Source organism: Halichoeres trimaculatus, unplaced genomic scaffold (assembly GCF_033239565.1).
Source record: "Halichoeres trimaculatus isolate MK-OKI-2021-1 unplaced genomic scaffold, fHalTri1.1 fHalTri1_scaffold_22, whole genome shotgun sequence".
In the NCBI taxonomy this organism is placed as follows: Eukaryota; Metazoa; Chordata; class Actinopteri; order Labriformes; family Labridae; genus Halichoeres; species Halichoeres trimaculatus.
In genome coordinates, this window is record NW_027437200.1 from 24,472,045 (window position 1) to 24,540,058 (window position 68,014).

Below are 68,014 nucleotides of genomic sequence, written 5' to 3' on the forward strand. Positions count from 1 at the left end.
CAAAAGTACTGGCACAGGTTTTGGCTTGCCCTCTGGTTATGTAACCATGTGTTTAAAGGACGTGAGTTCACATCAGTGCAGACATACAAATATCCATCCTGTATTTTTATTGGGTTAGGGTTAGGGTCATGCAAAAGAGAGCACGGAGTCGACAGTCACACCAACATAAACCTGGCTTAAAGTTAGACGTGAGCAGTACAAGTTTGGAGAGGGAGGTGGACGGAAGACGTTCAGAGAGAAACTTTGCTTCTAGGGTGAGTTTTCTTGGTTGGTAGTTTATCTTTCACCTTACCCTTCTTTAGGAGGAGTTGGCAATTTTAGTGATGTATTTTATTACTTAACATCTTTTCTTTCTTTTATCAATGTACTCGACACTTAATTGGCTCTTCATTTTCTGGTGTACAATATTAAAAAAAAAATTAAAACACAACAAAGGATTTTCTCATTTGAATTGATACTGATACATTTTTTCTGTAATTTTTCTGTAATATTAATTTAAAAATAAAACATTATGTGACCCAGTAACCCTACCACAGAAACCTTGGCTGTAGCTCCGTGCTGAAGTGTTTGTGTTTATCATTCACAGAATTCATAGAAATTTTGTCAAACTTCTCTGGACACAAAAACTCTTAAAGCAGATAAAACTCAGCTTCTCTTTCGATGTCTTTTTTCTTTCTCTGTGCCTCTTCTCTTATGTCTTTTTGTTCCCCAGGTCAACTTTGTCAAAGAAGCAAAAATGTTCTTAAACTCTTCGGCTCCCAACTCCAGCAACATCAACTATTGCTATGCTGTTAGATTACAAGCTGCAATTGCGGTCAGTGCCATAAAAATCATCCTGGTCGCGCCTATCTGTGCCTCTGTCCTCTGCTTGGGTCACCAAAGATGGCGACAGCAGCACTCCCGTAGAGCCGTGAGCCACTCTGACATGTTCGCCTACCACCTGGCTGCCATGGAGCTCCTCTGGGTCCCCTGCTCCTTCGGCTTTGCCTCTGGTTACTATGCTAATCTAGTTTGGACAGAGACTATTGCGTACAGCGCTTCTTGCATTACCATTTTTGGAGAGGCCTTTTTCCACATCCTGACCTGCTTGGAGCGTTACCTGGCGGTTGTCCATCCTGTTACATACCTTGGGCTGAAAAACGGGCGTGTGAGAAACATTAGCATTGGGTGTGCTTGGCTGCTGAGCTTCGGCCTGTCAGGTCTGACACATCCACACCAGCCTGACTTTCCAATTATCACGATTATCTTCTTCTCGGCCTGTTCTTTGGTTGTTATAGCTTTCTGTAACCTATCTATCCTCCACATTCTGATTCAGCCCAGGCCGGGTGACGGAGGTGGGGAAACTGCGCGGGTAGAACAGTCAAAGCTGAGAGCTTTCCACACCATCACAGCAATAATGGTGGTGTTGTGTTTGTGGTTTGCTGGGTTCATTGCTGCCATGTCTTTCGCCAGATCAGGGCTGCTGAGCAGACATGTCAGTTGTGTTTTGGGATCAACTATAAACTCCTATAACTTGCCCAGCTGCTTGGTTTTACCTTTGCTGTACCTTCAGAGAGCAGGGAAACTGCCTTTTTGTAACTACAAGAAAACAAGGAAGTGATTGGGTGGCTCTACCAAAAGGCACAAAAAAGTAGAAAATAGCTGCTGTTTGGTAATCAATGCTTTATTTCCATGTTGTGGTGTGAATATTTAAGAGACAATCCATAGTGAACAGACATAACAGATAGCATTTACAGAGAATAAAACAGCAGGCAAGTGGAGGAAATGATCATCACATATCCAATTTAGGGTGAAATACTAATTTAATTCACCAGTTTATTCACCTCAGAGGGCAAACCAACAAATATCTACATCGTGTTTTGTTGTCTTATATTCTTAAAGGGATGCTAAAGTAACTAAAAGGGTCCCTCAGACAGATCTGTACTGTACAAATGACCTTATTGGTTTAACGCTAACTTCAGCTTATGATAAATTTAGAATGAGGTGATGGCAGTTCTTTCGTACCACCTTTAAAACGACATTCATTTGTCCGACTGACGTTAAGGCTCCAGCTAACAAGGCCAAACTCACTTCAGAAACATCTCAATGCACAAGTTAAGCAGACAATGTCGGGGAACCGCTTGTATTTCGGGACTTCCATTTGAATCCATCATAATTTTACTGAACGTGGGCTGATCACATGGATTAGGAAACTTTTTCTTTATGATCTAAAAAAAGAGATGTCTAGTAATGTTAGCATCAAGAACTGACATGAAAGCTAAAACTGAGCCTAAAAGGAGTAGCCTTGCCATCTTTTACAGTTTGGTGCAATCTCTCTGCAAAATAAGGGCCAATCCCAATGGTACACCTTAGCCCTTGGTTTTTAGTGTTCATGTCTCGTGAAAGAGTGTCCCAATTCTCTGTAAGGTTAATGGAAAAGGCTACACAGCCCTAGGGAGCGGGATTTGCTGCATGCGCTATGAAAAGCTAACATCACAATTTCCAAAAGCTACATAATATAGCTGCCGAATACTGTAACGTTAGCTCAACATTAGCTTTCATAGCAGTACATGGTAGTGGAGTCTGTCGCTTTGGAAGTGAATAAGCGACACAGCCAAGTAGCGACAAGGGACAATGACATCGTGGGAATCGAGTGGCGTCTCGTCTCTTAGGGGCGTGTTGTTACCCCGTCCCCTTGGTTCTCAAAACAGAGCGCCACGGGGAAGAGGTAGACGAGGGCAAGACAAAGGGGAAAGAGTGACAATTTGGGAATAGCCCCAAACCTCAAAGGCCGAACACCTCACGGTTCCTTCTTAATACAGGTAACATGATGAACTTTTGGGTAGCATTGGTGTCAAACAAAAACTGAACAGTTAAAAATCTGCTTCTACAAACTGACAATCTTTGTCACCTAGTTCTCCAAATAAAGACAGCAAGAAACTGATCCGTCCTATCACAACAGTCAATATCAAACGCATCAAACACCGACAATCATTGTATGACTTAAAGTAACAGACACGTTGTACAAAAAGAAGAAATATAATGGGCACTTAAGAGTTTTAATGCACACAATGGAACACAATCAAATGGTAAAATAGAGAAATAAATAAACAGTAGAAATAATCTACAGACTGTTCACTAAAGGAGATCTGATACCTTTTACACCTGTGTCTATCAACTCTTTCTTTTGAGCTGGCAGCACCTCCTTCCTGTGTCGTGTGACTCATTTGGCAAACCCCTAACGAGGGACGAGGACTGCGAATAAGACATGTCAAGAAGTTTTTTATAAACTGCATCAGTTGCACTAAAAGTAGATGTTACAATGCCCCCACTTTGAGTCCCTGTCATTTAACTTTAGCTCAGCTGATCTGGTTAATAGTCTGTCACGGATGCTGCCTGTGCAATAAAATCTGTTAATGGACACAGGCCCTTATGGAATTGATTGTTTTTTCTCTTGCAGCTTCAACAAATTGATGCACATTTTGAACTGAATGATCACCAGGTAACATTCATGTGTTCGTCAAAAAGATGTCCTCTGCTCCGGGTAAAACTGCCAACTGAACTCTGTTTTCAGTCACTTAAAGGCTTCAGATTGAAGAATTGATGTAAATGCTTTTCAGAACTGTTATCACATTGCGCTTTACCACGTGTTATTTGTAAATGCTTTGCTGTTTTACAAATCTCCCTTGTTCTTTAATGCACTTAACATCACTGTAAACCATCATAGGTGTGTGGAAACTGTAAGATGAGAGCTTACAGTTGAAAAAAAAAAACTGATATGTTGTATGTCACATGTTCACATAACACAGAGGCATGCTTCTACAACACCAAGGCATTGTCTTACGGCGGAGCTTATGTTGATGCGTTTGAGTGGGAATTCTGAAAATGGTGTTGAGTTATTGGCAATGTTGGAGGAATATGTGAAACATCCTAAAGCCTCCAGCTTCTGACTTTTTTCATCTATCTTTTCATGGTCTTTCACTTGTCTGAAGTTGGGATATGATGACAGCAGGCCTGTTCCTTACCTAGTCATGTTTTCCAGCTCCTTTTTGGGGAATTCTGAGTTGTCCCTAGACCTGGTAAGATATGTAACCCCTCCTAAGTCAAATCTGGAATCTCCAGCCAAATGGATGACCCTGGAAGGATCCTTCAGACTGGCTCCCTTGAATGCTAACAACTGATGGCTCTACTGCAAGCCCCCTTGCTCATTTTGGCCACCTGGACTCACAATCTCAATCATTTGGACACATTGCCAACAGGTCAATGTGGATGCAATCCTGTTTCCCTCACAAGACCTCAAGATACCTTAACTATTTTGCATGAGGCAGTCTCCCACTCTCTACCTGAAGGGGGCAATCCACCATGTTTGAGCAGAGGGTAGTGGACTAGGACTTACGGGTGTTGATCTTTTTGTTGGACCACCACCTGCGAGGATGGGCATGGAGCTGGAAAGCAAGCTTAAGTAGGAACCCAGGCATGTTGATTCCATATGTTTTGCACATTTAACATACTGTTATTAAAGGTATTCTTACAAATATAGGATGGATTGCTTGACTTCTTTGCTCACCTTGAAACAGATTTTCCAGATAAAGTAAAAGCACACTCAAACCAAGCATAGATTGACGATGCTGCTCATCAAAGCCTCTGAGTGACCAACCAGATTGATCAATCATTCAAATAATCAGACAAGCAGGTATTTCTATTTAAAGATCTATTGCCTAAGACTTGTAAAGAATACTAGCAATGACAAGAAGTAAAATAACATTCCATTTTCAGACAGTCATAATATACAAATAATGTACAGCAGGCTAAAAGTGGCAAATATCATGATCAAGGGGACTTTTTAAGGCCATCGTACAGTTCATGGAAATTTGGTTGCAAAGAGTTTCCTTTCTTTGTCAAAGTTTTAAAACTTTCCAGATGAAACTTTAATACTTTTCTAGTCTAGAGTCAAGCTTTGCAAGGTCAAATGATTCAAACTAAGAAGAGAAACCACTTTTAGCTTGATGGCCATTATTTTGTCATGTACATACAGTATAAGAAGGCAGAACATCAGCGAACTAAAATCATCCAATCCACACTCTCCATAAATACACACCTATGCATCCATGCTTTTGGTACCTCTCGATCCCTTTATCCGAAACTCAATTCAGGAAAGCGTTTTTTCCCCAAGACGTTTTGGTCCTCCCTTTCTGTACGTCCTTTTTTTAAAGCTGTTCTGTTTTCCCGTCCTTCATTTCTCTAAAGATGCCAAACTCCAGGAAAGAGGGACTTTTAGAAACCACATCTTGGATCAGTTGTTGTATAACCGGTCTTACCCCAGCATTGCATCAGTCTCACATCTCTCAAATCTGCATGAGGGCAGCAGTTTCTGGACTGCCACTGCTCTCCTCAGTCTGATGGTCTGAAGGGAATGACAGACCAAACATCAATCCTTGATTACACTTTCATTTTGGTGTGGTGATGTGAATATGGCTGGTCCTTCTTCTTCTGCCTCTTTTTATCATCCCTGCTTCCTCCCACAGCGAAAGAGTTTCATGCAATAAATCCTAGAACTGGACACCATGCACCTTATCACTCCATGTCAACAGCCGCTGCCCCCTGTCCATCTCTTCCGCGCTGGCTTCCAAACCTCCAAACCTCCAGTCCCAGCCTCTCATCATTGAAGATACCGGTAGACTTTGAAGCAGTGGTTTCCGGAGTCAGCCACGACCACATGTCCATCTGAGGTCAGAGCCAAACCTTGGGGTCCGTATAGAGGGTCTGCTGATGTGTTGATGTAGGACAGGAAGGAGCCACTGCCGTCGAACACCTGCAAATGTTCAGACAGACAAAAATACACCTTCAGCTGCAAAAACTCTGACTCCAAAGGGAAGTAGCACCACTCAGCAGAGTCAAACCTGTATTCTGCTGTTGCCCCAGTCAGCTACAATGATGTTCCCATTGTTGTCCACCGCTACACCAGTGGGAGCGTTGAACTGGCCGTTTCCTTCACCGTTGGATCCAAATTTCAACACCAGCTCTCCCTCTGGGGTGAAGACCTCGAGGGCAAAAAGATGTATTGTTTATTAACTGTGGGAATCTGGGACACAATACTCCAGATACTTTCCACTTAAAGCACAGTGTGTGAGATATTTAAAGCCTTACCTTGACGGAGTGGTTGTGGAAGTCTGTGATGATGATCTCATTGTTTTTATTCACTGCTGCAAAGTGTGGACCTTCAGGAAAGGAGCACATTAACAACATAAACAACCTGTCAGTGCTGACTGGCTTATTTTCTTGACTTTGTAACTGGGAGGATAATCTACCTGCAAACTGTTTGTCACCATTCCCTCGACTTCCAAACTTGGTAATAAGCTTTCCGGTCAGCTGGAAGATAAATACGGTGCACGCCTTGTTGTCGACAACGATCACGTGTCCATTCTGATCCACCGACACGCCCTTTGGCCCCATAAGTCTGCCAGACCCAAGCTTCGCCTGGTGAAACAACCAATCAGAAGACAGCACCATTCAGATGGTTATTCCTCCTTGTTGCTTTGACAAACCCTTGATTCTGACCTAAATAGGACATCTGTACACTTACCTTGAACTTCCCCTCACAGGTGAAGATGCTGACCCATTTGTTGTCATAGTCAGCGATGATGATGTCACCACTGGGGTGCACGGCCACACCTGTAGGACGCTGCAGTTGCCCTGGGGATCGACCTCGCACTCCGAAGCGGCTCTTAAATTCCCCCTCGTTTGAGAAAATCTGGAGATTGGAGACACTTGTTAGGACCTTGATGTTGAGTGCAGCATGGGGCCTAAACCAAGTGTTGAACTCAGACATTTAAAGATGTAAATTAGTTCATACCTGGACGCACTGATTGTTGCTGTCGGCTATCAGTATCCTGCCAGTCGTAGACGCAGCCACACCTTGGAGATTAGTGAACTCACCTTTGTTCCTCCCTTTTGTTCCTAAATTGAGCAGGAGAAGACAAAACAAAGAATATTCAACAGTCTGATCCAGCTGATGAAGGATATCCATACCTTAACCTTTGGCTTGTTATTCATAATTTCAGGAAATGTTTGTGTTTTGAAGAATATCGTACCAATCCTAAAGATAAGGTCGTCCTCGATCGGGTTCTGGGTTTTGCGTCGTGGGGTTCCCAGGGCACTGCTGGCCCTCTTGGAGCCCTTCTTCTTCTGGCCGGGGGACTTCCCTCGTCTTTTTGCTCCCTCAGAGGAGCCGGTGGATGGGGTTGCGTAGGCAGCTGAGTTTGTTGCAGTGGTGGTGGAGGGTGACACCTGGTGGTACATTGAAATGTTACAACATAATGTTTACGGTTAAAAAGTGTTTGACGTGGCCACGTACGCCACTCACCTCGACTTCAGCCTCTGAAGCTTTGCTGACTGTGAGCTTGAAGGGGCTTCCTTTGATGTGTTGGTCATACAGACGGAGAGCCAACGAGAAGTTTCCCTCCTTTGGCACGATGTACACAAACTCATACGTTCCGTTCTTGTGGTCCACTATTTCCCCGTCCACGATGCTCCCGTCTGGAGTGAACACCTGGATGAACACACAGGTTACGCTCAGCTCTTTAATGAGGCTTGTGGTTTCGTTTCATGGTCGTGTGCTCTGAAAACAAACCTCAGCTGACAGGATTGCGTTGCCGCTCTTGCACGCTCCCCCTGACTTGTCTCTTGTCACAATGGTCACAGAGGCTGGGTGTCCGATGATGCACTGCTCCAGGCCTGCGCCCATCGCTTCACTCTGGCTTGCCACAGCGCTGAGGAAGAGGAGGAGGAAGGTAGGGCAGTAAAAATGGAAGCAAACAGAAAAAACTTTCACCTGAGGCTCGTAAAGTCTCACCTGGTCGTAACGATGGTCCCCAGATTGTGTATAGACTTCCTCAGCCCGTCTGTCTCCATGATCAGATCCAGCTGGTCGTTCTCCTCAGGCTGACACGGCAGCCGGAGACAAACCAGCTCCTGAAGCCTGTCCTGTAGTTCCCGCTCCACCTGGTGGCTCGCCACACAAGCCTCCCCAGCCAGAGCCTCCTCTGCCTGGGTACAGGAGGCTGTGATGTCCCCCTCTCCCCTCATGAGGTTGTCCACCTGGGCCTGGAGGACCTTTATTTGGGTTTACACACAAAATACCTTTAAACAACGGCCTAATATTACAAAATTAGTGATGGTGCTGCTTCTCTAACTTCTCCAGATGTGAAAGCACGTTCTCACCTTCTGTTTGAGTCCATAGGTGACCTCCAACTCCATCAGCAGAACGCTCTTCCGGACGTCAAGCTGCTTGTGCAGATCCTCGAAGCTGGACTGGATGTCCTCCTCGATGGAAGCTCTCTGGTTGGTCAGCTGTTGGAGGATCTCTTTCACGAAGGACAAAGTGTCTGAAATCTGAGGGAGTCTGAAGAGAAAGGCATAAAATTAAGATTTCCTCATTCTAGATCAAAAAGCTGAACAGAAAACTCTCCAGACACTCCACCTGTTCTGGACTGTCCCCAGGCTCTCCTGCAGTCTGCTCCGGTGCGCCTCCAGACCCTGGCTGATGGACACATTAGGGTGCTCTCCATGGTCTGGCATGCAATCCTCACACAGAGGACACTCACAGGACGAACAGTACAGGTCTGCCACCTGTGGATGAAAAGTGGGGTTGCTTAGCTCAGCCTTTGAGTCGGTGGAAAACTCAGTCACAAGCCCCGTTTCCGACAAGTGGTTCAGTTTCCTTTGAAAACTGGGACAGGTCCCCAAATTACCGACCCGTACCGTCCCACTTTTTGGTCCCCTTCTGTTGGGGTGCCAGACTGAACTGACCTGACCCCTGAAGGTGGAACTGGAAATTTTGCAGTCTGTTGATTGGTGGAAAGAATGGTCACTTCCTGTGTGACAGCGGCTTGCTCTTTGATTACTGTGTCACGTTCTTCTTTCTTGGATTTATTATGATACACTGCATAACTATTACGTAACTGAAGTAGCTGATCAGGCTTTACTGACTCAACCTGTACCAGACCACACTGATCCAAACCAGACCACTTGGTGGAAACTGGATTTTTTGGCCACCAAAAATCAAAGAATGAGAAGTGCAAGTAGGAAGTTAACCTTCAGCAGAAACAGCATCTGGCAAAGTGGCACTGCGCCTAGCTAACAAATGATCAGAAACACAAGCTATGAACAGCTGCAGGCACTTGTATTTTACGTTGCATGTTGTTTACAGGAATATTGCAAACCTCATAGGAATGAAACACAGAATGATACGCCTCCACTCGATGCCGTCCTACCTTTCCTGCGTGCTGTGGGCAGGCATTTTTGCCGGGCGGAGCCTCCAGGACGGTGCACTCCTCACTGCTGCTATCTGGGGAGTGTTGGTGGGCCTCCATCTGCGAGTGGCAGCCTGATGGGAGTGAACCTCCAAACACACCCCTTATGCCACAGCGCAGCCAGCAGGGAGGGGGCTGGGTGCTCAGATACAAGGTGTCCTACTTTCTGTCAGGTTAGTTTCACAGCTTATTCCATGATGCACTGGGAGGAAGAGGAAAACATCCACAGGAACTTCTTAGGAGTCTTTGAAACTGTCGGATCTGAGACGAGGCATGGCTTTTCTTCTGGGAACTGAATGTACTCCTCTGCAGCCCGAACATTCAGACTCTTACTGCAGCCAAATCTGATCCTTTACTGTGTGAGCATCATTCCATCGGGATGAGGTTAGAAAGATAAAGGCGTCCAGAGCTGCGCAAAGTCTCCATTTAAAGTCTTTCCTCTTTCCAGAGACGTTCCCCCAAAGTCAGTCCTCTTTAGGTCTGATCCAGACACAGACTCTGGTGTTGATGCAGCTCAGTGTGGGTTAAAACTGGGAGTAGGGTCCATCCTCTGTGTGCTGTGGAGAGAAGATACAATTATAAGTATTGAGACAAAGGAAGTTAAAATTTGACTCTGTGTCTCCTTTAAATTCAAATTTACAAAGTTAAATTTCAGTTCAGCATGACAAAACCATTATTTATCACGTCCGTGGGGAAAGGAATTGGACATAAATTCACAGAAATCCTCTTCCAGACAACAAGGAAACGGTAAAGTCATAGCCAGCTTACAGCCACAACCAACTTCATCCATCACCAAAAAACCCACAAAGAAAAATAAGTTAAGTTAAATCTTTTAGCTAGCTGTTACAGCTTTTAGAAAGCTAACGTTTGCTAACACTAATGTAGCTTAAAATGTACCTAATGTGAATGTCTTCTCAATAAAGTGCAAAGTAATTGTGTCTTTTGCTAACTAACCGACTTGTCAAATGGGTCAAACGTTAGCTAGAAGGGTAACATTTGCTAACATGAGTGCTAACATAGCTTAATAAACTAATGTTAAGTTTATGATTTGTGTTAAACTTAGCACATTTAAAGATACACTAAGAGAGATGGGTTGGTGGACACTCTATCGTGTCTTTCTTCTTCGTTGGTTTTATTAGCGGGGCACACTGTGTCGCGCTGCTGTTCCATCATGCTACGATGTAGCTGACGAATCTACCATGTGCATGTGTGCAGAAGGGAATCTGTGAATCTGAATCGTGTAAAATAAAATTAAACTTTGCATTTTTTATTTTCAGCAACAAAGAGAGTTGAATTTTCAAACCCAACATAATTCAACTCCAGTTTCTAGCAGCGCCACTCCCAGCCCATAGATGTGCAGGATGAGTAAGTGCCACAAGCTCTTCTACAAGCTAAATCAGCTAAACATGAAAGGAAAAGTTCCCCCTCAGGATCCCAGTTTTTTTAGCTGTGTTTGGCATTTTATTGGTCAGGAACGTAAAACTTGTTGGATGCTCAAAATTGGCACATCTGCAGAGTTTTAACTGTCCATTCTTATTTTGTTTGAATGTGAAATGGAAAAAAAAAAGGCAGCTTAGTCAGTTTACTGATAAGCTCAGGTTGCATTGCAGTGTCTGTGAACCACCACCAGATGGCAGTCAAAGAAAACACCAACTTGATGGTGGGAACAGGAGCCCCTATAACTGCATTGATGGTGTCCCCCTCACCCAACCACGGCCTCAGTTTGAGGTCAGACCTCATGACGAGTGGGATTATCGACTCAGACTGGTCTAAATGTTTCCTCTGACCTTCCTCACAGCCTCAGAAAACATTGGCCCCAAACATGCAAACAGTCAGTCTCCTCCACTATAGGAATGCCCATATGTCCCCTCCAGGTGGCGAGCCAGATCCCAGCACACCCCTACCAAACTACCAGATGGTACACGCCGTAGTACTGAGGATGTCAGCAGGACCAGGAGCAGATGGTTTGATCCACAGATGGGGGGAGGAGGATGAGGGGATGTGCAGCAGGTAGGACTGACAGAGCAGATCGTACTGAAGAGCTTCAAGACGTAATGTAGGTCAGAGGAACGTCTTCAAAGTGATGGAGGGAGAGGCAGCGGTTACCATCGTAACAGACAGCCTGGGGAGTGGGCGAGGAGCACATACAACACGACGTGAAGCTGTCACGCTCCCTTTAATCCTACAGTCCTAAATTTAACCGCCTGCGTGCTCCTCAGAGCAGAAAGGATCCCCGCCTGGCTCGCTGTGAGGATATAAATATGTCCCGGTTCATGAGTGGGACTGATGTGATGAGGAAGGGGAGCGGTGGGGGCAGTGTTGCTGTTACTACCTGATAAGTAGCTTTGGTGAGACACAAAGAAGAAATAAAAAATGGAGGAACTTTTCTAGTTGCCTGGTCGCCATGTTTGTTTCTGAGTTTGTTGTTGTCATAAACTTTGACTCTGGGCTGCCCCCTCTGGTGGAAACTGCAACATCTGGTCAGACTGTCCTCATTAAAAGTAAAGCTGTTTACTAAATCAGCCCTGAAACAATACCTGCATACCTCTTATGGCTTTTAGTCAAGATACAGTTCAAAACAAGTGTTTAAAGTTCTCAAACAGCTCTGAAAAATTTGGATAAACTTTGGTAACTGACTGACTTTGGGTGGAGGGTGGTAGAGGGCAGCACTCTAAGCAAGATGACCCAGACAGCTCGGTCTCTAACAATGTTTCCTGACGTCTTCTGAAGGATCCCAAAGCATCCCAGGGCCAGGTTAGGTCTTGGTTCACCATGGGACCTGTTCTTGGGTGGACATCCCTTGAGAGAAAGGCATCCAGGAAGCATTTCTATCCAGAGCCTGAACCATTTGGTTAAAAATAATTTTTTAAAAAAAGGATGTGCACTTATCATCAATTGGAACTTCATGAACATGATTTCTGTGGTTTTTGAAATTTATTTATCTTATTTATTATATTTTATCTATGTATTTATTTATTTTTGATGACAGTAATTACAATATCATATGTATTTATTCTTTAATGTTCTGCACTATAAACTATATTTTACTTTATTATTATTATTATTCTTATTATTATTGTTATTATTGTTTTTTTTATTTTTATTTTTTTGCTTCTGTGACCCTGAATTGTCCTTTGGAAACCAATAAAGTACATTTTATTCTATTCTCAATTGGAACTTCATGAACATGATTTCTGTAGTTTTTTTTATTTATTTATTTATTTATGTATTTATTTTTGATGATACTTATTATAATATCAGATGTATTTATTCTTGAATGTTCTGCACTATATACTATATATTACTATATTACTATATACTACTAATTTTTTTTTTTTTTTTTTTTTTTTTTTTTTTTTTTTTTTTTTTTTTTTTTTGCTTCTGTGACCCTGAATTTACCTATGGGAACCAATAAAGTTCATTTTATTCTATGTTAAATAACCCAAGAAAAAAAATTAACATGACAGTAAAAAAAAAAAAAAAAAAAAAAAAAATCAAGAAAAACATACAAAAATGGAACAAAAATAAATCTTTTTTTGTTTTGTTTTCAAACACTGCTGTACAAAATTCAGTCAGATAAATTTCTTTGTACTTATTTCAGCTTTTGAAAAAGTTATTGTAATAATTTTAATAGATTCTATAAAAACAGAACTGAAAGCATTTTCACATTTGTCACGTCTCTGTGACTGATGTGAATATTGTTGAGATTTATTACTGTTTTGTTTGTCCTATCTTCAACATTTTGAACCTGATTTTTAGAATTTTAATCATTATTATCATTCGAATGAAAAAAAAAGAAGAAGTGATATTTCTGTCTTTTAGGGTTTGGCTGTAATCCAGCCCATCGTTCTCCTCCTCGCTGTCTTCCTTTGTGTTTGGTTTTATTGTCTGCTCTGACGTTTCATGTGCCTCAGTCTGTATTTTCCACATCTGTTAAAGTATAGACTGTATATTTAATGAATAATTTATAAAGGGGAGGGATTATGGATATGAGTAGCCTGTGATCTTGTTCATAATCCTGTTTAACACCTCCCCCCCAAAAAATTCCTCTCTGAAGCTTCGACCTTCCTGATACAAAGTCGTCTTACACAGAGACATACATATTTAATGTCTGTCTAGACTCTCAGAGATTGTTTTTGTCTTTTTTCTGTTTTTCCAGTGCAAACAAAGTAATCAGATGTTTCACGTTTGTAAGAATGAATTTTATATTTAAAAACAAAGAAACATAAAGAGATAACTGCTGCATCCCACGCGCTCTCACTCAGGGATCCCCTGCAGGACAATGCTGCAGAGGATTACGGGGCGACAGTGAGGCTCTGTTAGTGGGACGTGTGTGTCTGGGTGTGTGTGTGTGTGTGTGTGTGTGTGTGTGTGTGTGTGTGTCTGTGTGTGTGTGTGTGGCCTTGTGACACTGGTGACGATCTGTAACTGTCACTTATGGAGCAACCAATGAACCCTTTCTTTTTCTTTCTCCCTGTTTTTATCTCTTCTTGTCTCTATTTGATTCTTCTTTCTTTTAATTCTTTCGTCAAATTTTTAATGTAAAATAATATAAAATTAAAATTAATTAATAAAAAATAAAAATAAAATAATTAAAACTTCATTTTAGTCATTCTTTTTTCTTTCCTTTTTTCTTTCTTTTTTCAGTTTTTAAATCCTTCATTAAGTTGTGTATGTTTTTATAGTTTGTTATAAAGTTTTTATTTTGGAAGAAACCTTAGGTGCTAAATACACACACACAAAAAAAAACCCCTGCAGTTCCTGGAAAATCCAGCAGGAGGTCATCATGGAAGATTTCCATAAGAGCTCATTTTAAAATGCTAATTTTGGACAGAAGAATTTAGCGTACATTTCTTTTGCTTCTTTGTATCAAAAGCTTTTGAAAGAGGATGATTATCCATCAGGATATAAAATGAGAAATAAGTTGAAACAAATCTCATGTTTACCTTTTTTAAATGTTTGATTTCCTGAGAAGAGTCGCCTGGCTCAACAGAATAAACATTTCTACTCTCTGAGACTTTCAGTTTGCGACAAAGACGTGTGTGAAACCTGTTCCTGCACACCGACAGGAGATAAACCAGCTGACGCTCTCTTTCTGAACACACATGCAGGCACACAGGTAATCTGACCTGTGTAAATAAAACAGGTTCTCACGGGAAAGTCTCTGGTCTGTTTCTCCCCTCATCTGTGGCTTCATTTCGTTAAACAAATTCTTTATCATTTAAGAGTTTATTAAAGGTATAATTTCCTGTTTCCGAAGCTACGACTTCATTTCCTTTCATTTTTAGTGTTATCATCTCAAAGTTTCCTTTAATAAAGACATTTTTTTTTAAGTACTCTCAACTTTTTGAGCTCTCCACTTGAACAGAATATCCTCCATGCTGTTTACTGCTAACGCTAACTGAAGCTAATGTTTCTGCCACAGTGTCAACAGGAAGAGGTGAAACGATGACACCACTCTTGATTTGCTTTGACGAGTAGTGATGCTTTGGCTAATTAAGAGTTTACATCCTGTCACTAGGTTTCGACCAATCAGAATCAAGAATTATCGATCACACAGCGAGCTGGTTTCTAAGACAGTGGGTATCGAGTTGATTCTGTTTGTTGTTTGAGTCTTTGTGGAAACACTGTGGCCTGTTTGACAGTTTCCTGTGGAGAGTCTTTCTGTGCTCAGTGTTGTTTCCCTTTGCGGTCATGTGGTGGACTATTTGTCTCTTTGTGGCCATTTATTGTCAGCTGTGATCACGTACTGTCACTCTGAGGTCATCCAGTGTGTCTTTGTGGGTGTGCTATTGTTGCTGTTAATGTCTTTGTGATCATTTTTTGTGTCATTTTCCTTTCTTAGGCATCACTTTTTGTCTTTTTGAGGTCATTTTTTTTGCCTAATGGGGTCATCTTAGCCCTGTTTCATTAAAGCCTGATTTGAGTTCCCACAGCCAACCGTGTATTTCTTGGTTGGCGGCGTGTATGTTGCCGCATCAGCTAAATAATAGCGTGGAGCCAATCAGGATCAGGTTGTCTGACACCCCAACAGAAGGGAACCAAAAAGTGGGATGGTCCGGGTCGGTAATTTGGGAAAAACGCCTGAACCGCTTGGTGGAAACTGGACTTTGTGACCATTTCTTGTCCATTGTGTTTACATTTTATATCTTTAAAGACATTTTTGTCTCTTTCCGATCATTTATGTCTTCTTGCAGCTGGTGTGGACTTTTCATGCAGGTGTGAATAGACACAAACGAACCCTGGTGCGGACCAAACAACCGGACCCAGACCCACTTTTTGAGGTGGTCTCGGTCCGCTTCCAAACGAACTCTGGTGCGGTTCGTGGTTCTCCGGTGCAGGTCTGAACACAAACCAAGGTCCATCTGAACTAACTACAGGATACATGCTCCTTTTGGGCCTATAGAGCCACCGTAACCTAACCGTCTTTAGATCATACCTGATCCTCCGTCTTCTGTTTAGCCACGCTGTAGCTAGCATGTTGTGGGTCAGGACACGCAGAGCATAGCGCCTCCTTGCTGCGATCATTGGTCTTCCTGTTCCTAAATTGTAAACGGTGTTGTTAAGCTGCTTTGAAGGAGCTGCTCTTGAAACTGAAAATGATTTAGCAGCTCTAATAAGAGCACAAACACATGTTTACCTCCATTTCCAGGTCTGTACTCTGTGTGCCGCCCTTTGTCAGTGCTGTCCAATGAGAGCACTGATCCTCACACACCTGGATGTGTTTACAGAATATAGTCCACTTGATAAAAGTACAATCTGAATATGAACCGCACCAAACAAAACCAGACCAAACAAGTGGATCAAAGGACTTTTCTGGTCTGGATACAGCCTAAGATCATTTCTCCCTTTGCTTCCCTCACGTCTGTCGTTGGTTTCTGCCTTTGCTCATTATTTGGCTCCTCCTTCTCATATTTAGTTTAGTATCTCCAGCGTTGTGTTTTATATTCTTGTCTCTTGGTTCCTCTCTTTACGGTTATTCACCACCTTTTCCTGTCTCTTTCTATTTCCAGTTTCTGGTGAATCTGGTGATATTCTTGATCAGGAAGAAAGAAAGAGTAAATACGACACACATCACTCGGCTGTGGGCGTCAGAAGAACCTGAGGCCAAACCCCAAACACAGAGCTGCCCATGCCTCTGTCACACCTCCTCCTTGTGAATATATGTTTGACTTATTGAATTATCTTTAACTCCGTGATAAGAGCGGACGCCGTAGGTCCCACGGTTTGATCCCCACGCCTAATCCATCTGTGGCGTTTACAGCAGAGTGGATCAGCCCGGTTTCTGTGCACAGAAGTGACGTACCTGCTGTTACTGTTAGCTCTCAGGATGCTAACGTGCCGTACTTACAGGCCTGATGACACACACTCATGCACCACACACACATGCCTACATGCACACACACACACACACACACACTTGTATCTCCTGCACAGCTGATATGGCTCAGTTTTTTTTTTCTGCGTTCAGTCACACATCCTCCACCCTCCTTTCCTCCATCCCTCCTCTCCTCCTTCCCTCCTCTCCTCCTCTCTAAGGACAGAACACCATGCTACAGATGCTGCTGTCATCTCCAGCATTCCTCCACCCATCCCTCCATCCCTCCCTCCATCTGTCCATCCCTCCGTCCTCACACACGTCTAGGAAGATGAACCCAGCACTCACCCTCTCCTCCATCTCTCCTCCATCACTCTGACTCTGTCTGTTTTCCAGCCTGAAGCCACCGCGTCATGATACCGTCTTGTTTGCTCCCTCTCCTCTTGGCTGTGTGAGAGTGTGTATGTGTGTGTCTGAGTGTGTGTGTGTGTGAGAGAGAGAGAGTGGGAGGGGGAGGATATCATCGTCACGGCAACACCAGCAGCTTGCAGCAGCAGCAGCACCAGGCTGAGGAGGAGGAGGAGGGGGAGGAGGGAGCATCAACTGTAGCGTCCACCAATGAGGAGAGAGGGGCGGGATGAGGGAGGGAGGTGATTGGTTGATTGTCTGTCAGTTATCTCTCTCTCTCTCCCTGTTCTTCACAATGTCTCTCTCTCTCAAATCTCTCTTTTTCCAACTCCTGATTTGATTTTCAGTCCTTTGCAAAGTTTTTGTCGTTGTATTGACTTATTCAGATAAAAAGTCAAAAATTTTATTATATCCCATAAGGTCTTTAATATCAGTATATTTCATTTATCAGGTTTAAATATATATATTTATATTTTTAGTAAAAAGACAGCTTTATTTAACATTTTTATTTCTCCATTAACCCTAAGTCTCTGAGTGTGATTGTCACAAAATCTCCACTTTGCTCGATGTGAAAATATTTTTCTTTTCTTTTCCATTTATTACCTTCTGTGCAGCTGTTTTTTGTACAATACACTAAAAAAAAGTCCTCAACAAGGAAAAGAAATCAAAAAATTACTTAATCAAATGTAAATATGTGAGTTTTATTTATTATTTTTATTTATCCACATCTTTATCTATACTTTGTTTTTAGACTAATCCATAATTTAAATTTTAATTTGCACCACTTTTTTCTATGTTAATTTTAATGAGTCTTTGTGATCATTTTTCTCTCTTGTGGTTTACTATTTTTGTGTATTTATCCTCTGTTAGTTGAAGTCACTTTGAGCCTTTTTGTAGTTAATTTTTGGCATGTAAGAATTATAATTGTTTTTTGCCTCTTTTTGCTTATTTTATTGTCTCTTGGAATCAGTTTTATGTTCTTTGTGGGTCATTTCTCACAAATTTTATCAACGTTTGGTCATTTTTGGCCATTATATAATAATAATAATAATAATAATAATAATAATAATAATAATAATCATAATAATCATAATAATAATAATAATAATAAATTATTATTATTATTATTATTATTATTATTATTATTGTTATTATTATTGTTATTAAATTATTATTAATATTATTATTAGTGTTACTTAAAAAAAAATATGTTTTGGTTCTTCTGCTAAGTTGATATATTGATCTATATTTAGCTAAAAGTAGCTAAATATTTTATTTTTTATTGCATATTAAATTTTTCCCTTCAAGTATTCTATTTTTGTCCTTGACTAGCATTTTTTTCTGTTTATATATTTGTTTAAGTTTTCTTTCTTTCTTTTTTTTTTTTTTTAGATAAATAAAAAAAAATATTCAACTTAAGGATTTATCTCGTTTGTTTAGTGACAGCGGATTAAACATGCCGATAAACGTCTCCAAACATTTTTAGCATAACCATGAAAAATAAAAAAAACGTATCGAGTTTAGAAAGTACCTCTGAGTTAAGATAACGGGAGAGACAGTTCGGCCTCCAGTCCAGCAGGTGGCGGAGAGGCGCTGTGGGGCGGATGACCGGCGGCGCTGAAGGTTTATAAAGAAGTCGACCATCCACTGTGATCACTCACTTCAACACGGAGAGGAGGAGGACACGGTCTGATTAAACGGTAAATACAGCTCAAATTATCGCTTCAACTTCACACATTTAGAAGTTTTCTGATTAATACTAAAGTGATGAAGCGTTAAATGTCCGAATTAACGGCAGATGATGGGCTAATTTAACGGATGATCGTAGATTGTTCCAGAATCGATGCCAACATGATGATGAGTGCACGCAGCTTCTACGATGAAAATGGCGCTAAAATGTTTTTATTTGACAAACTTTGAGTCAATTCACCTTAAATTTTATCATTCATAGTTATAGATTGACTGTTTTTGTTGCCTATCAAAACGGAGAAAGAGAAAACGTCAAAAACTGCGTCTAGTGCTCGAGCTTGTTGCTTGCATCTTGACATTTTTCGTATCAGTTTAAGACAAGTTGAAGTCGTTTTAAGGGTCTACTTTGCGTTTCTTTCTTTAAAAATGCTGTTGTCAGAGACCATACAGGGCTTCAGGTCGTGTTACTTCCTGCTGTTGAACACGTGGTGGGGGTGTTGGGATATATTAGCTCATCTGAGTTTGATTAACATGATTAATGCTTCTGTGACATCAACTAAAAGTAACTAATGCTTTTGAGAGCATGTTTTTAAGGGTTGGACACTGTGTTTTTTAAGGTTTTATAAATACTCCAGTAATTTCCAAGATGTCAAACTATGATTTTAGCTCATTTAAATCAGATTATCAGAGTGTTTGTTGACTAAAGGTGTCACTATTTTCATTTCAGATTCAACATGGTGTACTCTAAGATGGACATGTTTTCTCTGATAAAGCAGGGGTAAGTTTGCATCTTACATGTATACAATAATAGTACATACAATAGTACATACATAATAGTTTGATACACAGTATCAGCTGTGATGTTTCTCGCTGTGATGATGCTTTTTCCTGCCATTCGTAGTTTCCACCAGAGGTCGTTGAGACCAAAGATGGCTCAATCCTTCCTTGGATGTCTGAGCGAAAGAGCTGAAACCTGAAACTGTCTTAAACACTTTTTCTTCTGCTTTTCTGAATGTGTTGCTCTCTGTTTTTACAGGTTGAACCTCTCGACTGCAGCCCAGCCATGTGCCGTCACCTAAAACCCCGTCAAAGTGGTATGTGTCTGTCTGAAATCCTAATGAGGAACTTTACTTCACACACTGTCGCTGTGATGATGCTTTTTCCTGCCATTCGTAGTTTCCACCAGAGGTCCAACAGACCAAAGATGGCTCAATCCTTCCTTGGATGTCTGAGCGACAGAAGAGTCTGTTGATGGGTCGTCTTTGTCCTTTTTTATGTCATACCTCATCATGTTTTACATCTCATTTTAGGAGTGATGTCAGAAACGTCTTGATCACGTAGCTGGGGCAAAACCGTCATGGAGGCAGTCCATGAGGTGTGTATGGTTTCTCTCAAGTCTGGAAGCAACTTATCTTCAGTAATCAGTTAATCCACATCTTTTATTTGTGTGTGTTCCTGTTGAAAATTCGCTATGATGATGCTTTTTCCTGCCATTCGTAGTTTCCACCAGAGGTCCAACAGACCAAAGATGGCTCAATCCTTCCTTGGATGTCTGAGCGAATTCAAACCAAGTGAAGACAGCCTGAAGTCTTCTTGTGCCTGTTGGCTAATCTTTGTTTCAATTCCAGGTTGTTGCTGCTTCCTGAAGTCCTGTCCACTGAAAGAAGCCTGTGTGTCGATGGTGACCATTACTTGGTGTGTAATCCACATTTTTATCAACAATAGAAACCAAGGTTCGCTGTGATGATGCTTTTTCCTGCCATTCGTAGTTTCCACCAGAGGTCGTTAAGACCAAAGATGGCTCAATCCTTCCTTGGATGTCTGAGCGAATTCAAGCAAAGTTCATGTTATTTTATTTGAATCCAACGTCTAACTTTTGATTTTTTCCCACTTCAGGTTGGACTACACTGCTGAGAGTGCTCCACTTCAGCTCTGATGATCCAAACTCCCCCAGTGAGTAACTGTCCTGTTAAGCCTGAGGACTTGATGTTCGCTGTGATGATGCTTTTTCCTGCCATTCGTAGTTTCCACCAGAGGTCGTTAAGACCAAAGATGGCACAAACCTTCCTTGGATGTCTGAGCGAATCGTCAGGAACGTCCCTTTTCCCCCTTTATTTTTATCCGACTCATCCGTGTTATCTCTGTTTTAGGTTTGACACACCCAGGAACACCATCTTCTCAAAGACGTCTGCCCTGATGTTGCCTGTTGCCTGGTTCGTAAGCTTCAATAAATTCTACACTATGCTATCGAAGGACTTGAAGTTCGCTGTGATGATGCTTTTTCCTGCCATTCGTAGTTTCCACCAGAGGTCGATGAGACCAAAGATGGCTCAATCCTTCCTTGGATGTCTGAGCGAATTATCTCCCTGTTTCGACATCTGTCTCAACACTTGCCCGTTAGCTAATTTTTTTTCTTTTCTCCACACAGGTCCACCAGGAAGAAGATGGCGCGGTCACAATACTGTTACATGTCTGATAAAGTTTTCAGAAATAAAGTGAAGTGTTTGACTTGAAAGGTGTCTTTACTGGAGCGCACAGCATACGATCATTTTTATGTCCAAAGGGGTGAAAAAGCAATGACTGAGGCTAACACTGAAAGTTTTCAAGTAGAAGAATTTGTTGAACTTGGTTACATTCTGTGTATGACTATATTATTAGAAAAATTCAAGAGTTGAAAGTCTCAAACTGTAATTCAAATTTTTACTTTCTAAAAAATTATTAAATCAAATTCTGTTCAATTTTGATGCATTTTTTTCCTGCTTAATGAAAACTGTTCTGTTTAGTTCATTTTCCACTAAATGTAAGTGCTGGGGGTACTCTGCTGGTAAAGATGTAAAATATATAGTTTTTACATTAAGAGAGAAAATTTTGACAAAAGTGTGAGGTTTAAAAATAAAGAAGTTTTAAAATATATATATTTATATAGCACAATTTGACATGTCTTGACTCTTTATATTTCAGCATAGTTTAGCAATAGCCTTTTTTTCCAATAGCTTTCAAATTAAAAAAAAAAAACTGAAAATTTGTGTTTATTTTAGTCTTTTGTTTTTTTTCCTTAACTTGGCCTGAATTCATCATGAACAACTTTTGTGGTGTTTATGAAAAAATTTAAATATCACAGTTGAGCCCTTCTGCTGTGTTTGTGTTTACTCGCGATGTAAATTGTGACCCCGCTGGGCTTCCGTACGTGTGACGCCCCGCAGCAGCTGTTTATGGGGGAGCCGCTGTCACAGCTAACGTAGCTGTTGTTTGCCGGCTAGCTCGCTCCGGGAGGGGGAATAAGGCACACGATGGCAGGTGTGCACCCTCAGGTAAGCTGATAACCTAACGCCATCATTTCAGAGCATAAAGATTAGATTTAATCATCAGGACAGATGAAATAAAAAGCTAACGTCTGCTCAGCTAGCTGCTCAGGTCTGATGTGGAAAGCTGAGAGCTGCAGCTGCTGAGACGTGGCAGCACAGACTGAAATAACGCCTGTATGAGCCTGATATCTGACTGTTCACCATCAAACAAAGAGCATCCTGTCATAAAATGCAGAGAGATGTTCACACCTACATTAACCTACATTACCCTGTGCACAGAGACCCACATACAAACCTCCCAGATGCTATTTTTGTCCCTGCCTCTGTTTCAGGACGACCTGCTAAAAATGACACACAGAGAGAACTGGAAGTGAGTTGAAACACTCCTCTCCTGCTCCTTTCTCTGGTTAATTTCCTCTCAGTTTTGTCAGAACTCTCTCAGAAAGTGATGCATGTCCTCCCTCCTCTGCAGGGTGCAGCATGAGCATCTGCATGTGAAGCACAGGGGTCATGAAGCCATGCACGCAGAGATGGTCCTGATCCTCATCGCCACGCTGGTGGTGGCTCAGATCGTCCTGGTGCAGTGGAAGCAGAGACACCATCGCTCCTATAATGTGAGTGAGAAAGGGCTGCTAGAGAGGACCACTCTTTGTTTTCAGGATGGTTTTAGGTTTAACTCCACAGATTAATGAAAAGCGGGAACACAAAGTTGAGGTGTAAACGTTGGTGTGATGAACTGTGTGGTCCTCAGCTGGTGACCCTCGTCCAGATGTGGGTGGTGCCTCTTTACTTCACCATCAAGCTGTACTGGTGGAGGTTCCTGTCCATGTGGGGGATGTTCTCCGTCATTACCAGCTACGTCATCTTCAGGGCCACCAGGAAGCCGCTGTCCTGCAGGACGCCACGGTGAGAGTGAAATACTCTGATTCAGGCTTCAAATTTGTCGTTTGTGAACTTTAATGATGTTTCACCAAACAAAACAAAAACATCAGCCCGTAAACACATTCTGAAGTTATTTATGCAAGTAAAAGCTGTTTTTTTTTCATGTATTTTTTATTTCAGGATGGTGTACAAATGGTTCCTGTTGATCTACAAGCTGAGCTATGCAGTGGGCGTCCTGGGCTACCTGGCCATCATGTTCACCATGTTCGGCTTCAACGTCTTCTTCAGGTGAGTCGAGGTGACACTGTTGATGAACTGAATCTGCGATGTAGACTTTAATGATCTACGTCTGAGGCCTGAGTGACTGGGTCCTTGAAGATGGGTGATCCATTAAAGAGTCAAGGTCCAACTATTGATTTGTCTCATTTATCCTAATCTCTGAAACGTGAATCTCACAGTGGAACCTGTCAAGAAATAAACAACTTCACTTAAACATGAGTGTGTGAAGAAAATCAAGAGAATTGATCTACAGATTTTACTAAAACATGAGATCATCATTGAAAAAAAAAACAGAAAAGGATTCAGCAGCTCAGAGTGGAATATATGAAATCAGTAAAATCATCCAAACAGTTTTTAGTCACTTCATACATTTATGATTTGAACTTTTAAAGATTGGAGCTCATAAGTCAGAAAATTTCTGCCACTTTTAATATTCATTTTCTCTCATCAGCACTAAATCTATGGTTTTTGCATTTTAAACATCAACTTTTTTCCATTAGAAAATGATTAAAGGTATAGTTCGTTTTTTTTTTTACATGAACCTGTATGGCATCCTCATCTGTATTTACGTACATCAGCGCTGTCTTACCCCTGTCAGCTTCCTGTGACCCTAGATCTGGTGCGGTTTTGGTCTAGACGTAGAGTAAAGTAGTCCAGCAACATGGCTGGGGTCAGGAAAATAAAGCGTTTTTCCTCTCAAAACAAATTGTGTTCAAAAGAGTGAGAAATCTGCATCACAAAACTGCAAACCGGAAAAAAGTCAGACTCCCTTATCGATTGGCACTGGATGCCATACAGGTTCATGTCAAAAAAACAGAACTATCCCTTTAAAAGTCAAAATAAAACTTTGAATAAAAAAAAACGTTTTTTTTTCTGAAGAAATTTTTTCAGAAACCTGACTTCAATCTTGTTAAGTAATACTTTTTCAGATGATCACAAATCTGCAAACAGTACTCAGTCAAACATCTTATGCTAAAGTAGAGGAGCGAACACTAGGGGGCATCAGAGGCTCATCTTCTGCTGCCTTCCTCTCTGCAGTCTTCTCCCCATTGACAGAAATAGGCGTGTCCCACTCCCAAAAGACTCAAACTGTCTCCGTTCAAAAGTTGAATTACAGATTTATTGTCCCTATTTTATCTGATAAATGGATAAAATAAGAAACTGATGATCTGACCAATTGTTGGCAGATTTTCTCTCAAAGTAGTCGACTGACCAGTCGCTGCAGCTGTGAAACAGTTTGGAGAACGGATTAGAAGACGCTGAAGGTTTGATGTAGATTGGTTTTTGAAATAATCGATAAATCAACTTTACAAGCTCGTAAACATCAGATTTGTCTCTTTAGTTTCAGGCTGTAAAAATAACCTCAACTTCTCTAGACCGTCGAATTCAAGGACACATTTCCCCTCACTCTTTCCTTTTCAAGAGCCTGCTTTTCATTCATTCCTTGTTTTGTACGTCTAATTCTCGATCTGTCCTTCATCATCTTTTGTTTCTCCTTTCCTCGAGCAGGATCAAGGCCGAGGACTCCATGGACGTGGGCGTCATCATGTTGTTTTACGGGCTTTACTACGGCGTCATGGGCAGAGACTTTGCTGAAATCTGCTCAGACTACATGGCTTCAACAATCGGGGTTAAAACCTTCATCACCTACAAATGATCAAACTGATGTTTGTAGTTTAAGAGCCTGTTAGCACAGCTCTGTGTGTGTGATTTCAGTACTACAACAAGGGAGGCATGCCCAGCCGGAGCCTGACCAACGACATCTGTGCCGTGTGTGGTCAGAGGATCCTGGTGGACGTGGAGGAGGAAGGCTTTATAGAAGACACCTACCAGCTCTCCTGTGGACACATGTATCCTGAAGCTAAGCTCTGCTGTGTAGAAAAAAGTGTTTTTTTGTTATCTCACCTGAGCTGTCTTATAGAGGTCAGAGAGGGAGCAAGAATAAGTCGAACTAAGTGGGCTCAGTCGGTCTTGTCAGGATGTAGAGATGAAGCTAAGTCGCTGGTACAGCTGGTTTTTATCGTTTGAGTCTTTCTCCCTTAACTCAACCCCTTCAGCTTCCACGAGTTCTGCATCCGCGGCTGGTGCATCGTGGGTAAGAAGCAAACATGTCCATACTGCAATGAGAAGGTCGACTTGAAGAGGATGATGAACAACCCGTATCCTTTTCTTGCTTTTCTTCCTGATGGGTAAGTTCCCTCATGAGGGATAAGACCAAAGTCTCTTTCGTTGGCACGTTTGAGTCAAGCTCCTTAATTCCTTCATCCTCTACCAGCTGGGAGAAGACACATGTTCTGTATGGGCAGCTCCTGGACTGGCTCAGATACCTGGTTGCCTGGCAGCCTATCATCATCGGTATTGTCCATGGGATTAACTTCACCCTGGGCCTGGAATAGACCCTTGAGTAACACCTCTTGTGTTCAAAGTGCCAAAAGACGCTTGCAGGAGAAGTCAGTGCTGCAGGGGCGTGTTTGGACTGCTTCTGAAGTCCTGTGGGGGACACTGTTAGGCCTAAACTGCTGCTAACTTTGACTAAGTACTAAAGCACAGACGCAGTCCTGGTTCAGTCTGAACATCTGAAGTGATGTGTTTGTAAGTTGCTGTCATGCATGTGGTTTCCACCATTGCTTTACGTCAGGCTGTTTTCTAAGAATGCCTTTTGAGAGTTTCTTTTGCACACTCCAGCTCATGGTTTTGCTTTTAAACGACTTGATCTGCAGAAATAATGCCTACGAAAATGAAGCCACAGTGGAAACGTGGTTCTCTAACACGTTTACATTTTATTTTTCTTACAGAAGTTTCCTTTGGGATATCTGTTCTGTTCTGATTTGATCTATCTGAAGCTAATGATAAATGGTCAACCATCTTTCTTTTGCCAAATCAACACAATGCTTTTTTTATCGAGACTGCTGCTGATAGTAACTTTGTATTTATTAAATATTTGAAAAGAAAAATACTCAAGAGTGTCAGAGAATGAGTCAGTCCACATGCACGTGAGAAACTCTGTGAGACCTCTGGTTATACAGACAAAAAATATTCATTTAATTTCACCATTGGAACATTAGGACGATTAATAAAATAGTCAACTGTAAGTATTCAACATTTGATTAATAAAATTAATGGGAACTCTCTGCAATTAATCAGTCACAGAAAACTAATCAACAATCAATCAAAAAGTCACAGAGAACTTTTAGAATTCATCAAATAGTCACAGGAAACTTTCCAATAATTGATCCAAAAGCCACCAGACACCATTCCTTATGAAAACTGTTCAATGATTAACTGAAAAGTCTAAAAAAAAAAAACATTTTGAACTTTTAGGCAGGGGAACTCTTTGTCAAAGAGCTGCTTGATGATTAACTGAAATTGCCAAAAGGATCCATTTGTCCACAGGAACTATTCGTGAAATAATCAAAAAGTCATTGGAAATAGGCATTTATCAAAGTAGTTATCAAGAACTGTTCTAGTTAATCAAAAAGGTGCTAGGAACTGTTCTAAAATTAATGTGATAGTCACCGGGAGCCTCCTAACAATTGTTCAAATAGTCACAAACAACTATGATGAATCGACTAGTCATTGGAAATAATTCCTTGATTAAGTTGAACTTCATGTGTACAATCTCTGTTGTTCAATCATTAATTTTAACTTTAATTTATCTTCATTTGTGATTCTTTCTCCTATCTTATTCTCATATCCCTGACCCTTGACTTCCTGTATATCGTTAAGATTCTTTTCATCCGTCATCCTGGCCTTGTACCCTCAGAGCCTTGTGCAGACTCTCCCAGAACTCCCCACACCTCTCCTCCTCCTGAGGCCACTCCAGGTAGGTGGTGGAGCTCATGAGTTTGTGCAGTTTGCAGAAGCGCTTGGGGATGTCGTCCTTGGACAGCGGTTCCAGCAGGATCAAGATGGCCGCCTCTTCGCCAGCGTTTCCATCAAAAAGCCAGAAGTGGGAGAAGTCCAGCTCGTAGCGGCACCAGTCGGACTGGACAAAGTTCTCAGAAAGGACGAAGATGGTCCTCCGGCTTTGCTCGATGGAGCTCATGATGTTGTCCAGAATCCAGTGCCCAGGAACAAAGTCTCTCTTGTGGAGGCACAGGGTCAAAGGTTGTGGACTGTTCATGGGGTCCTGTCTGTTCTCTCTGTGGATGGATGAACCAGAGGATTTAAGGTGATCTGCTCTGATCTGATTACATTTATTTACTCAGTAAGAAATAAGAACACTCTGACGTTACCTTGGCCTCTCCAGTTCAGGTACCAGGTAGTTTTCCACCCAGCCGGCGTCCCTCTCACTGTAGGACACAAAGGCATCAAAACGCAGCAGAGCTTCTGTGGCCTCTCCATCTCTTTGACGCCTCCTTTGGGAGCTACGCTTGGCCTTAAGCCACGCCCAGATCATACTGAGGTACCAGAACGCATGAAAGCGCCAAAGCAGGAACCACACCAGAAGGGCAACACACAGCGCCACTCCACAGCTCACAGACACAACCAAAACCTGATGGCACTGGACAATGGAGAGGTTGACTTGGCTGACTGGCTCCCCCTGGAGGGAAAGAGGGGAGTCGCAGATGTAGCTCTCCTCTCTGTCTGTTATTTGAACACCTCCACCTCCTCCAAGAACAGACTGGAGAAAATGGACAAAGCCACAGGAGCACACAAACTTGTTCTGACCAGCCTGGAGGCCCTGGAGTCGTCTGTAGGACTGGAGGTCGGACTGCCCAAACATGTTCAAGGTGTTTGACTGTGGAGGACCACGAGAGGGGGTTACACCTCTCAGAGGACTGAGCGTTTGGAAGAAGAAGTCAAGATGTGGTTGGTTCTTCTTACCTGTATGGCCAGTGTTTGCAGGTTGGGGAACAGCCATCCACTGGGCAGACTCAGGAACTTGTTCCCAGAGAGGTGGAGCTCTCTGAGGGCCGGCAGGAACAGAGGGAAGCTTTTGAGGTCATTGTTGCTCAGATCCAGCACCTGTGTTTGATGACGTAAGAAGATGAATGCTCCACGTGCTTGTTAAAAAGTGATGTTTTGATGTTGTCAGGTGTGTCAGGATAGCTACCTCCAGAGTTGTGGGGAGACACTGGGTGACAGCTGAAAGTTTAGCCCTGGAGATGTTGAGGTGTCGCAGAGTGTGGGGCCAGGAACAACTCTGAGGCATGGAGCTGAAGATGTTCCTGCTGACGTCCAGGTGGGTCAGTTTGGGGAGCTTCTCTACCAAGTGGCTCATCAGGGACAAAGACTGGACAGCAGAGACACAGACAAACACGTCTTCAAGGAGCAGGTTGCTTGTTACTTTTACCTCTTTTGGTCTTGATTGGACGTTTTTGCTCAAGATCCAAGAACAACATTGCAAAAGTAGTTTTAGCCCAATTTCAAGTCTTTTAGAAACATCATAGTTTCACAAAGAAAAGGGGGAATTCTGACTTTCTTCTCACTGGTTGGACCTCCATTTTTTATTCAAGGGCCCAAATCATCCTTTTTTCAATGAAACGTTTGGTTCCTCTTTCTCTTTCAAACTATTGTGGTTTTTCTGTCCCTCTTCTCCAGTTTGCTGAAATTATTAGCAGATCATGAGGATCTTAAAGCATGAAGCAGGTCAAGAGGCATAAAAAACACCAGCGAAAAGTATGCAAAAGGTAAGAAAATGTGAAATAAGTTCATAAGCATGGTAAAAGTAGACCTGTTAAACAGCACAGACTCTTTAAACTATCAACAGAGCTAAACACAGACAGGTTTGCACAAGGAAAGCTCATATATTTCATTATTAAACAAATTCAGTGAGTGCAGAAAATTATTCTTTGAATAAGCATGAGTTGACTGAAAAGGGAAGCTAGAGGCAGCCTCACTTTGTCTTATCTGTGGTTAGTGTTTCAGCCATCAGACTGACACGTCTTGTTAAATATAATGCAGCTACATAGCTACTGAAAACTTGTTGAGTGTCAGCAGACGGGCCACATAATAAAGTGTTACTGAGCAAGGAGTGCAACAAATATTTAAGACTGGTCAAGCACCCTCAGAGCATTTCCACTGAAGTTTAAAACTCGCACGTCCTTCAAGGGGCTGTCTCCTTTGCACAGCGTCTCCTTCAGAGTCAGGTCAGTCAGCAGGTTGTCGGACAGGTCCAGGTACTGCAGGTTCACCAGCAGGTGGGATGTAAGACACGGTATCACAAACACCTGTGGGTACAAATCAAGCTGTTGATTAAAGATAAAGTGCACTTCTAAAGACCAGGTGTCCCTCCGTGGTGAATTTGACCGTCACTTCAACATTAAAGGCATCATTACAATTTTCGGGCCTTGCCTTTGCTCTAATGATGGACAGTTTGCTGGGGTATGACGACAGGAACCAGAAATGTGAAGAGGACACAAACTCAAAGAAGTCGCTGTATACTAGGTTTCGTACGAAGACCTCTTCGAGACTTGCATGATCCGTTGATTCAGCTGGCCTCCAACTAACGAGGACAATAAATCAGTTTATTATCTGGTTCCAACAAAAAAAACATTTAATCCTCAATATTTCCGAGGACGATGTCCCAGTCTATATCACATGGGGCTTCTTCTTTTTTTTTCAGACAAGTAAAAAGTTGCCTCATTGATAAAAACAGTCTGGGATCCCCAAGAATCAAAGTTTGCAAAAAGATGTGCTGTGTACCTACCTGCCCACACCCATTAGTGTGGTGTCTTCAACGGAAAAAAAGGTGAGTGGTACTCCATCCATCGTTTTGAGGAAGCCAACAAAGGCCTCGTCCGAGATAGTAGAGTTTTGGAAAGAAAGGCTTCTAAAAAATTGTAAGAGACTGGTTAATTTCTTTTAACATTTTTCACGTTAAGCCCACATGAACAACAGACCATCAGAGACCATGTCCTGACCTGATCCTCCTCTTGGCGGCCTCTTTGAAAGGCAGCACAGTCTCATTCCCGATCAGGTGAAGGTCTTCTAAAACCAAAGGTGTGTTTGGGTACGATACGTCAGCGAGCACAGCTGAGGCCAAGGCTTTGTTAGTTAAAAAGGGGCCGTGAAGACTCAAAGTAACACGACCCAGAGGCCAAATGTCTGCGAGAGCCCCAGACTCGTACCTGCAGAAAAGGCAGGAGGGGGTCAGGGGCAAAAACACAAGGTCAGGGCCTGCATTGAAGACTGTCAGCTGGAGGAAACAACATTAAACACAAGCTCAGTCCTTAACCTTGAAATGTTGTTGGCATGCACGGTGAGCTCCTCCAGATCTGTGACCCCCAACAGATCTGCTCGCTTTATCTCCTCCAGAGCAGGACCTCCAAACAGCAGCCTCCTCAGACTGACCAGACCCTGAAACCCTGAAGGAGAGGCCAGGCTCCTACAGGAGAGGAAGTGAGAGAAGAGGCTCCACTGAGAGGCACAGAGAGGGGAGAAGATTGGGTTGAGCAATGGAGTCTGTGCGCCTTACCCGTACGGGTTGTTGAGCAGGTTGAGCTGCTGCAGAGCTCCCAGCTGCCCCAACCATTTGTGGTTGAGGGTCGTCAGCTGGTTGTTGGACAGATCCAGGTTCTCCAGGCTCCCTAGAGACTCAAAGGCTGATGGGTGGATCACAGCTAGTCTGTTTCCTGAAGGATGAATTAATACATGTGGAAGTTTCCCCGTAAAAACAGTCAGATCAGAAACAACACATGATGTGACCAAGGCTTCCTTGCTAACATTACCAACGCAAACAGTCTTCAGCCATGAGGAATCCTGTGAAACAGTTTCAGTTTTAACTAGCTTTACCGTGTAGACTCAGAGCCCTCAGGTGCCTGTGTCCTGTCAGGTCATCCTCAGTCACCTCTGTGATGTTGTTGAGTGACAGATCAAGAGTCAAGGCCAAGTCTGTGACCACAGGAACACAGGTGAATCCACAGTGGGAGCAGTCACAGGAGAGGTGCAGGTCACAACGGTCACAGGAGGGTCTCTCAGGGTCTGGGTCCAACCTCTGAGCCCAGCAGAGAGTGAGCAGGAGGGACAGAAGAGTTAAATGAACGCTGGCCTTCTGTCCCATACTGCAAAGATAGAAGAGAAGTTTGGATGAGAGATGAAAACCAAACTGACTGTTCTTCTTTGAGTTTGGTCCTACGTGGGAGCAATTTTTTTCATCTTCAAAATATTCAATCATTTCCATCAGTTTTAATTGAACTGATACTTTGATATATTCTGAACAAACTGCATGTTGACTAACCCTAAACCATCCCACTTTGATTGGAGACGTTCAGCAGGATGTGTCCTGGTCAAATGTCTGAATATCAGGGGTCTCCAACTCTAATTACCTGAGGGTTGCTGAGCATCCTACCTGGTAACAAAGGGGCTACTTCAGGTGTTCTACAAAAAATGAGAAATATATTTGTACATATACGTATGTGTGGTTGTGTGTGTGTGTGTGTGTGTGTGTGTGTGTGTATACAAAACAATAACAACAACAAAAGAAGCATTCAACTGTAGAAACAGCTGTACTTCGAAACATTAATCATTTCACAGTCATATTTGGCTTGTCTTGCCGTCTGAAACCTGATGGGACTTCTTTTTAGACATCCTGACCGCAGACATGCTTCTTAGACGGAAAAGGAGAAATGAAACCACTGCTCGATAAGCCGAAAGAGATAACACAAAGAGTTAGGGTTGGAACGAGGCCCAGAACGCTACTGTATTTTAAGAATTCACTTGAAATGGCAAACCAGACACTAAAGAAGGGCATTTAGTTAAAACTTGTAAATTAAAGCTTTTCTTAATGTTTTTTCAAGGTGTGAACAGATTTAAACTTCTACAGATAAAGGAAGGTTTTAGGATAAAACTGTCAAAACAAAATCCACCCAGATAGCAAAATGTGAGTGAATCAACACTGTGATTTTGTCAGGCTGAAGACCTTAATAGCCTTGATGTCAGTTACTGGAACAAGCATTTAAAGTGCTGGCATGACCAACATGGACATAATCTTGTATGTATATATATATATATATATATATATATATATATATATATATATATATATATATATATATATATATATATATATATATTGCATTTGATTATTTCTTTTATTGGGGTCCCCCTTAGCAGTGTCCAGGCTAAAAACATACATATTTATTTACAGTTTTATCATTTATACATTTTAGATTAACAAGAACAAAACTCAGTCTGTACAATCAATCACATATTGGAAAGAGAACTTAAAACAAATTACATACAAATCCGAAAACTTTAGATATTCATTGAACTTTACAAGAACTTCCGTTAAAAAAAAATAAAATAAAATTAATGTCATCCACAGATCTATGATACAGAGGTTAGAAAAAGAAAACGCAACCACTTTGCGCCTGTTGTCCAGAAAATGTAATGTGCCCATGTGATTTTTTTATTTGATTTTTTTTTTTATTTGTCTTGTTCAATAAATTAACATTTTTTTTCTTTTAAATTACATTAAAAAACACATACATGAAAACAATATTTTCCTTGATAAAGTTGACAAAAAAAAAAACATTCAAATGTTGAAATGGGAAAATACGCACACTGTCTGACTTGCAGATAAAAAAAAGAATATTTTTATTGCAATGTTTTGGTTTCATCAGACAACCGGTCTAGTAGGTGTTGTAGGTCTTGTACCGAAACGTTGTAGTAAAAATATTTATCCTATCATCAAGCAATTGTTTCACAGGATACCTGACCCTCCAACGCACCTGCTCTGAAAAATAGAAGTGCAAAGAAGTTTTTCCTTTGTAAATGTTGAATTAGGAACTGTTATTAAATGATGACTCAACATAGCTTTTTTAACCTTACCTTAAAGTAACCAACCTGACCAAAACACAACAATTAATCAATCTTTTTCTACCTGGGCATTTACATCAAACAGTTAGAGTATCTCAAATGCTCCTGCCTGATGGACAACACTGAAACACACGTCATCATCTCATGAACATAAGAAATATTTTCAAAAAGAATCCTCAGAAAAGTCTGATGTCTTACCTGCCCTGTAGCAGAGACGGTGATGGTTCTGGATAATGGACACACAGGGACAGGAAATCTAAGAGTGTAGGTGTGAGTGTCTTTGTGATCGTACATACAGGAAGGTTAAGAAGAGCTGAAGGTAACCAAGCTGAAAAGAGGTAGTGCACACAAAGGCTTACTCTCAGGTTTGCAGAAAGATATGCCTGTATCCCTAACTTGCATCTCAGTGGTTAGTCAAAATTTATTCCTGGTCTTTTGTTCCGTTTCTGGCTCATTGCACACACACACACATACACACACACACACACACACAAGGACAAAATGTTTTCAAAGCTTAAGTATCAAACGTGGTTTTATTTTAAGCATTAAAACAACAAGCATGTTTTTATGTCCAGGGTTGAGACCAAAAAGTTGGGTGCCCCTGAGAACTCTGTCCCTTTTGTTTGTCTCATTCTATTTTTTTCAGATTCAGTCACTTTTTGAGCATTTTCCAATCTCTGTTTTTGTCTCCTGTGACCTCTCACACTCAGGCTTTCCTCATCCGTCATCCTGGCCTTGTACCCTCAAAGCCTTGTGCAGACTCTCCCAGAACTCCCCACACCTCTCCTCCTCCTGAGGCCACTCCAGGTAGGTGGTGGAGCTCATGAGTTTGCGCAGTTTGCAGAAGCGCTTGGGGATGTCGTCCTTGGACAGCGGTTCCAGCAGGATCAAGATGGCCGCCTCTTCGCCAGCGTTTCCATCAAAGAGCCAGAAGTGGGAGAAGTCCAGCTCGTAGCGGCACCAGTCGGACTGGACAAAGTTCTCAGAAAGGACGAAGATGGTCCTCCGGCTTTGCTCGATGGAGCTCATGATGTTGTCCAGAATCCAGTGCCCAGGAACAAAGTCTCTCTTGTGGAGGCACAGGGTCAAAGGTTGTGGACTGTTCATGGGGTCCTGTCTGTTCTCTCTGTGGATGGATGAACCAGAGGATTTAAGGTGATCTGCTCTGATCTGATTACATTTATTTACTCAGTAAGAAATAAGAACACTCTGACGTTACCTTGGCCTCTCCAGTTCAGGTACCAGGTAGTTTTCCACCCAGCCGGCGTCCCTCTCACTGTAGGACACAAAGGCATCAAAACGCAGCAGAGCTTCTGTGGCCTCTCCATCTCTTTGACGCCTCCTTTGGGAGCTACGCTTGGCCTTAAGCCACGCCCAGATCATACTGAGGTACCAGAACGCATGAAAGCGCCAAAGCAGGAACCACACCAGAAGGGCAACACACAGCGCCACTCCACAGCTCACAGACACAACCAAAACCTGATGGCACTGGACAATGGAGAGGTTGACTTGGCTGACTGGCTCCCCCTGGAGGGAAAGAGGGGAGTCGCAGATGTAGCTCTCCTCTCTGTCTGTTATTTGAACACCTCCACCTCCTCCAAGAACAGACTGGAGAAAATGGACAAAGCCACAGGAGCACACAAACTTGTTCTGACCAGCCTGGAGGCCCTGGAGTCGTCTGTAGGACTGGAGGTCGGACTGCCCAAACATGTTCAAGGTGTTTGACTGTGGAAGACCACGAGAGGGGGTTACACCTCTCAGAGGACTGAGCGTTTGGAAGGAGAAGTCAAGATGTGGTTGGTTCTTCTTACCTGTATGGCCAGTGTTTGCAGGTTGGGGAACAGCCATCCACTGGGCAGACTCAGGAACTTGTTCCCAGAGAGGTGGAGCTCTCTGAGGGCCGGCAGGAACAGAGGGAAGCTTTTGAGGTCATTGTTGCTCAGATCCAGCACCTGTGTTTGATGACGTAAGAAGATGAATGCTCCACGTGCTTGTTAAAAAGTGATGTTTTGATGTTGTCAGGTGTGTCAGGATAGCTACCTCCAGAGTTGTGGGGAGACACTGGGTGACAGCTGAAAGTTTAGCCCTGGAGATGTTGAGGTGTCGCAGAGTGTGGGGCCAGGAACAACTCTGAGGCATGGAGCTGAAGATGTTCCTGCTGACGTCCAGGTGGGTCAGTTTGGGGAGCTTCTCTACCAAGTGGCTCATCAGGGACAAAGACTGGACAGCAGAGACACAGACAAACACGTCTTCAAGGAGCAGGTTGCTGGTTATTTTTACCTCTTTTGGTCTCAGTTAGACCTTTTTTACTGAATAACCAAAATAGTGCAGCAGGAATGCCTTTAAGCTAACCATTGCAGACATACAAGCAGAAATGTATATTTCTTTACGTTTCGTTGCTTTGAGTTCAAAGTCAGAATGCTGACTCATTAGTTGTCACTTAGAAATCAAAAAGCACAACATAGGAAAAAGGACCAGTTCGAGGACCTTCAGAGCATTTCCACTGAAGTTTAAAACTCGCACGTCCTTCAAGGGGCTGTCTCCTTTGCACAGCGTCTCCTTCAGAGTCATATCCGTCAGCAGGTTGTCGGACAGGTCCAGGTACTGCAGGTTCACCAGCAGGTGGGATGTAAGACACGGCATCACAAACACCTGAAGGGAGAAGTTTTGCAAAGGTTCATGGATGATTTGAGGGGATGATTTATTTATGATTTATTGGATGGGACAGCTGAGGGGAGGAGGAAATGTGTGAGTAGAAAGCAGGAAGCAAGAAGTAGAGGCTGCAGATGAACCACTAACTACTGCGACAAAGACTAGAGATCTGCACCTGGGGCACAAAGCCAATGATGCTCAACAATCCCTGATCTTGTTCTATGCACCCCCCTATTCTAGCCTTGACCTGTTGCCGTCTTGGCTTATCTGAACCAGGAAAACTTGCAAACCTCAGTCCCTACCTGAGACTTAATGACGGACACCTTTCTGGGGTAGTGCAGCAGAAACCACAGCTGCAACAAGGAGACGAACTTATAAACATCCAGCACCACCAGGTCTCGTATGAAGAACTCATCGATGGCTTTATAATCAGTTTTACTGGCTGGCTCCAACCTAGCCAAACACAAAACACCAAGAACAGCACAACAGGTGATCAAAGCATTTCCACACAGATATACTGAAGTAATGTCAGTCAGAAAGCAGCGAACAGGCGAGCTGACTAACTTCCTACCTGCCCTCGCCAGTCAGTGTGGCGCCTTCACATGAAAAGAAGCTGAGCGGCACTCCATCCATCACCTTCAAGAAGTCAATAAGTGCCTCATCTGATGAAGTCAGGTTTCGGAAAGTGAGGCTCCTAAAGAAAGACATCAGAAAACCTTCGGTGGGTGAGCGGTAGCCGTAGTTCTGCTTTAAAAGAGCAAAGAAGTCCATGTCCTGACCTGATTCTTCTCTTGGCGGCCTCTTTGAGCGGCAGCTCAGAGCCTTTCTGATTCATATTCAGGTCCTCAAGAACCATAGGTGTGTTTGGGTACGATACGTCAGCCAGAATGGCTGAGGCCAAGGATTTGTTTGTTAAAAACGGGCGGTGGAGACTCAGAGTAACACGACCCAGTGGCCACATGTCAGCTAAAGCCCCAGACTCATACCTGCAAGACAACAGAAAGACACGACTTCTGACAGTGATGGAATACATGAAAGTTAACAAATTTAATTTCTAAGTAACTTTGATCAGCATGTGATCACCATGACACTAGCAGCAGCAGCCTGAACTGTTGATACAAGGCAGGATGGATCCATGCTTTCATGTTGTTGAGGCCAAATTCTGAGCCTACCATCTGAATGTGGAGCAGAAATCCAGACTCATCAGACCAGGCAACGTTTTCCCAATCTTCTATTGTCCAGTTTTGGTGTTGCTGTGTGAATTGTAGCCTCAGTTTCCTGTTCTTAGCTGAGAGGAGGGTCACCCGTGTGGTCTTCTGCTGCTGTAGCCCATCTGCCTCAAGGTTGGACGTGTTGTGTGTTCAGAGATGCTCTTCTGCAGACCTCGGTTGTAACCAGTGGTTATTTGAGTTACTGTTGTCTTTCTATCAGCTCCAACCAGTCTGTCCATTCTCCTCTGACCTCTGGCATCAACAAGGCATTTTGTCCCACAGAACTGCTGCTCACTGGATATTTTCTCTTTTTGGGACCATTCTCTGTAAACCCTAGAGATGGTTGTGGGTTAAAATCCCAGTAGATCAGCAGTTTCTGAAATACTCAGACCAACAACCATGCCACATTCAAAGTCCCTTAAATCACCTTTCTTCGCCATTCTGATGCTCGCTTTGTCTTCACCATGTCTACATGCATTAAGCTGCTGCCATGTGATTGGCTGATTAGAAAGTTGCGTTTACAAGCAGTTGGACAATGGTTCAGAATAACAAATCCTGGAAATAAAAAAGGAGCTGCACTCTCTGTTATTACATAATTCTTCCTGAAGGCTTATATTCAATCCTGCCACCAGGGGGCACTGTGTAACAGTCTTTGAATAGCCTCAGAGCATGCATTTCTTCTGCTGTGATGCTTGTTAAACACACATCAGAATCAGTTCTTTACCTTATAAGGTTGTTGGCGTTTATGGCGAGCTCCTCCAGCTCTGTGACCCCCAACAGATCTGCTCGCTTTATCTCCTCCAGAGCAGGACCTCCAAACAGCAGCCTCCTCAGACTGACCAGACCCTGAAACCCTGAAGGAGAGGCCAGGCTCCTGCAGAAGAGGAAGCTTTTAGTGTTTTATCACCGTTGGGCACTCACTTTCATGACAAAGATTGTGCAGGAGTGGCCCGATGTAGGGATACCTGTACGGGTTGTTGAGCAGGTTGAGCTTCTGCAGAGCTCCAAGCTTTCTGAACCACTTGTGATTGAGAGCAGTCAGCTGATTGTTGGACAGATCCAGGGTTTCCAGACTCCAGAGAGAATCAAAACCCAGTGGATGGATCACAGCTAGTCTGTTACCTGGAGAGCAACCATATAAAATATCAGTATAGCAGCATTTTCAGAGAGATTGGCGAGACACATGGACACATGTAGAAAAAAAAGAAGCCTTTCAACATGGTTGATGTTAAAACACAACAAGCTTTACCGTGTAGACTCAGAGCCTTCAGTCGCCTGTGCCCTGTCAGGTCACGCTCGGTCACCTCGGTGATGTTGTTGAAGGAAAGATCAAGAGTCAAAGCCAGGTCTGTCACCACAGGAACACAGGTGAATCCACTGTGGGAGCAGTCACAGGAGAGCTGTGGGTCACAGCGGTCACAGGAGGGTCTCCCATGGTCTGACCTCTGAGCCCAACAGAGGAGGAGGAGGAGGAGGAGGAGCGGTGTGTAAGAACAGGCGGTTGTCTTCCCCATTCTGCAGAGACTGTAAGAAAAGCTTTTATGTGAGGGGGGCGAAGGTAAAACGAAACAAAACAGAGATGGGACGAAAAAGAAAGACACTCAGGAGGGAAATGAGTCTGTGACCAAAGAGGAAGTCTTTCGTGCTTTATTGTCCAGTCCAGTCCAGTTTCTCCCACAGTTGGGGTCACATGACCAAACAGAACAGGAAACAAGTGACAAACACCTTGCACCAAAAGACTCTCATGTGTTATAAATTGTAAAATGTTTTACTGTTAAGTTACAGTAACTTTGCAGTATTCTTTCTGTATAAATGTGAAAACAGTATTTCACTGGCAGCTATTTCCCCACAAGTCTTCTGCACATTTACAGAATCTCCACACTGTGCATGCAACAAGTTTTTGTTTTATTAGCAGCATGTAAACCATCTGTATAGAAAGAAAGACGGCTAGCTTGCTCTGTTAAGACAGCTGATCGTGCTCCTGAAGGGAGCGAGAAACACCACACTAAGAAAAATAAAACAAACAAAAGAAACTTGATCCTGCTTATCCTGCATATTTATCAACCACCAAACCCACTACTTCCACTACCCATAATGACCTAGCACAGAATCATACCAATCAAAAAAACATTCAAAAACAAAAATACAATTTAATGTTTGACCTTACCTGTTTGCAGAGCTGACTCTGAGTAACAGCAGGAAGACACTGATACAGCTGAAAGCATGTGAAAGAGTGTTCATCATCAAATTGGGAGGAAGTAAGAAAAAGCTAAGGGTTGCAAACTGTAGCCAAGTGTGAAAAGAGGTAGTGAGCATGAAAATGATATACTCTCAGTTGCAAATGTGAACTTACACATGCATGATAACAAATTAAAAATGGTTCATCTGTCCAAAATGTTAGTGAATCGAGCTTCATGCATGAAATAAAACCTGTATATTTATTTTTCAGAAAAACTTATTTGTATGATTTTTGTTTCCAATCAAATGGAAGTTTTTCACGGTTTTAACACCAGTAAACTTCAGTCATCATCAACTTCCTCGACACCTCACGCTGTGTCCCAACTTTCCAGGTAGTGCTGTTGCATTTCTGCACGTCAGCCTGAAACAAAAAAATACAAAAACACATTCTTTCATTTTTATCAACCTCTGAGTTGTATAGAATATGAAAGCTACTGTTGTATCATGATGTGTAATAACCCTTCAATGGACAGAGCCATAACTTTACCATCTGTCAAGCTTCCATCACTTCCTCTTCATCAGTCAGAGTGTACCTGTCTTATCTCATTTTTCCTATCAATTAAAGGAAATATGATAATGGAGCTCATCACTTCCTTTTTCAGAACAAAAACTCAGAACTGTCAAAAGATTTGAGCAGGTCTGTCTGTGAAACGCTGTTAAAACTGACGCCGCTGTCTGAATCTCTGAATCTGTGAGGAATCTGGAGTAGTCAGACTTTCAAAGAAAGTTTGTTTCTTAAAGCGTTAACTTTGTGCACGAGGAAGTAATGTTCTTTTCTGTTTTGTTTTTGAGATTGAAGTGTTTGTCTAGTCAAATTAAAGAGCCCCTTTTAGCTCCAGGGTTCAGCTCACAGCAGCAGGGCTCCAGAACTCTCTGGGGGATTCAGACGGTTAAACTTCCGGTCCAAACAGGAAGTGGGGACGAGGTGTGTTGTGTATTTTTGATTCTGCAAATGTCACAGTTATTGGTGTTTATCTAAGGGCTGACACACTCTTCCTACGTAGGATGTTACAGTGTGTGACAGGCGGACGGATGGATGGATGGATCTATCAGAGAATGGAAGGTAAAGAATGGATGGATTGTTATACAGATGGTGATCAGTCGTTAGATAGATCTATAGAAGAGTAGATAAACGGGTGAATGTTTTTGGATGAATGACAGGTCATGAATGGATGGAAGAAGTTTGGATTGATGGTAACAAATAGAAGTGATAATGGATGGATGGATGGATCATGATTGTTGGGTGGATGGGTAGATGGATAGTGATGGATGAATGGATGGATGGATGGAAGGATGAGTGTAAGAATTGATCAATGGTTATCAAAGAATGAACAGATAAATGGCTGGATCTATGTTGGATGAATGGAAAAAATGAATGGTTATTAATGGATTATGGTTTGAAATTGATGATAGATGGATAAGTAGACAGATTCTTTCAGTGGATGGATAGATGGATGTTGATGGATGGCTAACAATGGGTGGTTTTATGGATGGTATTTTATGGTTAGATGGTTATGTTAATGGAAATGAAATAAGGTTAACTTGAAGAGATGGATGTTAGATTAATGGATGATTGAAAATGAACGACTGATTTTTGGATTGTATTTCATGGATGGACGGAAGTGTGAATGGAAACGAATGGGATGGATGGTTGACAATGACTGGATGAATGGATGGTATATGGATATATGGATACATAGAAATGGATGGCCTGTGGTAAGTGAATAGACAGAATGAAATTTGGTTGGATTGATGATGATGATGATGCATTGATGGATGGAAATGGATGGATGGATATATATATATATATTAGTGCTGGGCAAGTTAACATGTTAATTTTGCGTTAACTCGTCAATCTATTATCCATCGCCAGTGTTATCATAAAGTCAGCTTGTCTCCTGTCTTCAGACTACGACTTCAAGTTTGACGGTTGTCCTTACCGGTTTGAGCCTGAGTACACGGACGAGGAGCTCCATGAAAGAAGGATGCAGAGGGAGAGAGACGAAGAGCTGGCTCCAGAACAACAAACAGGAGCACGTCCACGACTCAATGCGAACTGGTGGTGCGCTTGTGGACAGTGTTCACCTATGGCAACAGAAGAGGAGTGTGTTTGTGATAACGCTGGATAGCGAATGAAAAAATAGAGCCGAAATTAGCGATTTTGCAGAGATTATGTCCCGCGCTGAAGCTCCCTTGCCGTGGTCCCCGCTAAGTGCGGCTAAAATCAGCTGGATCTAAATAACTTCTGAAGGACTCCGAGCTGCACGATGTTTGTCTGAGTGAGTATATGAGCATGCACACACCTATAAATAAGGTCCAGGTGTCAAAAAACCGGAGTTGCCCTTTAAAGGCGCTCGCCGCTTAGTGTATCAGTCTGCGCAAGGTGTGCCAGATATAAACAGATGCAGGTAGTCTGCCAGGACGAAGAGACACGATGAGAGCTAGAGCCTTATTTAGCGGTGTTTTTGTTTGAAAGTAACACGCTGAAAATTCTCTAAATAAAGCCTGAATGCAGACCCATATCAGAGTTTTTCGGTGGGAGTCTGTTTATTTGTGTTTTTGGTCAAGTAAAATATGGCCCCGTCTGAGTGCAGAGGAAACCTGCAGAGGAGCAGGGAGGGGGTGTTTGGTGTGAGCGCTCTGGGCTTCTGCTGCACAAAAACACTGCTGTAGGGGTAATTTCTGCCCTAAACCTTGTGATAGGACCCAACTTGTTCCATCCTGGAGTATCACTTTAATGCCCTGACAGTGGAAATAAGCTTTAATTTTGTATTTACATTTTGTAAATTTGATTTGCACTAAATATGTGATTTAACTATTACTGTATAACAAGTACTGATTTAGAGTTTGCATGACAGATGTTACGGCACTTTCACAATGCGATTAATTATGATTAATCAGGGAAATCATGCGATTAATTACAATTAAAATTTTTAATCGTTGCCCAGCCCTAATATATATATATATATATATATATATATATATATATATATATATATATATATATATATATATATATATATATATATATATATATGGGTGAATGGATAGATAGATAGATAGATAGATAGATAGATAGATAGATAGATAGATAGATAGAAAGATAGATAGATAGATAGATAGAAAGATAGATAGATAGATGGATAGATAGATAGATAGATAGATAGATAGATAGATAGATAGATAGATGGATAGATGGATAGATGGATGGATGCTTGGATAACCTGGGGTCATGTTGCTGCTGAATCAGCAGCAGTGACTTTTTTTGTTGTTATCCGACACACCTGATTTGTTTACCTTAAGGAGGATCATAACATATCTTTATCCAAAACCCAGAGTCTTTGAGGAGATGAGGTTGGGTAACATTTGCTCGCTGATGAATTTAATCCAAACATTTTTTTTTATTGTGACCTTGAAATGTCATCCTACAGAGGCTTTATTTGTATCTTCAAAATAAAGCAGCGTCAGTTACTCCTGGTTAATGATATGAGTGTTATTGACAAAAACACATGGTTTTACAGCTTAGGTTTAATACATTGGATCTTCAAATGTGATACTTTATAATCAAGTTGGTCCCAAGTGTTCAAAAAAATACTTAATGACCCACATCTGGACAATATGAGGGCGTAAAATAAGACGGTCTCTAAAAGGTTCAAACATCAGATAGTCTGGGAAACTGAGACACAGAAAGACAGGACAAACAAAGAGCTACAGGAGAGGTATAAAAATGATGTAACCCAAACCTCATCTTGATCTCAGTGGACAGAATACAAAAGAACCGGGCTCCTGATGTTGAAATTAGTAAGAAAAAGACAAAGCAGGATCCGTCTCTGCTGGTACTTGGTGTCATTTTCACGTCTGAGCTGCTGTGTGTGTATGAATGAAATCAAACAGTGACACCTGAGAAGCATCAGATGTGCAGGATAAAAAGCAGAGGAGCAGCCGAGCGGACGGACTGTACCGTGATGCACTAACCCCTTTCCTCCTCTCGTCATTAGCCTGAACATGACATTTCTCCGAGTGTGTGTGACACTCTGCAGCCTCTTAGCACTGGGCAAGGCCCTTCCAGTCAACTCTACAAGCAAAGACCACAAGGGCCGCTGCCAGTTCTTGAGGGAGACTGACCAACGTGGTACAGAAGCCTTTACCCCGGAGTGTGACTCTGAAGGGAACTTCTTGCCCAAGCAGTGTTGTGGGTCGACCGGGTACTGCTGGTGCGTCAACATCTTCACTGGAGAGGAGATAGTAAACACCAGGGGGGTGCGGGATGACTATCGTTACGACTGTGGTGAGTGCAGTTGTTGTGTTACTCTGCTAAAAAACCTCTCTTTGATTATCTTGGAGTAGTGCCTTTACCACTCTGCCCATTCTTGATTTTACACCCCGTTACAGGGCGTCTATTCTTGCAGCAAGTCTTGTGAACTGCCCCATCCCTTGCTCAAGAAATTTGAACTAGTTTATTCTTTTTTTCTTGGATGCAAAGAGAGGTGAGACAAAGTTAGCATCCGCTGAACCAACTGTTTAACCAAGAGTCCCTTTGCATCGTTGAAGTGTCGGTGTCATCTTTCCTGATCGTTTCAGGACACTCAGGATCTGGACTTACACTCTTCACAGAAATTCAGAATTGATTTGATGTTGCGTAACACTCCACAAGTTGGCTGGTCAGAAAAAAGATTAACAAATGCTGCTGCTCTCATGCCCTCCCTAAAATCTAACAAGTGTAAAAATCCTGCTTTTGGGTAAAAGAAAGAAAATGTCTTTTTGGACTTGGTATGAACCACATTCCTCTGACAAGTCAAGAAAACATGTCTTATGTTAAGACATTAAAAGACACAAAAAAACGGAACTGATTTAAAACAGTGTTGTTTTGTGAACCAGTAACTGACCCACAAACAGTAGCACAAAGCAAAGACAGCAGAGAGGATGTGCTGCAAGTCTCACATCCCCAATAATGCACCTACCATGATAGTGCACAAAATAACTGAAGTTAAAAAAAAGTAGATGCTTCAAATTCCTCAGAACCTCAAGAAACCTCCATTCTGCTCTGCCACAAAGTCTATGGGGTTTGGCGCCATCTGCAGGACAGAAGCTGTTCTTAATCCAAATGATGGACTGAACTGTTGCAACATCAAAATGTGAATTCCTTTTTGTTTCACAGGCAAAGACCACTACTGTCCTTACGACTGGTGTCAGCATGGCTCACAATGCTTCAAGTTTATGGACTCTCCAAAGACGTGGCTTGAAGCTTACGTGAGTTCTCATGAACAGAGGATCACTCAAAGCCGATAATGTAAAATTTTAAAGAGAACTCATTTATTTGATGATAAAACTTTTTCTTTTCTAGATGTTTTGTCGTTTTGAAGGGAGCAACCTGGCATCCGTTCACAGTTACGAAGAGTACCACACCATCCAGTCTCTGAGCAGAGGAAACACCCTTGAATTCCCTTTAACCTGGATCGGCGGTCACGATGCTTTAAAGGTAATGACATCCTTGAGTACAGTGGTTAGTACTTCTTAAACCTTTTAACTTCTCCAGGGCTCAGCAGGCAAAGAGAGCATAGGTAATATTTGAAAAATACTTTGAACCAGGGCTTTTCAATGTTTCTTAGTCCAATGACCCCCTAATATATTTGTACTTATATATAGAATAGTCTGGTAAAAGTGCTACTTGAGACTGACATAAACACTTGGAAGGGTAAAAACTGAACAACCAGATGTATAACATCAAGCTGTGACATGGCACTGACACCACCTTTCATTAATTGTGTGAGGGTACAGAAACCTGAGCGACATTTTCATTTTACTGAAAGAAAGAGAAAAAAACTTATATTTTTTAACATCAGATTTTGTAATTCAAAACCTTCAAAGGTAATTCAGAAATCCATAGTTTATCTCAACAGTATGACTTGTGACTGTAATTAGACAGGTAGGGTACCTCATTGGGTCTCTCTGTCAACAGGATGGTCACTGGATGTGGATCGATGGCACCAAGTTTGACTATGAATATTGGCACATTGATGACAGAATCGACGGGGCTGAGCACTGTTTGTTAATTAATTATGAATGTAAGCCACACACACACACACACACACACACACACACACACAAATTGTCTGATACATTCAACTCACATTTTGATTAAGTCTCTGAAACCGTCCAACGATTTAGCTTTCTCACATTTATATATATATATATATATATATATATATATATATATATATATATATATATATATATATATATATATATCTATATTTATATATATATATATATATATATATATATATATATATATATATATATATATATATATATATATATATATTCTTTAAACAAATCTTACGTCAAAATAACTCAATGCATTATAAAAATAACCAAAATCCTTTAAATAAACAATCCTAGGTTTGTTGTGTTTCTAGTTCAGAATTTACACGTATATATATATATATATATATATATATATATATATATATATATATATATATATTTATTTATTTATTTATTTTTTCTCTCTCTGCTGTTTGAATAGGACATCACATTTATGTTTTTATGTCACAAGAATGACAGAAAACCCTGCCTAACAGCAAGTTCATTTGTGCAAAAAGATGAGTGTGTATTCGGTTTTCAGCAGCCACCCTTAAGTGGACAATCGAGGAAAAGCAGTTTAATATGCTTTTGTAATAGCTTAATATTTCAACACTTAAGGCTGACATTTGACTGAAACATAGAAGATGTTATGTTGTCCATATAATACATTGTGCTGCCATCTAGTGGCTGCTTCTTAATCTTTCTTTATAAATAATTCCTGTGTAGTAACAAATATTTGGATCAATTTTTCAATTCCCTAACAATAAAAAGACAGTTTTTAAGTTTCTGTGGCCACAGCAAGTCAAAAACAAGTCATTACTTCAGAAACATGTTCCTTAAAAAGGTTGAAATGAAATGTTTCTTTGTGTTTTTCTTTTGCAGATGAATGGAAATGGCACAAGGCCTCCTGCAACCAACGCCTTCCCTTCGTTTGTTCCATGAGCTACTATCCTTATCGTTAAACAACAGATGTGTGTAAAAGATTATCTGCTCATGCTCGATTCAGAAACTGGAGGATTTCTTCCTTTCAAACAGCTTTTCTCTTAAATGACTTTTTCCCAAACATGATAGCTTTAGCCTTTAGGTATATTTCACATTCAGACACTATCAAGGCTCACATTCATCCCTCCAATGGTTGCATGAACCAATCAAGGTTAAGCTGAGTGTCTCCTGACTTTTGAAAGAGTTGTAACTTTTACGGCAAGAAACATCAACATCTTTTTAGAGACTATAGCAATAAAATTTTGCACAACATCCCAGAGTCTCATGGTGAATGTTCATTTCTTTATGTTTAAATCACAATTCACAGCACAACATATCGTCATGGATGCTGTGATGTTCATAATTATGCACTGTCCCTTTAAATAAATGGAATGGATGTCTAAGACTTAGGGTTGGGGACTCAAAAGGAAGGCAAGAAAAGGTCAGTACTTTCAGATCTGTTTGATGTTTAAACAATTTTGGCCACCTCTGAATATTCTTCTGTGTACAGAGAGTCATATTTGACTATTGGTACAAAGTTGTGTTTGTTTGATCAAGTTTGTGGTTTTGTAACACAGAATGGTACAAACTAGTCGAACAGATCTTGCTTCATCGTCCTGAGTTCCCGACACTGATGATCCCTCTACAATGCTGTCACAAAACAGAGTTTTTCTTCTGTATTCATATATCTGTACAAGGGAATATCTCACCAAGACTCACCAAATCTCACCAAACAAAGATTAATCAATGTTTTCAAATGACCATCCCAAAGTCCAATGCTCTAGTGCAGGGGGTCCCAAATTAATGGTGACCCCCAGCACACGAATGGACAAAAAATAAAGTTTAACCCACATTTTTTGTTTTATATGTTCACAAAACTGGAAGAAATATGCAGTTGAAACTGTTTTTGATTTAAGAAGCCATTTTGGGACTGCTCTATCAGTATTTCAAGACCCCAATTTGGGACCCGCTGCTCTAGTGCTTCTTTCACCGAATCTGATGATTTGTCTCTTTCATTTGATTGTTTCGCCGACTAAAGGCTGCTGGTCTAGAAAGTAAATAACCAATTTTATTTACATTTTATAGTCCCTTGATATTCTCTCTCAGGTCCCAGAATGAAAACTGTACTTCCAGGAAAATATAGTTTTTAGTTCCAAAAGGAAAAAAAAAGTCACTTTTGAGTAAGTGAGTAAATTTCACTTCTTTGAGATTTGAAAAGAAAAAAAAAAACATTTTAAGCATGCAGTTATTTGTTACATTCACCATCCCGTTGCCCTTTTGTTCCCACATGAACTCCAGGATGACTGAGCACAGCAGTGAGTCAGGGTAAGTAAACAGTCCCTGCAGACATTGACCAGTTTTCAATAAAAGTGGGGGAGGATGACGTAGAGACGGACGATAAATACCCGGTCGGACCACGTTACAGGGACAGAAAAGGAGGAAAGGCACACTGAAGACAGCGAGTGACTGCTAGGATTCAAGAAGAGTAACATCCACAGCAGCCATGTTGTTGAAGACTCTGCTGTTGCTGTATCTCAGCGTTTATGTGGCCTGGGCTCAGGATAATCTGGATTATGACGACTATGATGTAAGTGATGTAAAATCTCACCGTAAGGTGTCTTCACTATGTCATGTAGGTTTTAACAACTATCAAAAAAGTTGTTACTAATTTAAACTCACGACATTCTCATTCTGTCATTTCAGGATGCTGGATCGCCACAAAAAACAAATGGATCTGTACGTATTCAACATACTGATTTATTTATGCTAAAATTTTCTGATTGAACTCATTAATCGAGTCTCTTTCCCTTCCATCTCCCTGTAGACCGTAGATGCCCGAGGTCATCGTCCGAGGGAAAGAGGCAGAGACAGCTACAACCCCAGCCGCTACAACCCACCACCTATCAGCGGTGGTAGCAGGTACAACTGCGCAAACATCAACATGACAAATGGATATATGTGTTTGGGAACTGTCAAAGTAACAAACCCTTAATGTATGAATCATGAAATCACTCAAAAAGCAGTTGCTGTGAGATAATTAAATTCTGAAGGGCTCATCTGGTGGGGACCATGAAGGTCTGTGCAAAATGTGAAAACACTGTGGGTTGCTGGTACTGAAGTGTTAGACCCTGCAACGTGCCATACTGTGGAAAAAGAATAAAACAGAATTACTTTATTGACCCCTATCTTTGAAGTTGTAATGTTACAACAGAAATGATCAAATCTTTCACATTAACTACGATGTTTATTGAACAGAGAAATAATATGTCTGAGGTACCGTGACACCAGCAGGGGGGTCAAATGTGATATATGTTCATTTCTGGGTGGAACTCAACAATTACATGTCTTTCATTTCTCATCCAGGTATCGTGGACGCCCATCTCAACCAACAACCGGTGGAAGCACACAGGTGCAGGAGAAAAAGGAGATACCTGATGCCGGGGGATGCACGCACGCCTCAGAAGAAATGGTTGGGACTGAAAAAGCTAAAAACTGTTTTTCAGTGTGATAACGTTCAGCCTTTTTTCATCTTTGTTTGAATTTTGGTGACTAAAAGACATTTTTCTCACCTGTCAGGGTGTTTTGTGCCCCAATGGTTGTGAGCTGAAGACAACACTGATGAAACAAGAGAAGAACGTCAAAGGGGTAAATGAACCAACAACTCTTTGAAGCATTTGCTCATTTTTTGTGACAATGCTGTTGAAAAACATTGGTGTTAACTTACACATTTCCCACAGAGCATCAGAGAGCTCAAGCCTCTGGTGGATGACCTGTCCCATTCCTCCAACAACATCTACAACTACGTCAACAGCATTTCTGTCTCTCTGAGGGAGAGGCAGAGGATCATCACCGGTGAGAATGGACACATTAATAACACCCACAGGAAATTCATACTGTCATATAGTTACATGGATCCACCCACTCAACAAGGCTGGAGTAATGACCACATTTTGCTCTCTTAGATAACAACAGGGTGGTCAGCCAGTACAATGATAATGTGGAAGAACAACACGCCTACATCAAGGAGGTTGTGGACACCACCATCCCTTCCAACATCAGGGTCCTACAGGTAAAGTCAGAGTCAACGTCAAAAAAAAAAAAAAAAAAAGATATGCTGACTCTATCGTAGGATGACATCTTTGATTTGATTCTTTGGTTGTAGGGTGTCCTGGACAAGATCAGGCAGAAGATCCAGAGGTTGGAGAAAGCCATCCAGAACCAGAAGGAAGGGTGCAAGGAGCCATGCAAGACCAAATGTCCCATACCAGTGGTGTCTGGTAAGTGGGCTACAGGGTTCATGATTGGAGAGTAGGAGAGTTTTTGAAGTGGGGAGGTCACAGATGGAGTTTGGCAAAATTGTGATGGTTTATAGGACACAGTTATATCCACATACTAAAGTTTTCTCCGTGTGGTCCAGGTAAGGAGTGTGAGGACATCTATCGCCGTGGAGGTAAAGACTCCCAGATGTACATGATCCAACCGGATCCCTTCTACCCCCCTTACAAGGTCTTCTGTGATCAGACAACTCAGAATGGAGGTGAGAATATCTTACCTCATGTCAGAGCACTTCAACCCGTGACGTTTGGTTTCCTTTCCCTACATTTAATTCCTTCTTCTCCTTCAGGATGGCTTCTCATCCAGAACAGACTTGATGGCAGCGTTGACTTCGGTCGCCGCTGGGATGATTACCGCCGTGGTTTTGGCAACATTGCCTTTGACACCGGCAAGGGTCACTGTGAGACTCCAGGTGAGATTTGGGATATTTTGGTAATGTTGCTGCTGTGTTTTCAGCTTTGGTCGACTGCAGTTGTTGACTTGATTTTGTCTGGCGACAGGTGAATACTGGCTGGGTATTGACCGCATCAGCCAGGTGTCCAAGATGGGCCCCACCGAGGTCCTCATTGAGATGCAGGACTGGAGTGGAGCAAAAGTGAGTTCCTTTGGGCTTCTGTTTGACGGATATGTGTGACAGCTCAGCAGTAACTTTATAACTTTATAATTATCCTAATTTCCAAGCTGGCCGTACTCAGTTTTTCAAGCCACAGACAACCCAAGAGTTGGTTCCACTTCTTTGGACATTCGTCTTAAGATTCATGTCCATGAATTGTTACATATTGAAAGTTTCATTTTGATTTAATATATATTCAAAGACATGAGCATGATGCTATCGAAGTAGTGACAAATTTGAACATCCTATAGTGACTCAAATTGACTTTTTGCCATCCTTTAGGTCCACGCCCAGTATCAGCAATTCACTGTCCAATCAGAGTCATCCGCCTATGTGCTCGCGGTCGCTGATTACTCTGGCACTGCTGGAAACAGTTTCTTGGAAGGAACCTCGACGCTCACTGGGGAAAACCGCACCATGACTATTCACAACGGCATGATGTTCAGCACCTACGACAGAGACAACGATAACTGGTAAGAGGCCCGATTAAAAGACATCATTATTTTAATGCTCGACAGGCGCAGTCCTGGTCCTGATGGTCCATGATGGTTCGTCATTGCTGAACAGTGAATACTGCAGTTTAGAAGTGACAGATATGACGTGTTTGCTGTTACACATCATTTTTTAAAACTCAGTTCCCCCTCTCTTTTTCCCCAAAAAAGGGTCCCTGGAGATCCCACCAAACAGTGTGCCAGGGAAGACGGAGGCGGCTGGTGGTACAACCGCTGTCACTCAGCCAATCCCAACGGCCGATACTACATAGGCGGTGCTTACACGCGCAATATGGCCAAGCACGGCACAGATGATGGTGTGGTGTGGATGAACTGGAAGGGAAGCTGGTACTCGCTGAAGACCATCAGCATGAAGATGAGGCCTTACTTCCCCCCCAGCTAGTCACACTGCTGTGTCAACACACGCACATGTGCACATAACACATACAGGAAACTGCCAAAATAAAAGACAGATACAAAAAAAAGATAACAAAGATTAAGTTTTCTATTAAGATGAACTCATATAGTGTTTTAAAGTTAAAGATATCCAAAGAAGAAAACGTAAGAAACATTATGATGTCAGAAACTTCATCTCCAGAGATAAAGACAAAATCTTTTGTTTTGTGCTGTAACCTGTGTTTATGTGCTGTGTTCGGTGTGCACTTCCAGGACGAGTTGATCACAACTCTCCTCTGCTACTCAATAAACACGTTGAGGCACCTACTCTCTGTCCACTGGTTCTTATTTCACTTCAGTAAAAAAAAAAGAAAAAAAATAAGAAAAAGGAGCCTTTTCTGCAGCAGATCATGATCGAGAAATGAGCAAATAAGCACCAAGAATTTCATCGTGGTTGATCTGGATTATAGGTCTAAAATTAGAAAGTTAAAAGAGTTATAAATCCAACATGAGTTCAATGCTATAAATACACCTGGTGATTAAAATTGAATGGATAAAACGTATTATAGCAGAGCAATTTGCAGTTTTAGCTTCTACCTTAATGCAGAACCAGAAAGATCCAGAAAATACTCTGATAAAATTCAAAAACATGAATTTATTCAACCAGGCAGACATCTCACTGATCTCAATTTGATGTTTCAGGAGTGGCCTGGCTAAGAGAGAAGCATAAATACCTTTACAGCCTTTACATGATGTATGTTAACACACAACCAAAACAATAATTCGAACCAAAATATATTTTTAAAGACCAAGAATTGCTTCAACTAAGAGCATAATAAACTTAGGCAGTTTCACACACATGGCTAATTTGCTTTCCACGATTCAGGCTTTGAAAATGACTAATTGTTGAACTATTCTCTGGGGTTGTTGAGAAAATTCATACAGGAAAGACTTTAAACATCCTTAATCTTTGAACATAGGCCTGAATGGCAACAAAACTTTGACCCAACAAATCTAGGTCAAAACAGGAACAAGACGATTGGACAATGTTTTTCAGAAATTGATGTTTGATCTAAACTTTGTGTTCACCTAATAAGATTAAAACCATACCAAGAATTTTACTTGAATTAAACTGGTAGATGATTTTTATTCTTCAAGTTGAATCCAGATCTTTAAAATCTTTGACGTTCAGGCAAACTAGACTTTTTAATGTGCAACAGTAAGGGCACACAAGTTTTTAAGCATAAATAAAACAAAAAATCATTTTATTTACATACCCCAGATCTAATTAAATGTAGTAGAAACGTTGAAACGTGCTCTACACACAGACGACTCCATTGGAAATTGTGGTCAACCTTTTAAGTCTTTCATTCTCCCTAAAAAATGACTTCAGTGTCCACACCTTCTCTTTGGACGGTCGGGATAGTCTTATACTCTGAAGACGACGCCTGGTCAACGTCAACAGGCTGCAGCGTGAGATGTGGGATGTCTTGAGGAGGCACTGCTGCCTTCCTGTGTTGGAAAGTCCTGTCTAGTTGTTCCATGTCATTTTGGAGCGCTTCATAGCTAGGATGACTGACGTCGAAAGGTATCGCCGAATGGCACGACCCCTTACAGGCTCGGAGCTTCATGTCGATGTCGACCTGATGAGGAAAGGAAGAGAATCTCAGGATCTGACTCTTTTCTACAAGCAGTGTGTCTTAAACTGAATTGAGAAGTTTGATGATAACGGTGTAGCTTGAACATAACTTCCTGTGACTCCTTCCTTCCAACCCACCTCTGCACGGTACAAGTCCTCGATTTGTTTCTGGACCCGGTGGTTCATCTCCTCCAGTTGCTGCGACAGCATGGAAGATCTGTTCCGTAGGGAGGTGAGGTTTCTGGTCAGTCTTTCGGCTTGTTCCACAAACTTCAGATCTGACACTGTGGAGGAATGTAGTTTGAATGAGTCAGCATCACTTTTCTGCCTTTCTTTGCATCAGTGTTACAGAAAGTTAAGTTCCAGGGCGGTAAACTCAGCAATGACTTCACCACTTGGTAACTTTGGTGCCTGAACCCAACAAAACTGAACAAGTTATTTTATCATTCTGAGGACACTTTGCTACCAAAGGTGGGAATCTCTTCTAACGATGTTGGAGTTGATGAAAAAGCGGGGAACTAAGGTAGAGCAGCTAAATGAATCAGTCTTACTGTATCTGTCGACTATGACTCTCCGGTTGTGGCTGTCGATGTGCGTCATCGCCTTCATGGACCGCTCAGCTGCGTCCTCGTACATCATTCCTGTCTTGCACACCTTCCTGAGTTTCCTCTCCACCTCGCTGTCCATCTTTGAGATCAACCCCTGGAGCCTGCAGCCAGAGGGGCATTTGGAAACCTTTGACGGAAACACACGGGTGTAGAAATGTAATGAACGGTATAGAAATGGAACCTTTTAGACTTTTCTTGTCTTGTTTTGAACTCGGGTGTTCAACACTCATATTATTTGACTGATTCAGAAGTGGTGTGTGTTTTCATGTTTCGTACCCAGTCATCGTCTGAACACATGGGAACATCTGCTTTAGCCCGACACTGTGGCCTCCTGTAGCTCCGTCTGTGACTGACTGGCTGCTGGACGTACTGACTCTGCTGCTTCAGCTTCATGCACACTGCGGACAAACAAAAGAGGACAGGACTGTGGTTATTTGACCTTCAGCTCAGGGCCCAGTCAAACATGACACTGCAGAAGGTAAACTTGTTTTTCAGATGTGATGTAACAGTGTGGGAGGTCTGAAGTTTGCACCGGGCAAAGATCTCAGGAAATGTTTTACAACTTGAAACACTTTTCTGCAATGTCTCTTTCTCTGAAGTATCAAGATAATGGTTGGGGTTTTATTTGGTATTATTCAGGTTAGAGGTCAGAATTTCTCAGACGTAAACCTCAGTCTGATCTGTTTTCTTCAGGGTCAGCTGAGCCAGTATGGCTGCTTCTTGGTTTTTAATGATGCATCTGAAACATATTTACGCTGACTAAGTGGTGGATTAAGACAGGATTGAGCAAATATTTGAAAAAAAAAAAGAAAAAAAAATCTTGTGTAAGGTAAATTCCTGGTTAATTCAGAAAAAAATAACTTCTTTTGCTAGTAAACATTGCCACAAATGTTAATGTGAATTACATTCAAATCAAATCATTCAAATAATGTTTTTTTTTTCTTCTGAGAAGCTACGAGTGCACTTGAAAATAAAGTAATATTTTGTTTTAATGTTTATCTAATGATACTTTTTCAACTCCTCTTAAGAGGATGTAAATTTGATTTTTCATTTTGTTACATTTTTCCTTACAATTAGAAAAAATGTCTCACTTGCCACCAGAAACTGGATGTGAATGGTTTCTGTTCAATTTTGACCCTTGAAAGCCTGACCCATCAAAACACAACCAGAAAATTTTATTTCTGTAAAAATTATTGGTGGTTTTGACAACTTTTTGTTTTAGCACTTAAAAAAAATATATATATTTATATATATATATATATATATATATATATATATATATATATATATATATATATATATATATATATATATACATTCCTCAATGCAGAAATCACCTTTAAAAATAAAGACGAGTAACAAAATACATTACAGAATACATGTTAAAAAATTCTTGAAACAGGTCTTCAAAGGAACTTTTTATCATTTTTAAGAGATCGAGATCTTTGGAAGTCGTGTTAAATTTCATACATTCAGGGTTAAAGGGTTAACGGCATGACATGAAATTGAATTTATTGTTTTGAAATTTAGATTTAATCATTTTAAATTGTATTTAACCTACTTGAAAATTCAACCCATCATATTACTAAAATTAATGAAAATAAATAAACAAATCAATCTCATTTAAAAGTTTTTGTTGGAAGTGAAGACATGAAGAGGATCTCTGTAAATCTGATTATTGATTAGTTGATGTAGATGGCTGTGCCTGTCTGAACTGAAAATGAATTTTGTATTTTTGAATTTAAGGAATAAGGTTGAATTTTCAAGCAGGTAAAATACAATTTCATGGCAACATTTTCAGTTTCAAAACATTAAATGCAGTTTCAGTTCATGCTTTCATCAAAGTTCAGTTTCTAGTGGCATAAATCTCTTAGCCCAAAGTCGTTTTCCAACCTGTACAGATTTTGATTACTAAATAAAATATTTTTTCATCTTTTTCTGGACCTTTTTCAAAATATTTTTAATTACTTACTTTGCAGTTAAAGAATAATTATCACTATAAGTAAAATACATTGAATGAAAACTCAAAAGTTATCCAATGTGCTTTATCTTTATTTGAAAACTTGTGATTTAATTTTTGTATTTTTATGCATATAAATTTTAAGTATGACCATTTCTGTGTGCACCACGATGTCACTGATGAACATACATTTTCCATTTGGTAATTAGTTGGACTGAAATGATAGGACAAACCACAATGGCTGAAGTGAACATTGTATCTTTATTGATTGGTCAGACTTGGGTAATTTCTCCACTGTGGAAACATCAGGTTGTTCCAATAACATTAGTTGGACGTTACTTACAAAAAGGTCAAAAACATTTACACGGTGTGCTTAAAAGTTAGAAAGAATCAACACAAAGTCCATCTCGGCACAGAGACACTGTTTGGAAACCTGAGAATGATTCACCAAAAGATCAACAACCTAAAGGTCTGAATCTGGGTTTTGGTCTCAAATATTTGCTGCAGCTTTGGTTTGGTCTTCTTCTTTAACTCTGAGGTTAGAGTGTACGTTTTAGGTTTAAGATTGCTCAAAGTTTGGTTAAAAAGCAGTGGATCTTATAAACATCCTGACAGCTTTCAGGCTGTATTTAGTTGTTCTATAGGTCGACCAGACAACGCCGTTCTCAACCCTATGTGGCAGGTTTTCCTGTGGGTCGTACGTCCCCTTATAATAAACCCCGTTCAGGTTGGCTGACTGGCAGTTGTTGAACCACCACCCACTGCCAAACATCGCTGCACAGTTCTCCTCCCCCCTGTCGTTGTCTTTGTCAAAGGTGCTAAATTTCATGCCGTCGTGGGCCAGACTAGACCTAGAATCAGAACTGGGCATGACCAGGGCGTCCCCGGCATCCCCAGAGTACCCGGACACATGCAGCGGGTACCCCTCTTCCTCTGAGCCGACTCTAACTGTGTACTCAGCACTGGCTGCACCCCCTTCCCAATCCTCTAACTCCACCTTCATCATGGTCTCACCCCGGTTAGTTAAGAGGTGAAGGTTCTGGTTGCCGAGCCAGAACTCCCCCTTCCCCTGAGCATCAACTGAACCGAACCCATTGCGATATTCAGCCCAGGTACGGTTGAAATTTAGCACCCCCCCTTCTCTCTGCTGGACTAACAACCACCCTCCCATTAGCCCCTCCTGCTGGCAGTAAACCTCCACTACCTCTGTGGAGTCTGTGCCGCCGGGTTTGATCTTAAACAGCCCGTTCATTTCCCCTTTCAGATGGTTCTGGTTGGCCTGGACGCAATCTGCGAACAAAGAGGGGCACACCGCAGACCGCGAGTTAGTTTGGACGGCTTCGCAGGGCTTCAAAAGCACTAACAGACACTTTCCTTGCATGCTAGCTGACATCTGCAACCAAAGCAACCTTTACAACACCAGTTAATCTCACTACAACACGCCCCCTCCCTGTGTTAAAAAACTAACCTTAAAGTTTTTTATGCTAACATTTTATTCAGTTTGTCGTTACACAGTGACTCAGAGTGCTTTAATAACAAAAACCTACTGCACACTAAACCTTAACAACTGGGAGTTCAAGCAATTAAAAAATAAAATCTACAGTTACTCTGTTCACTCCATTTTTGGTACATAAGGCTAGCTAGTAAGCTAGCTGATGCTAGAAGCCCTCTGTCTAGCTGAATGTGCTGTTCTCAGAGATTTTACTGCTCGTCTGGTAGTTTTGTACCTTGTCCTATATAATCGGCCTGCCGTTCGACACGCGTGCTCTTCACACTACGAGCTTGGAAATCAGGAACGTCATCTTCTCCGTCACCCATCAGGAACCCGCCGCGGTCGGGTGCGGAGAAGTCGAATGGGTTCCCAAAACCTGTTTTGGTATCTCCCAGGAGGCTCCCTTTGGAACCTCCAGAGTGGAAGCTGCTTGTAGATGACGATGAGGAGGAGGAGGAAGATGATGAGTGAGTGATATCTGAAAAGCTCAAGTCACCCAAGGTCTGGCACTCGGGGCCGCCCTCCATGAACTCCTCCACTTTTTCCACCGGCCCGTCCTTGGTGTGGACGACGGTGGTTCTGGTGCGCTTGGTGCAGGTGAGGGATGAGGTGGATGTGGTGATTGAGTGGCCGTCTGTGCCAAATAAATTCCCGCCTCCTAACTCGGTGATGGATTTAGATGAGGAGGAGGTGGAGGAAGAGGAGGAGGAGGAGGACGATGCTGAGGATGTAGAAGGGGAAAGGGAACTACCTGGGACTTTGGAGATGGTTGCTGGGGATGTGCTGGAGCCTTCCCGCTCCAGAATCAACTCCATGGTCTCCACCTGAGAAGGAAAGGAGAGGCCTTTAGTGTCTGCGTCAGTCGGTAACTGGGGAAATTCAGTGTTTTAACGTCTTCATGTGAGATTTTTTGCACCTCAGGGAAAATGTTCTCTCTCTGCTGTCCTGCAGCATCCTTGGACTTGTAATGACTCTCCACCAAGACCTGCTGCAGGGGCCTACTCTTCATCACGTACAGCGACCCAGCAGACTCCTGAGGGGGCTGGTTGTCCTGCTGGCCAACCTGGGGAAGAAAAGAGGTGGCTTTCACTGGAGGAATGAGGGATTTATACCAGACTTCCAGGATCAGAGTCTTCTAACACCCCCTTTATCACTCAGTCCTGTACCTGTTTTTCCAGTGCCACAAAGCTCTCCTTGTCCACCTGGAAGTCAGTGTAGCTGGCGCAGGATCCTTTGCAGGAACGCAGCTTGATGTCGATGTCCACCTGACAGGTGAGAGGTGGGAAAAAAGGGGCAGGTGAGTGTGTATGTATGTTTTAAAATGTAAAACATGGATTGTGTGTAGCTTGAAGGGGAGTGAAGACAATGTATCCTTACCTCTAGTCTCTGCATGTCGACCACCTGGTCTCTGACGCGGTTCTTCAGGGCAGCCAGGACGCCCAGCTGACTGTCAATCTTGATCTTCATGTCGATGATTCTCTGACGGAGGGTCTGAGCCAGGTCATAGTAGTTGTTGTCGTTACCTGGAGGAGAAAGGCGGGAAAGCACGGGATCATTGACCTGATTCAGATTCTGAAACCAGGTTTGAAAATGAAATTCAAATTTAATCCAAAGTTTGACCCTCACCGGCGTCGATCGTGAGCTTGTCCTTCAGGAAGTCATAGGTCTGTTTGGTGCTCTGGTCAGCGTTGCGGTGCTTGACTCTGTTCTGATCCAGAAGGCTGCGGATCTTCTCGATCCTCTTCAGCGAAGAGTGGTCGAAAGTGTCCAACAGACCCTGCATCCTGCAGCCTGATGGACATTTTTGACCCTGATGGGGGACAGGGTCGTGTGAGTTTGCAGTTTCACATGGTTGATGGTTGAAGCAATGAGCTTAATGACGTGAAACTTGCCCCAAACTCTGCCTGTCACTCTCTGAGTCAAAAATTCATCTAATCTTGACTCAGACTCTGATTTTTAAATCAGACTGGTGTCAGGAGGATAATCTATGCAGTAAATGGTTCTTGGTTACTTCTGTGACTCTTTAAAGCTAAAATACTGGAGGGAGATTGTCGTACCCAGTCATCATCTGTGCAGAAAGGCCACTCCTTCTTGGTGTCACATTTATCGGCCCTGGTGCCGTGCTCCACTGGACGAGCTCCTCTAGGATCGAGTTGTGTCTGGGCCTGAAGACACACGGACACAAAGACAAGAAATGTCAGCATTTAGACAAAGGTGACTTTTAAAAAGTAAAACTGTAGAAATTGTTCAATCATACAGGCTGGAAGTAGTTGGTACTAATCATATTGTTCTTCTATGTTTAGTGCGGAAAATACGTCATTACTATCGAGAGGGTACTTCATACTGTTTATATATATATATATATATATATATATATATATATATATATATATATTTATATATATATATATATATATATATATATATATATATATATATATATATATATATATATATATATATATATTGTTTTTTTTTTTTTTCTTTTGTTATAATACAATGTTTTTCCTTTGGACCTCTCACTAGTCTAAGATGGCTGCTAGCTTAAAAGAGAAGGGCCAAAGCATTTTTATGACCGATTCCTACATAAACAGGTAAAAATGGGATTTTTTTTGTGTGTTGATTCACCTGGAATTGTAGTCTAATAAATGTTTACCCTCACTGGAAGTGGTAGTCAAATTTTGTCATTTAACAGTATTATCCTGTATTATCTGATCTACTTTTGTTTTGTTAAAAAAAGTAAAATTGTGTTTAATACATTGAAAAAAAACTGTAAAAAACTGACATATATATATATATATATATATATATATATATATATATATATATATATATATATACACACAAGTTGTGTTCTGTCTCTAATTTCTTTCTTATATTTTATACCCAACTTCAAATGAATTAATAAATACATTTCTATGAAGAAAAAATAATACAACAATAATATGAATAAAAGTAAAAATAAAATATATATATATATATAAAAAAAATATATATATATATAAAATCAGAATATGTCTCAGGTTTGGATCAATGAGAAAATGCTGCAACAAAATTTCTTTTTTGTCTTCTCAATTCCTTTCGCATGTCAGTTTCTTTTTATAAATTTTGTTATATATCTGAATAATGCTTTTGTAGCTTTTGTTGTAGGAAGAGTTTTTAAAATTAGACATGGTGCAAAATTTAGACATGAAACAAGCATAAATTCAAGAACTTAAAATTGACATTTACTTGAGCTACTCTTGTCGTTTTAAAAATACGAGTGATTTCTGTCCGCAGCTCATCAAATGTTGTAAATATGAAAACAGTCTTACCAGAGGATTAAAACTTACCAGAGCCGAAACAACACATATTAATGCAAGACAGACGAGCCTCTCCATCTTTGTCTCTGTCGTCCCTCCTCGCTGTGAAGACTTGAAATGAATGCTGCGCAGACGCTGCCACCCGATTATTTGAGGCCTCAGAGTTCAGTTTGACAAAAAAAAAAGGTGAGTCATCCTTCAGGTCGGGTCTGTTTGTTCCAATCGATCAGGAGCTGCCTAACGTACTGTGTGTGCCGCGCCCACGCGTCAAACACACAGTCAGCCCCGGCCACATCATGCAGGACTTACTGGAATGAGAGTCAGTGTGTTTTCAACAAACAAACATATAAACAGAACAAAGACAAACACTTCTGGGCCAAAAGTTAGTCAAATGAGTGATCTGCCAAACATTCTGTGCTATTTTCTGGTGACTTTTGGATCCTATCTGTAGTTTCCACCAGTTGATCTATAAAGCCAAACTTTTTATGAGCGATACATGAGTTTAAAACAATTTCCTTTGAAACCCTGTTTCAACTGAGTTAAGGATAACGTCTAAACTGTTACTCATTAACTTTATTCCTGTGAGTTGGATTCTGTGTGGATTTTGTTGGTTGGGTCAACAAACATTTCAGTTCAAGAAAAAATGGAAATTTCAATCGACTTTTTCGATTAGTAAAGCTTTACAGAGTGAATCTTCTTTTTGTACATGAAATGCTGAGTCAGCATTGCTACTTCTATTTCTTGCACTGATTACTACTGCTACCATAGCTAATTCAACTACTACTACTACTACTACCAGCACTGAAATGATAATAAATAATACAATGAAAATACTTAAAAATGAACTTTTTAAAGCAAAATAGGTTGAATATGCTCAAGAAGTCTAATTTTCTATTCTTTTTGTATATTTTTTCTTAATTAACAGAAAAAAAAGGATGAGTCAGTATGAGAGAAGTCCAAAATGTTGAGTTTTTGCAACATTGCTGCACTTAGAAATGTGCCTGTGGATGTGTAACCGCATCTGGAGAGGTTTGTTTTTGCCACCTAGTGGACTACAATGATTATGAATCCACTGATATCAAAGCAAGGCAAAGTGCAAAGCAAAGTGTAGACCAGTGATGTTCTACCTTTGGGCCATGAAATCATTTCCAAAACAGTATAATTTCTGTGTGTATGGTTGGGGTGGAGTGAATGGGGGGTAATTGTAAAAAACTAAAAAAAAAACTTAAAAAAAATAAAATAAAATACAAAACACTGTTATATTGTTAAACCTGAGTTACAATTAGAATGATATTAAAAATTATTCCATTTTTTTTTTTTTGTTTCCCTTCAAGCATTAGACATGTGATCAGAAAACGAGAAACAGGATCTTTTTTTTTTCCTTTTGTTGTTGTTGTTTTGTTTTGTTTTTATCCCCAGACCACTTTGCAGTTGGGCCACACTGCCATATTCATTTCAGTCTTTTATGTTTAATCTGCAATCTAAAAAGAACAATATAGAAACAGACTTAATGAAAGAATGTATTCAAACTAGTGTCATCTTCCGTCCATGCAGCATAATCATTTTACTTAACAAGAAATTTTGAAAGAAGTGGCCTTCATAACTATTCCTATGTCTTTAAAAATAATACATTAAAAAAAAAATCTCCAAAAAATTCTGTAAAGTAATAAAGATTAAATTTTTCTCAACATGGGCTAAAATAATTTCATCAATGAAATCAGAAATCAAATTAATAAACTTATTTTTTTTGTTGTTGTTGTTTTCTTTTGTTTTTTTTTTTTGTTTTTTTGTTTCTGTTTTAATTTTTTTTTTTTTTTTTTTTTTTTTTGGAAGAACTTCTCTTGTGAATGGGCCTTGAGAACATAACTTTATCAGGAGTTGTGGTTTGCATTATTTGGAGCAGCATCGCCACCTAGTGCACAGGTTGAAGTTTTTCTTCCTCTTATTCGCCTGAAAACTATATATATATATATATATATATATATATATATATATATATATATATATATATATATATATATATATATATATACTTTTTTTTTTCTCAGTTTTCGGGCAAATAAGAGGAAGAAGAACTTCAAACCTTCAAACTCACCTGCTCATGGAGGATATATTAAACCTTGCATTTCTCTGAATCACCTCTAGATGGAGCAGCATGATCAGTTTCCAACCTCTGAGTGTTCCCCCTGTCTTTATCTGAGTCAGTGTCTTCATCTCCAGCTGAGATCATGTCCAAAGGCTGATAATCTGGGTGTGAAGGATCGATTTTTGGGGTTTAATCGTGAAGGAATTTGTTCTTGTGGATTCAGCCTGCGTACAGCGTGGCACAAACATCACCAAACTGAGATGTGGAGATAAAAAAAAGGGTTAGGGTGCATTGAGAAGAAAAGATGGCCCGAGGGTCTTAGAGGAACTGTCGTAGCAGCACAAGGACACACAGACCAAACTCTCCAAACCCTGCGTCCTTTGATGATTCCTCTCTTTTGAAGATATTTCTGAGGCTCCTTTGAAGTGATTTTCCTAATGTTGTTGGTTTGAGAGCTTCAATTAATTGATCCAGTCTTTTCAAATTCAAAGACTTGTTTCTCCTCATGTATTACTAATTCATATGTGATGTGGAACAGGCCAGGCAGAGGAAGTTAACAGCCACATCAATACGCCTTTAATCCTCAGAGCTGCTCCGACACACAGGCCTGCAGGGCCCGAGAGACAGCCACTGTGCTGGATGTAGCTTAGCAAAGAAAATAATTATTCAAATAAAACAATTAGAAAAAAAGATTTAATTATTTAATTAAGTTTCTTTGGGGTAAATATGTTTCTCCAGTATATTTTTATTTTGCTGCTGAGACAGTGTTCACAGCTTCTACCACATTATTGGAAGATTATATTAACGTCATAAATGTTTTGTAAAAACTAAGAAATATTCAGAGGATATCAAAATAAAAATAATAGAGCAATGAAAAAAGTAAATTAAACTGACCTATAACACAATAAGAGGGTTAATTAGGAAATCAAAAGCTGGTGGGTCGTACACTGTGGTGACATCTGGGAGTGAAACTCTTTACAGCGAAACTGTGACTCTTCACAAACAGAGAAGTTATATAGAAGGAAACTGCAGGAAAACTGATTTAATTTCAATTTCGTACCACTGAAAGGAGACAGAGCGCATCCTCAGTGTAAGCTACTATCAACAGTGAAACCAAGACTCACCACAAAGAGATGATCCATTTGTCCTTATGTTATTCAGACAAACTCAGGGCATGTTTTATGAAGTGAACTGCAAGAAAATCAGTTTCTTTTTGCAGTTTCATACTGTGGGAAGTAGACGGAGTGAGCCTTTGGTGAAAACTACTATTTACAGTGAAACTCAGACTTACCTCAAACAGAGTAACATGTTATCCCCATGTTAATTATTTGGCTACTAAAGGCATGTTTTTTGGAAGTAAACAGCAAGAAAATAAGTTTCTTTTTCATCTTCATAGGGCTATAGAACTCACAGTGAAGCCTCTGTGGGGCGTACTGCGTACAGTGAAACTCAGACTCACTACATACAGAGGAGCATATTATCCTGGTGTTCATATTTTGTGATACTTGAGACATGTTATTTGGAAGTGAACTGCAAAGAAATCAGTTTCCTTTTCATTTTTTTCATCATAGGTCACAGTTAACACTATGTGTGGTTTACTGTTCACAGTGAAACTCAGACTCTTTCCAAAGACAGTCATTATTTTAACGTTACTTTGACAACTTACGACATATTTCAAAGTGACCTGCAAGAAAATCAGTTTGTGTTTCATCTTTGTACCTCTGATGAAAGCCCTGGTGGGTTACTGTGAAAGCTACTGTGAACAGTGAAACTGAGACTCATCAGAAACAGAGGAACATATTATTGCCATGTTGATATTTTGTTGCTGTTAACATGATGTTTGGAAGTAAACTGCTAAAAAAAGTAGTTTCCTTATCATCTTGCTGCTAAAAAAGTCATAGTTAACCCTATGCAAGGATTATTGTTTACAGTAAAACTCAGACTTTTTCCAAAGACAGTAATTATTTTAATATTATTTGACAACTTACGACATATTTTTTGAATGTGACCTGCAAGAAAATCAGTTTGTTTTTCATCTTCAGAGGGCTACAGAAGTCACAGTGAAGCCTCTGTGGGGCCTACTGCTTACAGTGAAACTCAGACTCACCACAAACAGAGGAGCATATTATCTCCATGTTGATATTTTATTGTTGTTAACCTGATGTTTGGAAGTGAACTGCTAAAAAAAACAGTTTCCTTTTCATCTTGCTGCTAAAAAAAAGTCACAGTAAACCCTACTTGGGGTTTACTGTTTACAGCGAAACTCAGACTCTTTCCAAAGACAGTCATTATTTTAATGTTATTTGGCTACTTACGACATATTATTTCAAAGTGACCTGCAAGAAAATCAGTTTCTTTTTCATCTTCAAAGGACTATAGAAGTTACAATGAAGCCTCTGTGGAGCCTACTGCTTACAGTGAAACTCAGACTCACCACAAACAGAGGAGCATATTATCTCCATGTTGATATTTTGTTGTTGTTTACCTGATGTTTGGACATGAACTGCTAAAAATATCAGTTTCTTTTTCATCTTGCTACTACAAAAGTCACAGTAAACCCTACATGGGGTTTACTGTTTACAGTGAAACTCAGACTCTTTCCAAAGACAGACATTATTTTAATGTTATTTGGCTACTTACGACATATTATTTCAAAGTGACCTGCAAGAAAATCAGTTTGTTTTCCATCTTAGTACCTCTGATGAAAGCCCTGATAAGCCACTGTGGAAGCTGCTGTGAACAGTGAAACTGAGACTCATCAGAAGCAAAGGCTGAAATGAACCAAGAAATAACAGCCTGTAGTTTGCTCAGTGGTAACGACTCGAGTTACACTGTAAAGAAAGCGACATGTGAACAGAACGTCCCGTATGGAAGTCGCCATCACTGACGACAATGAGGGTTTTAAAGCTGTACGTCAGGGATCGATCCGTGCTTTCTGAGCTTTCATAGATGTTGTTATTTTGGTCTGAAAGCTAAGAAAGATTCAGACAACAACTGCTTCCTGTGAAATAAGAAGGATGAGTCAGTCTGGACAAGGTCGGTATGTTCTTTACAATGTGAGGATGACACACAGGTCCAGCGTCCTTGGAGGAAGTTATCGCGCCTCTTAACTTAACCACACAAAGAGCTGCCTTGGTGCCTTGGTGGTCCGCGCCTCCTTCCTTCCAGTGGAGATGCTAAACCAGTGATTAGTATTCACAGTCTGTACGCTGAGCTCGCTGTTGCTTCACATTTTGACCTCAATTTCACAAACTCCCCGGCGAACACTCACCACGCGCTCACGTAATCATGTATGTGCTTCCCCGCGCAATCACAGGTTTACATCTTCCTCTTCCACCATCAAAACCTTTTTACGAGTTAAAACACCAGCGCCTCCCCGAGCCCGCAGAGCGCCCACGGGTCAGCATTTACACAAATTGCCTGTCTGTTGATGTGTTTTAGAGAAACCCAGGAGAGCACCAGGGAGACGAGCCCAGGTCTTTCCTTTTAAGAAACGCTCACAGAGGAACAAAGACCCAGCAGAAAGCTCTTCAATGCTCAGGTCATGTAGAGAGAAAACAGGAGCTGGAGGTTTCTTGTTTCAGTCCATGTCGGTCTCACCTCCTCTGATTGTTTCCCGCTCTCTCTGCGGGGCGTAGAGGAGGCGCTCGGCTGCTGGATTCTCATGCTAACATAATGAAACGTCTTGGATGTCTGGTTAAATCAACTCTATGCAGATGACTTCATTGTATAGACGCTAACAGGAGATTTTTACATTCTGGCTTGATCCGGATCTTGATCTTTGGTGTGAAATCTGACCTGCTGAGAGGAGCGCTCTGTGCTCATCCTGTCTGTCTTCTGTATCAGTTGAGGAGTAAGAAATCTGAGAGTAAGGAGTCATTTCTGTTGACACTATTTTTTCTGAAAGTCTCTCGGCTGGCTCTTCCTCATTATGTAACGCTGTAGTGCTCTTTACTCTCACTGACAAACTGGGTCACTGGTGTGGGTCTTGGTCGTTGAGTATCATCATATGTTATAGAAACCTAAAAAATGTGTAAACACTTGCTTTCTTTCCCAGATTGCGACACGTGAGCTTTGAGAGGCATCTTCACTGAAAAAAACTGAAGTCCAAACAAGGGTCTGTGTCTTACTTTTGCTGCTGTTGTTTTGAAAGTTATATTTGGGGCTTTTTCATGTCTTGAATCAGATCGGATGGACAGTGGATAGAGCAGGAAACAGGGTGAGGGTGAGGAACGACACGCCTCAGGTTAGGGCCACCCACTCACAGGGGAACCTCACAGGGTGGGACCGAGACTGAAAGACCATCTGCACCCTGTCTATGTCTTATTATGGGTCAAACAGTCCCGTCACACTTAGGTGGGCTTTACACGAGTACAAATTTCTACGACTCCAGTAAAATAAACTATCGATCCGGTGATATTGACGCACGGAGACGCGTATTTGTCCATGACTCTGCATCTTTTTTGAAAACGGGTCTGCAGGTGGAAATCTGCGTATTCGTCTTCATACTGTATTTAGTATAAACAGATAAGTCCGGAAAAGACGGTGACCTCATAGTACCCCTCCTACTCCCCGCCCCCCACACACGTTGTCACACACAACAACAACAACAACAACAACAACAACAACAACAACAATGGCGGCAGGTTTCTGATTCTGATATTGTTCCAGCAGCTACAAATATTGCTTCTACTATCATATCAACATTTTCTCAGAGAGCATGAACAACACCAGCTACGGCAACAACAACAACAATAACAAGTGTTTGTTGACGTTGAATCCGGCTCGGAGCAGAACCAGACGGGCAACCCGACGACAGTTTTGAGTTGTCATGTAAACGCACAAGCCTATGCACAATTCAATGTGTAAACAGCGATACATGTTTTGATGCAGACGCCGAGACGATACAGGGCCGTCCTCGTGTGAGGAGGGCCTTAATATGAGCCTCAAACTCCTGACGACTCCAGAGAAATGTCTTTTTTTGGATACTAAATATTAATTTTAGGGCTGTCATTTTAACGCGTTAATTAGATTAATTAATTACACAGCAAATTAACGCGTCATAAAAATAAACGCGTCATAAAAATTAACCCAGATTAATCTGGATCCCAAACCCGCGAGGCGTTCAAAGACGCACTTATTTTCAAATGTCTGGCATTTACAAACCGTTTGTCCTACATGAAAAAAGTGGTGTTCTCGTCAGATTCTCAAATTTCCGACGGTCCCTGAATGCATCACACCTAGCAACATGCTTTGAACCGGGGGAAGAGAGAGCGTTATTAAGGGGACTGCCGTCAACATCTCGTTTATTCACACGTCCATTTTGAAAATCTGCAGAAAATCAACAGTTTGCTCAATTAAAAAAAAAAAACAGATTATTTTACACTCTTTACTGCATCAAACAAGCCCTGAATGATCGATATTTGTCCTGTATTTAAATCTAAAGAATTCTTTGAAAATTTGCTTCCATCTTCCTGGTGTCATGTTTCAGCTTGGGGCTGCTCTGCACCAATCAGCAACAGTTTGTGTGTTCAGAGCATGTTAAACTGAGAATACTTCACTTTTCTTTGATCCAAGACTTAAATAAAGTGTTTTGTACATAGTTCCTCACAGTTTTTAGCCTTTAGCCCTGGTTCTCCTGACCTCATAGAAGTATAGAAGTTCATATTGCAGTGAAAATTGAGTCCACATCCAGTAAAAATGTGACAGAAGCAAAAAAGTCCTAAAAATCAAATCAGCTTATCTTAGGTGCAGGACTGTGTAGATTTTGAAAAGATAGAACCATAAAACTTTTTTCATGTGTTCCTTATGCCTCAGGGTTCCTAAAAATGCTTTGTATATATTCCCACCTTATTTTAAATGTTTTTTAATGTCTTTTAATGTAATTTTAATGTCCTGGAATTCAAATTCTTTATTTTGTCACCTTAAGCAGATATGACATTAAAATGTGATTAATTAGATTAATTAATTACAAATCCTGTAATTAATT

The 68,014-nt window shown here is 41.2% G+C and overlaps 7 protein-coding genes, 1 long non-coding RNA gene and 6 other non-coding genes across 15 annotated transcripts; 9 read left to right on the forward strand and 5 right to left on the reverse strand.

The window, feature by feature from the left end:
* Window positions 1-4,927: 4,927 nt before the first annotated feature.
* Window positions 4,928-17,127, reverse strand: trim2b (tripartite motif containing 2b). Of its 2 annotated transcripts, XM_074661818.1 has the most exons (14): window positions 16,957-17,124; window positions 9,252-9,847; window positions 8,459-8,607; window positions 8,200-8,380; window positions 7,832-8,091; window positions 7,610-7,748; window positions 7,343-7,528; window positions 7,071-7,266; window positions 6,833-6,936; window positions 6,563-6,730; window positions 6,288-6,456; window positions 6,127-6,197; window positions 5,880-6,020; window positions 4,928-5,791 (listed from the first exon to the last, which is right to left on the reverse strand). In XM_074661818.1, the coding sequence occupies exons 2-14, from the start codon at window positions 9,348-9,350 to the stop codon at window positions 5,639-5,641; spliced, it is 2,016 nt and encodes a 671-aa protein (XP_074517919.1). In that variant the 5' UTR covers window positions 9,351-9,847; window positions 16,957-17,124; the 3' UTR covers window positions 4,928-5,638. The 2 variants fall into 2 exon arrangements, with proteins under 2 accessions (XP_074517919.1, XP_074517918.1); XM_074661817.1 differs by having other exon boundaries at window positions 6,127-6,456; window positions 16,957-17,127.
* A 1,512-nt stretch (window positions 17,128-18,639) lies between these two features.
* Window positions 18,640-21,290, forward strand: LOC141784261 (uncharacterized). The gene is made up of 8 exons (XR_012597426.1): window positions 18,640-18,716; window positions 19,433-19,483; window positions 19,742-19,799; window positions 20,016-20,080; window positions 20,334-20,400; window positions 20,602-20,658; window positions 20,856-20,918; window positions 21,134-21,290. It is a non-coding gene; the product is annotated as an uncharacterized LOC141784261 (long non-coding RNA).
* On the forward strand, window positions 19,573-19,666 carry LOC141784597 (small nucleolar RNA SNORD14). Its single transcript, XR_012597450.1, has one exon. It is a non-coding gene; the product is annotated as a small nucleolar RNA SNORD14 (small nucleolar RNA).
* On the forward strand, window positions 19,848-19,941 carry LOC141784594 (small nucleolar RNA SNORD14). Its single transcript, XR_012597447.1, has one exon. It is a non-coding gene; the product is annotated as a small nucleolar RNA SNORD14 (small nucleolar RNA).
* On the forward strand, window positions 20,172-20,265 carry LOC141784595 (small nucleolar RNA SNORD14). Its single transcript, XR_012597448.1, has one exon. It is a non-coding gene; the product is annotated as a small nucleolar RNA SNORD14 (small nucleolar RNA).
* LOC141784596 (small nucleolar RNA SNORD14) lies at window positions 20,441-20,534 on the forward strand. Its single transcript, XR_012597449.1, has one exon. It is a non-coding gene; the product is annotated as a small nucleolar RNA SNORD14 (small nucleolar RNA).
* On the forward strand, window positions 20,696-20,789 carry LOC141784599 (small nucleolar RNA SNORD14). Its single transcript, XR_012597452.1, has one exon. It is a non-coding gene; the product is annotated as a small nucleolar RNA SNORD14 (small nucleolar RNA).
* LOC141784598 (small nucleolar RNA SNORD14) lies at window positions 20,969-21,062 on the forward strand. Its single transcript, XR_012597451.1, has one exon. It is a non-coding gene; the product is annotated as a small nucleolar RNA SNORD14 (small nucleolar RNA).
* Window positions 21,291-21,864: 574 nt separating the features above from the next.
* Window positions 21,865-26,124, forward strand: rnf175 (ring finger protein 175). Its single transcript, XM_074661898.1, has 9 exons — window positions 21,865-22,016; window positions 22,343-22,380; window positions 22,483-22,624; window positions 22,762-22,916; window positions 23,073-23,180; window positions 24,681-24,801; window positions 24,888-25,021; window positions 25,229-25,330; window positions 25,447-26,124. Exons 1-9 carry the CDS (start codon window positions 21,996-21,998, stop codon window positions 25,565-25,567), a joined length of 942 nt encoding a protein of 313 aa, XP_074517999.1. The 5' UTR covers window positions 21,865-21,995; the 3' UTR covers window positions 25,568-26,124.
* A 608-nt stretch (window positions 26,125-26,732) lies between these two features.
* Window positions 26,733-31,176, reverse strand: LOC141811328 (toll-like receptor 2). The gene is made up of 11 exons (XM_074699341.1): window positions 30,909-31,176; window positions 30,592-30,748; window positions 30,352-30,501; window positions 30,038-30,244; window positions 29,824-29,946; window positions 29,469-29,619; window positions 29,180-29,344; window positions 28,228-28,407; window positions 27,999-28,139; window positions 27,407-27,912; window positions 26,733-27,313 (listed from the first exon to the last, which is right to left on the reverse strand). The coding sequence occupies exons 1-11, from the start codon at window positions 31,174-31,176 to the stop codon at window positions 26,905-26,907; spliced, it is 2,457 nt and encodes an 818-aa protein (XP_074555442.1). The 3' UTR covers window positions 26,733-26,904.
* Window positions 31,177-33,574: 2,398 nt separating this feature from the next.
* LOC141811326 (toll-like receptor 2) lies at window positions 33,575-38,310 on the reverse strand. Its single transcript, XM_074699339.1, has 11 exons — window positions 38,046-38,310; window positions 37,762-37,918; window positions 37,521-37,670; window positions 36,365-36,571; window positions 36,157-36,279; window positions 35,888-36,038; window positions 35,421-35,585; window positions 34,974-35,153; window positions 34,745-34,885; window positions 34,153-34,658; window positions 33,575-34,059 (listed from the first exon to the last, which is right to left on the reverse strand). Exons 1-11 carry the CDS (start codon window positions 38,308-38,310, stop codon window positions 33,651-33,653), a joined length of 2,454 nt encoding a protein of 817 aa, XP_074555440.1. The 3' UTR covers window positions 33,575-33,650.
* Window positions 38,311-47,545: 9,235 nt separating this feature from the next.
* Window positions 47,546-51,062, forward strand: fgb (fibrinogen beta chain). The gene is made up of 13 exons (XM_074661970.1): window positions 47,546-47,690; window positions 47,807-47,839; window positions 47,928-48,022; window positions 48,467-48,572; window positions 48,680-48,748; window positions 48,841-48,955; window positions 49,066-49,172; window positions 49,266-49,380; window positions 49,521-49,640; window positions 49,728-49,850; window positions 49,939-50,033; window positions 50,334-50,524; window positions 50,714-51,062. Exons 1-13 carry the CDS (start codon window positions 47,607-47,609, stop codon window positions 50,943-50,945), a joined length of 1,485 nt encoding a protein of 494 aa, XP_074518071.1. The 5' UTR covers window positions 47,546-47,606; the 3' UTR covers window positions 50,946-51,062.
* A 1,160-nt stretch (window positions 51,063-52,222) lies between these two features.
* Window positions 52,223-53,578, reverse strand: LOC141811247 (fibrinogen alpha chain). Its single transcript, XM_074699229.1, has 4 exons — window positions 53,462-53,578; window positions 53,129-53,312; window positions 52,716-52,861; window positions 52,223-52,581 (listed from the first exon to the last, which is right to left on the reverse strand). The coding sequence occupies exons 1-4, from the start codon at window positions 53,576-53,578 to the stop codon at window positions 52,315-52,317; spliced, it is 714 nt and encodes a 237-aa protein (XP_074555330.1). The 3' UTR covers window positions 52,223-52,314.
* Window positions 53,579-55,725: 2,147 nt separating this feature from the next.
* Window positions 55,726-60,177, reverse strand: fga (fibrinogen alpha chain). Its single transcript, XM_074662082.1, has 8 exons — window positions 59,970-60,177; window positions 58,695-58,802; window positions 58,264-58,447; window positions 58,015-58,160; window positions 57,804-57,902; window positions 57,554-57,700; window positions 56,873-57,461; window positions 55,726-56,435 (listed from the first exon to the last, which is right to left on the reverse strand). The coding sequence occupies exons 1-8, from the start codon at window positions 60,015-60,017 to the stop codon at window positions 55,726-55,728; spliced, it is 2,031 nt and encodes a 676-aa protein (XP_074518183.1). The 5' UTR covers window positions 60,018-60,177.
* Window positions 60,178-68,014: the final 7,837 nt, after the last annotated feature.

Bases quoted from the DNA above. Each gene is read 5' to 3' on its own strand.
- rnf175 (XM_074661898.1), top strand. From the start codon at position 21,996: ATGGCAGGTGTGCACCCTCAG. The intron at 22,017-22,342 runs GTAAGCTGATAA...CCTCTGTTTCAG, and splicing joins TGGCAGGTGTGCACCCTCAG to GACGACCTGCTAAAAATGAC. The intron at 22,917-23,072 runs GTGAGAGTGAAA...TTTTTATTTCAG, and splicing joins CTGTCCTGCAGGACGCCACG to GATGGTGTACAAATGGTTCC.
- LOC141811328 (XM_074699341.1), bottom strand. From the start codon at position 31,176: ATGGGACAGAAGGCCAGCGTTCATTTAACTCTTCTGTCCCTCCTGCTC. The intron at 28,140-28,227 runs GTAGCTATCCTG...CATCAAACACAG, and splicing joins GTCTCCCCACAACTCTGGAG to GTGCTGGATCTGAGCAACAA. The intron at 27,314-27,406 runs GTAACGTCAGAG...ATCCATCCACAG, and splicing joins CCTGAACTGGAGAGGCCAAG to AGAGAACAGACAGGACCCCA.
- trim2b (XM_074661817.1), bottom strand. From the start codon at position 9,350: ATGGAGGCCCACCAACACTCCCCAGATAGCAGCAGTGAGGAGTGCACC. The intron at 7,529-7,609 runs GTTTGTTTTCAG...GTGTTCATCCAG, and splicing joins ACGCAATCCTGTCAGCTGAG to GTGTTCACTCCAGACGGGAG. The intron at 6,937-7,070 runs GTACGATATTCT...TGCTCAATTTAG, and splicing joins CGACCTTATCTTTAGGATTG to GAACAAAAGGGAGGAACAAA.
- fga (XM_074662082.1), bottom strand. From the start codon at position 60,017: ATGGAGAGGCTCGTCTGTCTTGCATTAATATGTGTTGTTTCGGCTCTG. The intron at 58,803-59,969 runs GTAAGTTTTAAT...GTGTGTCTTCAG, and splicing joins TATGTGTTGTTTCGGCTCTG to GCCCAGACACAACTCGATCC. The intron at 57,903-58,014 runs GTAAGGATACAT...CTCACCTGTCAG, and splicing joins TCGACATGCAGAGACTAGAG to GTGGACATCGACATCAAGCT.
- LOC141811247 (XM_074699229.1), bottom strand. From the start codon at position 53,578: ATGAAGCTGAAGCAGCAGAGTCAGTACGTCCAGCAGCCAGTCAGTCAC. The intron at 53,313-53,461 runs GTACGAAACATG...TTTCCGTCAAAG, and splicing joins TGTGTTCAGACGATGACTGG to GTTTCCAAATGCCCCTCTGG. The intron at 52,862-53,128 runs GTAAGACTGATT...ATTCCTCCACAG, and splicing joins AGTCATAGTCGACAGATACA to TGTCAGATCTGAAGTTTGTG.
- LOC141811326 (XM_074699339.1), bottom strand. From the start codon at position 38,310: ATGGGGAAGACAACCGCCTGTTCTTACACACCGCTCCTCCTCCTCCTC. The intron at 36,039-36,156 runs GTAGGAAGTTAG...GTGTTTGGCTAG, and splicing joins ACACTGACTGGCGAGGGCAG to GTTGGAGCCAGCCAGTAAAA. The intron at 34,659-34,744 runs GTAAGAAGAACC...GGTCTTCCACAG, and splicing joins TGCAAACACTGGCCATACAG to TCAAACACCTTGAACATGTT.
- fgb (XM_074661970.1), top strand. From the start codon at position 47,607: ATGTTGTTGAAGACTCTGCTGTTGCTGTATCTCAGCGTTTATGTGGCC. The intron at 47,840-47,927 runs GTACGTATTCAA...ATCTCCCTGTAG, and splicing joins CACAAAAAACAAATGGATCT to ACCGTAGATGCCCGAGGTCA. The intron at 49,641-49,727 runs GTGAGAATATCT...CTTCTCCTTCAG, and splicing joins TCAGACAACTCAGAATGGAG to GATGGCTTCTCATCCAGAAC.